The sequence below is a fragment of the Ambystoma mexicanum genome, chromosome 12 (genome assembly GCF_040938575.1).
Source record: "Ambystoma mexicanum isolate Mex_15411 chromosome 12, UKY_AmexF1_1, whole genome shotgun sequence".
In the NCBI taxonomy this organism is placed as follows: Eukaryota; Metazoa; Chordata; class Amphibia; order Caudata; family Ambystomatidae; genus Ambystoma; species Ambystoma mexicanum.
The window spans coordinates 272,016,485-272,088,573 of NC_090936.1; positions in this window are offsets into that span (position 1 = coordinate 272,016,485).

The window sequence follows — 72,089 nt, forward strand, 5'->3', positions numbered from 1 at the left end:
AAAGAAAATGGAGGCGGCACTGGTTCATGAATACTGCATATTTTCTTGGGTCCCCCGTAAAACATTCCGGTGGGGCCAAAGGAACTGCCCCAGGGAGGACCACCTGCACTGGATTGATGAATGTGGCTGGAACCGACAGAATACTTCCCGGCAACGGAGCCTGCCCAGCCTGTGTTTGGAGCAATTATCTGGCTAATTCATCGATTCGGTCCTTGGTGACAATCAACTCCCTCCTAAGGGCATTGGTTTCTTGCTGGGCGGAGTGTACCTCGGCCCGTAATTCTCCCAGTAACTGGGCTAGTTTGTCAGTCTCTGATGTTTCCATGATGCCCAGGTGGATGTTTTAATTGAGGCTTTGTGTTCTGTTACACTGACCTGGTATCCACGGGAGCATCACACGATACTGGATGGAGGTCTAAGAGCTATCCCGGACTCCTCTGTGCTTGGTTATGTGCCAGACATTGGGTAGCACCTATAACAGGAGAATGGAGGGTTAATATACTGGTTCTGTGATGGGTGGACTCCCACCTCCCTCTGGTCCAAATCCCCTCCCTGGGGTTATTGCTCACCTTAGGTTTTTGTGCGTTGAACTCTCCGTCCTGTGTCTCTGTGCAGGGGCGCGTAGTTGGTGCGGGCACGCCGTGAACCTAGTTGCTTCACTGGTCCATGTGCCCTTATGTCAGGTCCAGACCGGCTGTGACTCTGACTCTGCTTGCTGTCTTCCAGGTGAGTTATAATGTCTTTTCTGTCTTTATTCTGTCTCTTTCGTTCCCTCCGTTTTCTCTGTCTTCTCAGCGTCTTGCTCCACTACGCCTTTCCCTACCAATGTCTCTTTTTGTTTTCAAAGGGATGGTTGCGATCTCGGAGTTCCCACGCCGATGGCGAAGACCACAATCAGTTATTCATGCGCAGAGCGCTGCACTGTTTATTGGTGTAAATTGCTAACCTGTGTTCTCTACTCTTTGTACAGGTTGCGGTGATGTTCCGAAGTGATGAGCGATCGAAGCGCTCCTTGCCCAGGTAAGTGCTTTGTTAATGCTGACCTTGTTCCTTCTCCCTTGCAGGTTGCGGTGAAACCCGGAGATGGGCGGGTTAAAAGAAGTGCAGGGTGCTGCCAGGACTCGCTGCCCAGGTAAGAATTGTTATTAATGCTGTCCTTGTTTCTTTACCTTTGCAGGTTGCGGCGAACTCCGGAGATGGGCGAGGTAAGCGAAGCGCAGGATTGATTCAAGACTGGTTACTTCACAGGTAAGTGTTCTTGCTCGCTAATGCTGTTCTTGTTCTTCCAGGATATTAATGGAATCCGGATCTAGGGCTTCAGGATCGGGCCGCCAGAGAAGCAGATGAGCAGGAGCTGGACACAGTGAGCATTACGCTGCAGGAGTGCAGAATAATGCGAAGCGTGTTCTGCTGTTTGGGTGTGGTTTAAATAGCCCAGATAAAGTAGTTCCAGGCCAAGTAGTTCCAGGTCCAGCCACACCCAAAACGCTAGACTGCATGGCTTGGTTCTAAAGAACTTAGCTGTGTAATAGGCCTCCATGTTGGATTAAGGTCCAAAACTGGTATTGCTTTATTCCTGATAATGCTGGGATGTGTCCCAATCGTGTGAAGGTATTGAAAGGTGACTTGTAGAGCCATTATACAGCCATCACTGACCAGGAGTTAACCATAACCGGGTTCAACTACTTACCCTACACGTAGCTGGAACACCATTTGGGATAGGACCCCTATGAGAAGACCGGTGTAACGCAATCAGAACAAGCTAACTGCAACATGGTATTCAAGACCATCCACTGCCCACAGAGATTGACATATGAAGAGGGAAGGAAACACTGAAGATGTTGCAGTCCCAGAGTCACAATTACGACACCCTCCACACAGTGATTGAAGGAGCACAAGACATCCATTGACAAAAGTGTCTTTTTTACTAAACTTTTCCTTGCACTATCAAGAGCTACAGGGAAGTCCTGAAGAAATCGGAGAGCTGGTCCATATCCGCTGAAACCGGTAGACAAAAAAGTGGCTTAGTCTGATGAACCAATCCCCGGAACCCATATAGAACACACGATGGGCCTGTAGTACGATTTATTTCCAGTCATTTTATCTAGTCTTTCAGTGTCCAAAATATCAAGAATGAGACATTGAGAGATCCATGGAAAAATAATTTTCCATATGAGTGTAATCAGCTGCTCGTTTTAAAACACTGTGATAAGGCACACTACATGGAAACAAGAACATTAAACTTATTTACATTGACTTCCATGACCAAGTGTGCACTTCGTTTTTAGTATTTGAGGAAAGTAATGAGAGAGGATATGGCAAGCTCTCTTCTATCCCCTAACCCTTGTAGGCAATGCAGCAGCGCACCACTAGGGCAAGAACATCTATTTTAGGGACAGAGAGAGCTCTTTACAGGGACAGTAAGTTATCTATAGGAAATCAAGCTTGAGGAATAATTTTGAATAAAGATATTCTGTCTTTTTTTGTGTTAAATAGTACGGGTGAAGACAGAATTGTTAACCCAGTGACTTTAGTTGTGTGTAGCTATTCTTCATATAGATAAGCCACATCAACATATGTGCCAAATCCGATTTAGCCAACTCAAGCAACGCTTCTTTAAATCAATACCTACCCTGGTTAGGCCAGACTCTTCCTCAAATAAAATGTATATAGTAATTGTTATGAGCTCACTGCGATCCATCCCTACTTCTGACAAAATAGAAATTATTGGTGTCACGTTGTGGAACTGAAGCACTGTTTTCAAGAAAGTATTTTCTGCAACATTAATGGAATTGAAATGTCTCAATATAATTCGTATAGGCTTCTGTTGTTGCAGAAACATCTCTCCAGATCATTTTCAAGCCCAGTGTTTCTGCACTTAGCTATATTTCACCACCTCTCATATTTGCAATAAACACTTAGATGATAACAGAGCCCCCAATAAAAGGACTGTATTTTTAAAAAGTTGTACATATTTATTCTAATCAAGGCACTCTCTTCTGCCCATTAACTGTCTTTAAAACATCAGTTGGACTACATGGTACTAATTTCCCCTTTGCAATAAAGCTAAAAAGATTTGTTAGCACACTCGTCTGTATATATATTGGCTTTGGGAAATAATGTATCACGAAGACTAAACTATATAACATTCAGGATTAGATGTTAATTGGCCAGAAGATAATGGTATTATTATTATTGTTTTCCACGAAGATGTGTTGTTCTTTTAATCCCTGGTTCCTCATCTTGGACCATGATAATGTTATTAAAATGTTCGTCTATACAAATCCATGGAATCACTCAAACTGGAAAGATGTAAGGTTTAATGGATGCCTGGTACTGGTTAGTTTGTCAGGAACCAGTATGGCAGGTGATTAATGATCTTTCTCAGCCATTGGGCATGTTTATACTCCTGCATAATGGGAACTCTCGATAGATGGGATTACCGCAATGTTCACTCACTCTGCAATATATAGTCTATGTGTAAAGATGTGTGTCCAGCACAACAGGCTCGTTGAGGGTGGGAGTCCAGATCTCAGTGTCCATTAGCTAAACAAAGTCCATGTGACATGATTGGTGACACAACCTGTTTGCTTAGAGTCTTATGTCTAGAGCAAGTGTGCATTTGTGTGTGTGTGTGTGTGTGTGTGTGTGTGTCTGTGTGTGTGTGTGTGTGTGTGTGAGAGAGAGAGAGAGAGAGAGAGAGAGAGAGAGAGAGAGAGAGAATATCGCCCAAACTCTATCCCGCTTCCTCATAGGTTCCAAACATTGCATGTTGTTTCCAAAGACACATTACAATCTCCTTCTATGATGAAGTTGTATTCTTCAACTTTGTTTCCAGGCAATGATGTCAGGAAATCTCCTCATTTCTATATAAGAACACTCTCCGAATTTTATTTGCACGCTCAATTATGAATAATAATATATATGGAGTGCACATGAAAGAGTATCCTCTAATTCTGTCTCCAACTTTACTGCTAGGAATGCATTCATCTCAGCGAGGACCAGTTTGCGATTTATGCAGAGATTTACAGAAAGCCATATTAAAAGGCCACCTGAAGATCCTCCTCTCTTTGCTTAGTTACTGCTAAAATGTAACATAACCTTGTTTATACTGTGGCTCCAAGGTCCAGGCTCCCTGGAAACATATTACATTGCAGATGCAAATAACCTTGTTCCATTCATGATCTCCTCTTTTACTCTCTAAAGCTGCAACGCGTCCGTTCCATATGTTAAAGGCATGTCTTATGATTATAGGGTCTTCTCTCGTAGAAGGAATCATTAAACTAGATGTTACAGAAACATCTAAGGTGAAATAATGCACAAGGGGTGCATTCCAGTCACATCTGTGACTAGAGGAGAGAGGAATGATAAATCATAATGATTATAATCAGGAACTGCAATAATAATGCATTGTGGAGATGACTATATAGGAGCATTCTGGGCATATGTTGAAGGAATCAAGTTTCAAGAGAGTAAGGGTTCAGAAGATCTAAGTTTACAGCTAGGTTAGTTGATATTGGCTCTTTCAGATTATTCATTCAGGTTTTTATGATGTCTCAGCTGTAGAGCTGTGGATGAAGCAGTATCATTAGATGTTGCCTCTTGTGTACAATCACATTCCAGGAAATTCTTGTTAGTTATTTTTAATGATCTTGATTCTAATGGATGTCAAGTATCTATATTTGAACCACTGTGGGTAACCCTCAAAATAGGGGACATGCTTTGATGGATGTATGACCCAACCTGGTGGTTCTGATGTTGCATCTAGATAGAGAAGACCATTTGGTATATATTAAATTACCCTCATTAGTTTAATTATTAATTGAGTTGTATTTAAAATGTGTTTATTGTGGTCTCTATCAAGCCTTTCCACTGATAGAATATCTTACATAGTCATCGCCGGGCACCCTCTTGACTGTTTTATCCAATGAACAGGCTCCTTTTATGTGAACCTTTATATTTGTAACATTCACACCCTAACCAAGTTACCCCAGTTATGTTGACAACTCTGCTATACTCATGGCTACTGTTGGCAATTTCTGACTTCCTCTTACAAAGCGCATGCCCTACCGGTGGCACCACTGCTCTTCCCACATTACACATCCATCGGGAAAGGCTCCTTTTAGTTATATATAGTGCCTAAGTCACTGTCACTTTCCCCCTGGAAGAACTACACTTTCCCTGTTAAAAAGACACTAGCTGCCCCTATTACACAATGTTGAGCCAGATCAAACCACTTCAGAACTGGAATCAGGTACTATTAAGAGCCCCTAACCTTTAGTCCATTCTTGGCTGCTAAATGACAACTAACATAGGTGAGCACAGGGTACCTAAGGGAGTGCAAAGCCTGCCTTTAATGGCCATGGACGTCCGTGTGCACTGAACACATACTTCAGAGAAATTATTTGCAAAGCATTGAAGTCCTGCAAATTGATGGCAGTGGTTGGGATAAACTGTGCCAAATATGACATTTTGAATAAGGGAGTGTTTCTGGGTCATAGGATCATGTAGCATGTAGATTGTAATGAGCTTTTCATAAATGATGCAATTTCTAGAGCTTACAGGTGGTAGCATTCCCTTGCTTGGGGATAGATTATTGAATATACCCTATCCTATAGTCAACACACTACTTTAGGACTACAGATCTAGATTCAGAAGCAGATGGTACTCGGAAACAGCAATATTAAGGGTTGTCAACAAGCTTTACATATCATCAATATTCCTGTCCCCTGATTCTGTTTGACCTATCTGCAGCATTTAAAATCATTGTCCGGAGAGCTCTAGACACACACACTTCATGCTACAATGAATTCCTCCAGGGTAAACTCATACGCTATCAAGCAACCAGAAACCTCAGATCCGCTCTGCTCTTCTCCTCGTTATCCCCCATTAAAACACCATCAGATTGGGAGGATACTCGTCTCCATCCAAGCCCCTGAGATATGGAACTCGCTTCCTCTCAACCTACGCTACATTGATAACCACCTTGCTTGAAGATGTGTGTGGGTCATACTTTTAAGATTATTCGATCCCACTGTTGGATGTTATAGTGGGAAAGGGCAGGGTATCCAATAACAGCTGAGTTTTAAAAAATAAATCTTGTTGACCAGTTGGGGCATGAAGCTGGGCAAACACAACCACTTTAAGAGTGGATACACTCTCAGAATCGAGGAGCTCACCAATTCTAATTTTGCCCTCTGGTGGTAGCATGATTATCAGTATGGATTCTCAATTTGTGTCAATTGACTCATATCCCATCCCTGACACCATATGTAAGGAAGGCATGGTATCAAATATTAAGACAGACACAAGTGATCACAGTTCAAGGGTGTTTATTGAAATACAAGTGGGTTTAAGAAATGCATATCTAATCCTAAATCTAAAGATGTGAGCAAGCTGTGACCATTAAATAATAATAATAATGCAGTCCTAGTCGAGTCTATCAAAATCAAAGGGCCCATACTAATAAACCTATTGGCAATCCATACTTCTAAATACAAATAGTGTGGGAAACAATGTTATGCAAAATAAAAGTGTTCAAGAAATGATATGTCAGGATATTTAAGCTGTTGGCTTCCCTTCCCCACATTTTCAGCACGGGACAAGGCAGCACACTCAAGCTTAGCACACTCTCTAGCTTCTCTTGCACAAGGATGCACTTCAAAACCTTAACATCAGGCCCTTCTTTGCCAAAGTCTCTTATTTCAGAGGGTCTGATTTATTTATTTGTTTATTTACGTATTACATTTATTGATAGCACCCAGGACTCGGATGTATCATGGCACTAGAATTGCTTTACAGACAGTGCATTTGAGACAATGTAAGTTCATGCCTGGTAGAAGAAAACAGTCATAGTTATAGACAGTACATGTATCTGTGTGATGGTGCAATTGTTAAGTTAGGTAGCACAGTGCATTGTGAGGATTCTAGTCATATTTGTTAAACAGAAGTGTTTTGATGTTTTTGCGAAAGGCCTGGTAAGGGGGGGTCTTCTTTGATCCTTCGTGGGATTGAGTTCCAAAGGTGATTTACTGTTCACCCCAGGTGCCCCTCCGCCGGGCTCAAATCCTCTTTAACACAAACCTTCAGTTGGTCTCCCTCCACCAGGCTTGGATCAAATTAATTTGTCTACTTCCTCAAAATCGAAAGACTTTCGACTGTGCACAGGATTTTGCTTGACCCGTCAGAGGAACACTTTGATTCACAATTATTCATTCTCTACTTGATATAGCCTTTTCCTTACTTTTGCTTTTGCCACTTCTCAGCTGGATACCTTACTCTGTTGAAGGTATTTTCTCTTGCTTTTAAAGTTCCATCACTCATCAGGAGTTCAAATTTACTTGTGTCTCTTATCACACGCATTTTAACAATGTTCGTTCGAGCGCTCGCTATACAATGTTGCTGCTTGCAACCTTGGCTTCAACACATCCCAGTCTTGTATCGGTCTACCCAACTCACTGGCTGTGTTGATTCACTGATGCTGCTTTGTTCTTGGAGCCAAGGAAAGTAGCATGGCGGCTGGCGCTTCTCTCCACCTTGATTATTGACACAGCAGGGCCCTGGGTATCTCCGGCACACAATACATGATTCTTCAGCCTGGTTTCCTGGTTTTACGCTTTCTATTCCCGAGGTTTCTGGTAAGCAATGGTTCCTTGTCAAAAAGGTCAAGGGACCCTCCCTCCTTGCGATTCCCTTCTGCTTTGACGTATTTCCTCTTTCGTTCAGCCGCCGTCTCGAAACTGATGTTTCCTCCTGTGTGTTGCCTCGCTCAGAGTTTGCTCTTGTGCTCTGCCTTTTATTCGTGTGGGGAAATTTAATGGAGCCTGGTGTGTGTGATGGTCAGTCATTGCCTGACCTCGCCTGACCATTGTATTAGGACACGCCAGGTATACTGCTCGGGTGTTAGTCTGTTTTCTCTCATAGCGGGCTGCCATGTGAAAGTGTGTGTGTTGTAAAACGGGGGGGGGCGGTAGAGTTCCTAAATATCCTATGGGGTAAAGATGTTACAGGGAAGGGGAAACTGTGTCTCACCATCCAGTGTCCCAGTTCAACTCCCCAAAGACCTGTCGCCCACGTGATCCTCCTGCACTGGTCCACCCTCAGGAACTGGATCCAAAAGTGATGGGCATGTCCTGGCCCCCTGGATGACAAATCCCCGGGAAATAGTGGGTGGGGCTAGTGGGTGAGATACCTTCTGGTTTCTCACACATTGCTGTCAGCACCCTGGAACTTTTGATCTCAAGTTAAAATCATGGCTCAGTGGAAAATCGAATCTGGGTATCATTGTCTGAACACATTGCTATCCCCTTCAGTCTCATGCTGCCATACAAAATCCCCCTGGATCCAACAACTCCTCAGTGACAACCCACACCTGCCAAATTGCTTGGCTTTACCATTGATGCCCACCTTTCCTTCACACACTGCATAGCCGCTTTCACCAAAACATGCAATCTACAACTAAACCTCCTATGCATAATCAGACACATCCTTCTTTCGTATGAGTTCCACACTCACCAGACTCTCCAATAGCACGCTTGCCCCACTGCAAGCCATACAAAAGGCAATGGCAAGACTCATACTCCACCTACCCAACATTCACAAATCACCACACTCTCCCCGACATCTGCTGGCTTTACATGTCACAGTTTGTTTGTTTTGTTTTTTGTTATTTATATAGCGCTACGAACCCTCGTGTATCTGAGCGCTACTTATTTCCCATGGTGTGTGGTGCTCATTTATCGACCTTGGAAGGATGAAAGTCTGAGTTTCACCCTGCCGGTATTCGAACCTGCAACAGCAGGCTCTGAACTGATGTCAAAACGATCGCTCTACTCGCTTTGCTATCTGACCGGCTTAGTATTGCCTACAAAGGATTCAGCATTGTATTAAAAGCCATCCACCTCAAAACACCATCTTACCTTCATGACAAACTGAAACTATGACCTACACAAACACCAGACAAGCCAGCCAACATTGTGTTCATATTCCACTTGCGAACTCACATGTACACAAAAAAAACATTTACCCGCTGGGCACCCAAGGCTTAGAATTCCTTAACACTTCACATCCGCACTGTACCCTCCATTGCCACTTTCAGAAACAGCCTAAAACATGCTTGTTTCCCCACATATAACCCTGCCTTCCTCAACTGCTGTCACTTGTATATCATAATCTTCCTATATCTCCTACTAACATTTTGTACATTCGTTAGTCAACTCCCACCTTTTCAAACTTTGAACCATGTAAGGTGCCTCAATATCCTTTGGATAGGGCTATGGATAAACAAAAATTAAAATAAAATATCATTAAAATATGACTTTGTTTACTCTTACAGTACTGTTTGAGTGAATTGCAGAAGTAAATCTGTGTTTTTTCCTTCACCCTTAATGCATTTGGCTCTACCAACTAGAGCAGTCACTCGCTTAGTACCAGTACTATGCACACAAACTGTAGGTTGTGCATCAATTATTTGGTTCCACCAAACAGTGTAGCCACACGTTGTCTAAGTCGTACATTCTTCAACCCTTCAACCAGATGGATACCAACATTAGATTTAGTGGTAGTTCTGCTTCACTTCATTGCACTAAACTAATCAGCAGAGCCCCTGTGCAAGTTCTAGTGCCATGTTTACAAACCTGAGATTCGGTCACAATTTGTTTGGCTTCACCAACCAGTGAAGCCAAACAATATCCCCAACTTAGTGTTACATTCTTGACTTCTTCAATCCGGTTAATGCCATCATTGAATTCAGTGCCAGTTCTGCCTCATTTCCTTTGGCTCTACCAACCAGCGAAGCCACTCTTTGAGTCCTAGTGCTCCACCCACACACTGCAGGCTCTGTTTCAATGTATTTGGCTCTACAAACAGCGGTTCAACTAATGATGTTAACTCTATCAGTGTCCCTTTTCATTCCTTTTACTACCCTCTTGCCAAGTCATCTAGAAGAAGACAGGGTGGTGCCGGAGCACGTTCTTCTCCCTGGTTTCTGTGACTAGCTTGCCATATGGCACACAACGACTGGGGGAGCTCACACGATGCATGCAGTGTGTGTCTGTATTTCAAATCTCTCTGTCTCACTTATTCTAAGGAATCAAACCTTGCGTTCTACTATCACCAAAAGGAGGTTGCGTTTCATCGCAGTGATAAAGTGGTTTTGCTGGTTGAGGGTCTGACTGGGTCAGGCTGGGATGGGCTGGACATGGGGGTCTGGAACATGGTTGGGCTGACCTAGAGTCAAAGCGTTTGTGGTTGCTTGCTAGAGAGTGGCAGACAATGAGCTGGAGTGTCATCTGATACTCTTTGCAGCCATTGCCAGCGCTGCTTTAGGGTGAAGCACTAACTGTATGTGTGGCACATTATGTGCGTTCCTGGTGCAAACATTGTGCCGCCGCCTAAAGCGCTCTCTTCGGACAGAGATTCCTTTTTGCAGTGCTTCTCTTCCTCCTGACAGTCACGCCCTCCAACAAGTTGATGAAGTCCTACACTGATGGCCAGATGGGCAGTGATGTCATTGGTGGGGACCACTTCTGCCATTGTTAACACTTTGGGGGAAATACTGACCCCAACTTGTTCACACTACATGGGTAGGCAATGTTGATGTGGCCTCCAGTAGTTACCTGATTCTCCTGGAGTTTCTCCTCCTCCCCACCATCTCCAATGTCAACATACTCGTCCACCTTCTGCAGGCCTCATGTGACATGGCCTCTACCACAAACTCTTCCAGATTGGAAGCCATATCCTCATCCTTCTTATACTCCACCTCCTGTCTCCACATGCTCCATCTCCTTCTCCTCACCCACATTTCCCCCTTCAGAGCCGCTCTCTTTCCCACCCCAACCACTTTCTCCCAATTCTCATTCTTCTTGTCAACCTCTGTCTGTCCATCCACCTTGGGCTCTGTCCTCCCTGCTGGATGGCCCCCTCAGCACGGAGGAACTCCAGCTCTCCCTCCAAATAAAAGAACGTGTTGCCTAAGGTCCCCACGTGAAAAACACAGGGTGCCTAATACACCTGAGGCGTCAAAGTGAAAAACACAAAAGGTGTGACAAAGAGAAACAAAGAGCGCCTCATCTGACCTCATGGTAAAGAGTTCTGGAAATACGCAAACAGTGGGGAAAGGGACTGAGCATAGTACAGAAGACTTATCAAGTTCAGACACAAGGGGCCTCATTCCGAGTTTGGAGGTAATCATGGCGCTATTAGCGCCATGACTACCTCCAATACCGGTACCGAGTCCGCCCTCGTTCAGTAGGGACTTACTGGTCTATTCCGACCTTTGCGGGACCGGTAAGTCCCCATTGAAAAAAGCCATTCCCCATTCCAATTTGAGTCCCCATAGGGCTCAATGGGAAGGCGCTAATAACGGTACCGCAAATGGTGGTACCGTTATTAGCTCTAAAGTCCCTTAACGGGTCGCTAAGGGAACTCGGAATAGGGCGCAAAGGGATTACCGGCACCAGTGTCCTTACCGGTGCCCGGTATCCCTTTGCGTCCAACTCGTAATGAGGCCCAAAGGTTGCAAAAAAACTAAACTCAGAAAAGTTGTTTGAAACCGTTTTTATTTCTATAATTATTATAAATGGGGACTAAGGCTAAACAACCATTGGAAATGACAACAGTTTGAGCTTTTGTGTAGGCATGGGAAAGGCACTTGCCAGGCACTGCCGTAGTGGTATTAACTGGCAATTGATAATAGCAGGCGCAAAATAATTTGAATACCTGGGCATCTAATAGCAGTGCCTGGCAAATGCATTATACTCACATACAATAAAAAGACTGTTGTCTCTGCCAATGCTCGTTCTTAACAGGACTTCAGTGAAGGAGTTGGAGAGTGCTTATACATCAAGTGGCTGAAGGCAGACCTGGTAAGATATTTTTATTACACCAGTATTATGTTTGCAACTCCAATTAAGTCAATGGCCCTCATTACAAGTTTGCCGGTCTGGAAAAAAGCACCACTAACAATGGTTACTAGCACCTTTTCTGGACTGGCAAACTACAAGTCTGCCGGTAGGGATTGTGAACTACCAAAAGGCCTGATCTGCTGGTAGTTCAGGCCCCTACCGGCAGAATTTTCACTGATACACTGGTACCATTACTAAAGGTACCAGTGCTTCAAGGTTCCCATTCCCATGGTAGGACTCCACAGGAATTGGAACTTACCGTTCCTCAGCCACCCGTAATATCCCGTTATTATCGGGATATCAGGTGGAGGAAACGGTAAGGCGAGTCTGCCGGGAACCTGGCGGGAGAACAGGCGGGTTACAAGCAGACTCGTAATGAGGGCCAATTAATTCTCAGAGACTCCTTTGAAAAAAAGATCAGCAGGCACTATTTGTGCAAAGTTTGATGGTAAGGCTTGATGAAAGCGAGCACAAAGAGTTTTCATGAAGAAGTGTATTAGGTGGCGATGGGCAGGAACTGGTTGGCAATAGCAATAGGGATAAACATGGCCAGTCGGTGCGTGGGCACATAAACTAACAGCACCTACATTCTGTTTGTCCCTCCTCATATGCCATTCCTCCCTATATGTACTCTAATGCAAGAGTTTCGGTTTATAGCTGTCGCAGCCGACACCTAATAGCCCAAACTTAAGAGAGAAGACCAGAAAGGGAGCCTAAAATACACAAATAGAGAAAAAGGGATAAAACAGTCGTCAAGGAACAGTCAAGAACACCATTAACAATCAGAAATCTCCTGCAAAACACTCCTAAATTCTCCAAATGTACTCCAAAACACCTCCAAAACCACCCGTTTGTTAGCCTGTGTACATTGGGAGGCTTCTGTACCCTGACAATGGCATAGACTGCGTAGACAGTGCGACAGTGCTCCTCTCCCGCACAAACTAATTGCAAATTGAGTGGCCTTGTTAGAAACCGTACTTTACAATCAATGTAATACAGTTTCACAGACTCATTGAATAAACGATATCCTAGCTAGCTGCCTTTGCCCTATATATGCACTTATGCATGAGTAAGTTGCTTACTGTAAAAGAGACTTGGAATCTGACCTGTTACCAGAAAAGCGGTACTAGGTATCCAGCCTCATTGTACCACCGTTGTGGCAGTGTTTGTGTGGCATAAAATAGCTTAGCTCAGCTTGCAGTAAGTTGTCAATGACTTTCATGGTTTTCTTCCACAACCTTCTAAGGCAATTAAAACATTTCAAACAGATTTCGCGCATGCCCGGATGGGTATAAATATTGCAGCCCAACCTGTCTGCCAGCCTATGTTTACATTCGATGGCTTCCTGGTGCTGTTATATAAAAGTCAGCCACGTGGGGACGGTTCATTCTTTATTAAACCCAGGACAGGCCCAGCTGTTAACGCGTTGGTTTCTGAAGTTTAACGACTTGTAAAAGAAGAGAGAGATACTTTATTTTGATCTGCTCATAAATGTTAGCATTAGTCTGTTCAACAAAGGCAGTGCTCCACATGAATGTATTGCTTTGTGTATGGAAGCGGAAGCATACGCAAAGCACAGTCCTTACAACCCTTTGCAGAGATGACGTAAAACGATGAATCCGCAAGTGGTATATTATACGCCAGTGTATTTGTTTAAGTTGTTTAAGTGAAGGAAATATTTTAGACTTTAAAAAGTCGAACATTTCTTGCCCACCAAAGTACTTTATACGTAATTTATATGGGACACAAATAAAAAAATATAGCAAAGAAAATGCCCAAACGAATGATTTTGGGGGTAATCATGTAATCGAACAGGGCCTAACCGGTACACTCTGCCTTCTTTGCAGCACTTTTTTCACTGTCACAAGGTTCCCAGAATGGGATTGGTAGCTTTTGTGGTAAGAAATCTACATGTCGTAGAGAACATTATCATTTTCTATTTCTATTTCTGTTCATTTCTATTGCGCCGGTAACTCGCAAGTCTCGGGCGCTCATACATGGACACCTGGGACAAACACAAATAACGAGACAGAGCAGATGTCTAAAGAAAGTATCTGAATGATTTTAAGAAGGCAATTAGTTAAAGATGTGAGTCTTCACCTGCTTATGGAAGCGTAAATAATTTGCTTCTTTTCTTATGTTGATGGGCAAGTTATTCCACAGTCCTGATGTAACAATCGGAAAGGATTTGTCTAGACCTAGCTTGCGTTTATGCTTGGCTACGGCAATCATGTTCTGATCTGCTGATCTTAGAGTGCGGGTAGGTGCCTATGTGTGTCTTTTATTTATCATAAGTAGAGGTTTGAGCAAATCCATATGATAAGGAGTGTATTGATGGGATTGTGGTAATGGAATCTCTGTGTGCTGAAAAGGTAAGCATGCTGCATGCTGGGAATGGCGAAGATGATGGGAATGGCATGCTGGGAATAGGCAGATTTTTCAGAAAAGGCTGGTGCCAGATGCATGAGTAAGTAGAAGATTTGCGACTTCCATTTTGAAAAATTCTATACACATTTCCAGTTGTCATTTAGCAAAAATGAGTGGGAAATCAGAGTCTGTGGCGGGTCCTCGAGATGCTCATGGTCCTGGTCGCAACAAGCGCCATTGTAAAGTCACGTTTTCAGAAGGAGAGCTGGAGGTCGTGTTGGAAGGATGTATGTGATTTCTTAGAAAATATTTCACCTAATCCATTTCACTGAAAAACGAAATCTGCTTTTTACTTTTTCTACTTTTTTTTTCTTTTTATAATGCACAGGGAGATTCCAGCAGCCCCCTTCACCACTCTCCACCATAACGTATACCCTTACCCACACCCCACCTATTATGCATTACACATATACCATATCACCTACCATTTTCAGTGAAATAAATTTGGTGAAATCTCATTATGTGAAATGGTATTCGATGACATCTACGGTAACGATGTTGGAAGAGGTGGTGAAGGAAGGAAAGCAGTAGTTTGGTCACATTATGAAGAAGACCAGTGGAACGAGGCAGATCCACCTGCAGTAGACCATACCGGAGAAGACATTGGCTGTCTCTGCCCTACCACAGACCATCGGGTAGGTCAAAAAGCTGTGGAATGACAAGCCTTGAGTCCACTCTCTGAAGGCAGCAAACCCAGAAGTGCATGGTCTGAGTAAGAGGCAACACTGCATGGCTTGTCCTGAGACCTTGGGAGGAAAGGGTCTTGTCTGTACTTGACATGGGTGGCATCTGGGGCATTGCTCCGAGGATGTGAGAGTAAGATCATCCACAACCAGAAGCATGTATGTTTCAAATGTTCTCGACCCCAATTAGATCAAATACCATATTCATGTTTTCATGTGAACGTATATGGAGAGTCATTCTGATCTAAGCTGAAACCAACTCTCCCATCAAACCTTTTCACATATGTGCAACAATTGCATTCTGGTTTATGTTGAGCCAAACACAATTGGAGTAAAGGACATTAGAAGTAGCAACATACACTGTGAAATGCTAATAAACAGCAAAGCCCCATTCCTCACTAACCAATGTATGAAGTGTGTTTGGCCTAATACAGCCCACCATGCAGAAACCATAGAAAGGGACTGTTGTGGATTCATTGACTGTGATGCATCATTGTGCTAGCCCTGAGAAGTATACGATCAGAGGCATCCACATTAGTTCCATAGTAGCCCCCCTTTGCTAAGATCTAACATATCCATCCATATGTGGTGCTATTATACTGCCACGCCATTCTACAGATGCATAGCACCAGTAATAAAGTGTCATTTTGATATAAACCAGATAACCCCAAGAAGTGTCTTCATGTCATGCAATATGGTAACAAGATACCCGCATGTCAACAGACATGTGGCCTGTCACAAAGAGAGAGGAACAGAACATCTAGAGATTTTCATCTGGATATCTGAACACAAGTTAATTGACATGCATAAGTGTTGCACAATATAGCACCCAACAGTACCTCTAAACAAGCTCCATGGACCTGAACACACATACAGTAGGGATCACAAGGGCAGGACCTATGTGGATCCTTTCCCAAAAGAAGAAGGGATCTTTTCTTCAAGCAAAACCAAGTTTCAGAATGGGCCAAACAACACAGTATATCTCCTGCTCTTGGAGGACTGCAGGTTCTGAGTCCAAATGTCCAGGCCCTGTTTTATGAAGGAAAACCCCCTGAGAGCCCTGCACATGATATTGTTCACCAATCTCACTCATGGCCTCATGGCAATGAAGTGTGCCATGGAGCTTCTTTCATTGTGGTGGGGGTCTGGTTCTTTGAGACCCTAGCTCTAGCTTGCCATTTGTGGCATGGCCATGTTGTCACCTAGGATGATAGATGGAGTCTGGTGGTCAATGGACCTCTTGAACTCTCAGGGCAGGGATAGGCAGCAGTATAGTTCTTCCGGGCATAAGAGTCTCCTAGGCTTGCTTGCCCCTGCCAGCAATTATTCACTGACTGGGTATGTCTGGATTCAATGTTCCCCCTCATGTGTGGCATAGCTCTGTGGCCTTGAAGTAATACTGAAGTCTTGCTCACCAGTCGCCTAGTCTGAACCCTTCCCAGCCTTTCTAGTAATGTCACTGAAGGGGATCCAGCATGCCTAACGTGATCAGAAACCTTCCTAGTACTCACTGACTGCTCTTTGCCAGCTGCTGTCCCCAGCTCAACGAAAACCCTGCTACTATATCCTGGAATTTTTCCTTGGGTAGGGACCTGGAGTTGAAACCCTCCTGGTCCCTATCTCTGCCCTCATGTGACCATCTTAGGCTTTATTCTCCAGCTCTTGAACTCCACCATCTGCCCGTGTTCTTGATTCCCCATCTGCCCGTGTTTTTGATTCCCCACCACCTCCTGATTCAGTTCTTACTCCTCCACCTCATCTTTTTCTCACATGCACTCTCATTCCTCCTCGACCCCTTCTCCTGATTCAGCTGTTCTTTCTCTGGCTCCTCCACCTCCTTCTGCTGATTGCCTCTAACCTTCCAACCATCACTTTTTGTCTACTCCTTTCTAGCTCCTCCTCCTCCAACTCTCAGCTCCTTTCTCTCTTAGTTACAGCTGCTCTCAAAAATACCGTCCTCTCCTCCACCCAGATAGGGGAGACTGGGTGCCTTTTATGTTTTTAAATTTGTTTTAAATATATTTATTTATGTTAATGTTATTGTTAAAGGACATTGAAACCGTGCAATATCCCCGCCGGAGTGGTCCCCTGGTGCTCTGAAGGCTTTGAAAGGTAAAAGGCTAAGGTGGGTTAGTGGGGCATAGCGGGACAAAAGGTAGAACGAGAATTTGTGATGTTCTGTTGGCAGCTTCAGTTCGTTTAGCACTCTTCGCTGAGCATGGGTGCAGTTTATGATTTATAAACTCCTGTGTGCTGTTGTGTGAAACTGTGTGTGGTTTGTTTTGTTGTTGCAGTGTAGTGAAGTGCATGCAGATTGCTGTGCAAGGATGTGGGTGTGGTTGTTTAGCGTTTGAGAGGTGCATACAGAGAAGCAAGTTGAGGTTTAGTGGTTGGGTTATTGGGGGGTTTTATTACCATGTTGCTTCGGTCATCCATCCCTCGCTGTGTACCTCACCGTGTTCTGTGCATAGTGGTGTTGTGTCTCTGTAACAGCTTAGTGGGCTGCGGGTAGGAAGGTCTTGAAGGCCACCCCCCACCCTTGGGTCGAGACAGGTATGGTACTAGGGTCTGCTCATAGGTCGTCAAAGGGTGGTGGCCTGCCTTCACTTCCTTGGGCGTCTAGGGTGGGCTCCCTCCATCCGAACTGCAGGTGCTCCCTGTCTTCCTGGGTGCTAGCTATTGGTTAATACTCCCAAGTCTGCAGCTAGGGTGTCTGTCCCTTAGGAGATGCTTAAGTAGGTGTTGGCTTGGGAGTGGGTATGTCCTGGGCTCCATCCCCGGCTTCTTCCTTCCGTGTGCGCTCGTTATGGCACATTTTATTTTCAGTGGTATCTTTGTTTTTATTTTCGTTCCCGTCTGATTGTGAACTGAAGAGCCAGGCTTTAAGGGATTTTCGGAATCTTAGGTGATCCTACGTGTTACACATTTCTTTCAGAAGGGTGCTCCAGGTTTTTTCTGCCAGTCGGGAGAATGAAGATCCTCCAAGTTCTTTTCTTGTGTATGGTTTTGGTTCCAGGCGGATGTCATTGCTTGATCTGAGTGTACTTGTCAGTAGGTAGATGGTTATTTTCCGTTGAAGGAATGCTGTTATTTTGCCTTGAATTGCTCTGTGAGTTATGCACATCGTTTTAAATGTAATTCCCTGTTTGATTGTCAGCGTAGCATTTTTAGCGCTGGGGTGATATGGTCCATTTTGTTAATAGAAGAAGAAGTCTGGCCGCTGCATTATGGACACGTTGTAGTTTCTTAAGCAGGTGTTCCGGCATTCTGAAGTAAATTCTGTTGGCATAGTCAATTCTGGACATGATGAGTGCGATGATGGTCAGTGTTTTATGGGCGAAGGAGAGGAATGATATTATTTTTATTGTGTGTAGGAGGATGAAGCATTTCTTGATTATTGCATTTACTTGTGGTTCTAGTGTTAGTTTGTTATCCATTAGGACTCCATTTATTCCAACATGGTGATTGGGGCAGTAACATTTTGTATTAGTTCGTGTGTTCCTCCATGGGGTTTTCTGGAACGTATTAGCCCTATACCCTTAGCTCCAGATGGGGAGAGTTTTCTACTGGCTTTATTACTGTGCACATCATTTTAGGGATTGACAAGCAGGTTGTGGCTGCTTTATGAACCATTGATCTGCCTGGGAAGACAGGGTTAGTGGCTCTCTCATAAAAGCAGGCTTCTTGGAAAGTTCATGTGAAACTGGTTGCTCTCCTTTCTCTGGCTTTGCTCTTTTAACTAACTGACTATCTGAATCCTGTCCCTGATTATGTTTTACTTTAAAGTGTGATAAATGATTCATGTAGGACATTGTCTTTCAGGTGAGTTACGCACTGGGACTACCACACGGCTCATGGGCTGCATATTTCTAGTTCTCCTCAGCTACCTGAGTGTGGTGCTCTGTGGGTGTGATCTTTATAACCCAACTATGCATTATCCACTATCATTCACACTGCACATGGGCTGCATAGTTCTAGTTCTCCTCAGCTACCTGAGTGTGGGGCTCTGTGGGTGTGATCTTCATAACCCAACTATGGATTATCCACTATCATTCTCACTCCACGTGGGCTGCATATTTCTAGTTCTCCTCAGCTACCTGAGCGTGGGGTTGTGTGGGGTGAGATCTTTATAACCCAACTATGGATTATCCACTATCATTCTCACTCCACGTGAGCTGCATATTTCTAGTTCTCCTCAGCTACCTGAGTGTGGTGCTCTGTAGGTGTGATCTTTATAACCCAACTATGGATTATCCACTATCATTCACACTGCACATGGGCTGCATAGTTCTAGTTCTCCTCAGCTACCTGAGTGTGGGGCTGTGTGGGGTGAGATCTTTATAACCCAACTATGGATTATCCACTATCATTCTCACTCCACATGGGCTGCATATTTCTAGTTCTCCTCAGCTACCTGAGTGTGGGGTTGTGTGATGTGTGATCTTTGTAACCCAACTATGGATTATCCACTATCATTCTCACTCCACGTGGGCTGCATATTTCTAGTTCTCCTCAGCTACCTGAGCGTGGGGCTGTGTGGGGTGAGATCTTTATAACCCAACTATGGATTATCCACTATCATTCTCACTCCACGTGGGCTGCATATTTCTAGTTCTCCTCAGCTACCTGAGTGTGGGGTTGTGTGGGGTGTGATCTTTATAACCCAACTATGGATTATCCACTATCATTCACACTGCACATGGGCTGCATAGTTCTAGTTCTCCTCAGCTACCTGAGTGTGGGGCTCTGTGGGTGTGATCTTCATAACCCAACTATGGATTATCCACTATCATTCTCACTCCACGTGGGCTGCATATTTCTAGTTCTCCTCAGCTACCTGAGTGTGGTGCTCTGTAGGTGTGATCTTTATAACCCAACTATGGATTATCCACTATCATTCACACTGCACATGGGCTGCATAGTTCTAGTTCTCCTCAGCTACCTGAGTGTGGTGCTCTGTAGGTGTGATCTTTATAACCCAACTATGGATTATCCACTATCATTCACACGGCACATGGGCTGCATAGTTCTAGTTCTCCTCAGCTACCTGAGTGTGGGGTTGTGTGATGTGTGATCTTTGTAACCCAACTATGGATTATCCACTATCATTCACACTGCACATGGGCTGCATATTTCTAGTTCTCCTCAGCTACCTGAGTGTGGTGCTCTGTGGGTGTGATATTTATAACCCAACTATGGATTATCCACTATCATTCACACTGCACATGGGCTGCATATTTCTAGTTCTCCTCAGCTACCTGAGTGTGGGGCTGTGTGGGGTGTGATATTTATAACCCAACTATGCATTATCCACTATCATTCACACTGCACATGGGCTGCATATTTCTAGTTCTCCTCAGCTACCTGAGTGTGGGGCTCTGTGGGTGTGATCTTTATAACCCAACTATGGATTATCCACTATCATTCACACTGCACGTGGGCTACATAGTTCTAGTTCTCCTCAGCTACCTGAGTGTGGGGTTGTGTGAGGTGTGATCTTTATAACCCAACTATGGATTATCCACTATCATTCTCACTCCACATGGGCTGCATATTTCTTGTTCTCCTCAGCTACCTGAGTGTGGGGTTGTGTGATGTGTGATCTTTGTAACCCAACTATGGATTATCCACTATCATTCTCACTCCACATGGGCTGCATATTTCTAGTTCTCCTCAGCTACCTGAGTGTGGGGTTGTGTGAGGTGTGATCTTTATAACCCAACTATGGATTATCCACTATCATTCTATAATAGACATATGTGCTCTAGGTCTTTTCACCAGCCGTGGGAGAACTGGGTTTGCCCACCCTGTCCCCATTCACCGCCTTTTAGAAGTTGCATCATTCGATACGTGTCTCCTCCTGATCCCCTCGAGCAACCCTGCCTCCCTTCGGTGCTTTGCCACAAGCCCTAAATGTGCATATTCCCCGACTGATTGAGACATGTATCTTGCATGTCCATTAATGTACCTCCACTATATGCCATTCACATTTCCAAAAGGTGCCACAGAATGGCATTGGCACAGGTGGAGCACCAGCACCAGGAAGCAGTGGTCAGCAGTCACTGGGAACGTGAGAGCACCGGTTGCATCAACCGTCACTTGCTCCATTGCCACCTGAACTACTACTATCCTCACTGCCGCAATCACCATCGCCTCAGTAGTCACAGTCACCACCTTCACCTCGATTGCTACCACTCCTACGGTGAAACCCAACTGCACAAACACAGCTCCTGCCTCTTTCCCCACTCCTGCAGCAACAGCCATGGCTGGTGGCCAGAAACCTCACTACAGCCAATGACCAGGCTGTGAGCCACATGGCAATAATAATAATAATAATAATAATAATAATAATAATAATAATAATAATAATAATAATAATAATAATAATAATAATAGTAATAATAACAACAACAATAATAATAATAATAATAATAATAATAATAATAATAAAAAATAACAATAGTAATAATCACAATCATAATAATCATAAGAATAATAGTAATAATAATAATAATAATAATGATGATGATAATGAGACGAAGCAGTGAAGAAGAAGAAGAAGAAGAAGAAGAAGAAGAAGAAGAAGAAGAAGAAGAAGAAGAATTATTTCTGCTCTTATATAGCACGTAATGCTGTTTCAAAATTCTGTAATAACAGAGTATTACTCAATGTAATATTCCTCTGTTTATTGACCTCGGAAGGATGAAAGACTAGGTTGGCCGTGCCACAGGATTTGAATTTACAAAGTACAAACTGCCCCCTGTGCCCCAATTGAGAAGGCAAGCTCTAATCACTGAGCTCTCCACCTGACCATCGGCCAGCATGGCCCAGCTCACTCACATCCCATCATAGGTGCATCCTACATTGTCATATGAATGGAAGCGTAAAAGTAGGTCTTGATCGACTTTCAGGCAGGCGAGGGCGTGCCATTCTGGGTAGCAGAGATGGTGAAGGTCATGCAGGTGCCCCCGCTGTGACAGAATACCATCTGCGCGGATGTTCTGTGCTTTTCTCATTTTTGCAAAGTAAAGATGGATTTGCTTTATGAAAATGTGTCACGATAGACACCTTTCGCATTTGGCCTGCTGCTAAAAAGTAATGTCAGGTGACTGCACAAAAGGTCATTTCAAGCTTGGTGAGCATGTCACATACTCTCCGCCTTCCATGTAGTATACTTGCATACTTCTATTGTGTACTAGCTGCTTAAAGGCCATCCTCTGGAATGTGATTTGACCACATTGAAGACTTGTCATGTCACTTCAAATAGCCCCATCTAGAGGCGCTTAGCCTCAGAAAGACCAGAACGGATGGAAGCGGGTCTGCAGAGATACACTTTGGAATCACATTAGATGGGATATCGAAAGCACGCGCAGCGGTTGGTATGCAAGGTGTGCCTTCATAGCCAGCCGATAAGATTGAGTCTGCAATGAAATCGGGCGTCGGAGCTATTAAGTACATTTCCAAGAAAGACCTTCAATGAACAACTGCAGAGCATACACCTGGATGTGCAATTTCCGCGGTTTCTTTCCAAAATTGTCTGATATCCCAATTTATATGTCTTTTAATGAGTTCTCTGATAGACTATTTACCTTATGAGGCTTCAAAGAAATTTGCATTGGTGTTGCGAATTTCTGCTGTAGTGTGCTGGCTTCAAGCTTACGATTGTTGCTTACAATACGTGTAATTGTTTTGTCAGTCATATTCGATTTTAAAGTATATAAAACGTTCTGCATCAATTTAAAATTCTGTTGCAGCAAAGTACCAAGGAAACCAGAAATACAAAACAACACAGGGCAAGTTTAAGGTTTCATCAGTACCAACCAACCGCTGACCGCTGCACGGGTACTTGCTCGTACTTGGCTCGCTGTGCGCACGCGGGTGTGCGCGGGCTCTCGATTATATAGGCGTAACGCCAAAGGGGTGTGGCTTACTCTAAAAAAGGCAAAGAAAGTGTATATAAATAACTAAATACATTTAATAAGTCTCTTATTCCTAAAGATTAGAGTCTCTTGCTGGTTTTCACCTCCTTAGAAGAAAAATGGTGCACGCAGGCTCCCGATAATATCGGCGTAATGCCAAAGGAGCGTGGCTTACTCTCCTCAGAAGGAAAATGGTGCACGCAGGCTCCCGATAATATCGGCGTAATGCCAAAGGAGCGTGGCTTACTCTCCTCAGAAGGAAAATGTAGCTCGTAGGCTTCAGGCAATTGATGTCTTGTTAGGAACTTCACAGCGAGTCACAGCGAACGAAGCAGCATGCACGGGCAAAGCGGGTACTTGCTGGTGCTTGGTTCGGTGCGCGTGTCTTATTTAACATCATCACCTTTTCATAACTGGATAGATCCTGTATCTTCACCAACCAATGCTCCACATGTGTTTTTTTCCTAGTTTTCCAAAAGCGATAATATCTGATTTGCCACGAGCTTTATTGATCCATTATCCACTTTTGAGAGAACAGAAAACAAAATAATTAGCCCATCGTGATTATTTAATTCTTTTATCTAGTTCTGTCCATGGGGAACCAAGTTATATTCAGGACAATTGTATCCCCTCGGAATGATCAAAGGGCATGCCCAGTGGAAGTCTTTGGAATGTTTATTGTGCCTGAAGCATTTGTAAAGCTAATGCCACAGTGCCCACTGGGCATGGATTCAAGCAATGTCAAGCAGGCATTGCCGGTATGATGGCCCAAGGAAATGCACTGTGCAGTGTCCACTTGGTAAAGTCAGCCGGCACAGCTTTCTCTGCTCATAGCCATAAGCAGGTATTGGTAGTAGGGGCTCTGTGCACAAGGAATGGCTGAACTACATTCCATTTGCACAGAGTCCTGGGAGCATAGCATAGACTACGTCTAATAGATGCTTTTCGTATGGTCTCTCCCCCAGACAAAGTGAACATGCAACAGCGCCTTCTTGGTCTGGTCAGAGGTCATGCCAAGTTGCCACACTTGGTATGTTCACTGTGCATCCTTACCTTGTCCAACCTGGGGCTGGTTCCGAAAGCTCAAATGATGTTGCATACACAAAGAGGAATCATGATGAAGCTATGCCAGGCACTTACTTCTTCCAAGATGCGGTGTGATGGTTAAGCTTTGCCAGTGTCTGTAAACACATACATTCTATAGAGGGCATAGAGAAAACGGTGCTTCCCTTACCTTATCTAGATAGGCACAACTGAAGTGAACATCTTTAAGACATCCCTGCATCGAGCAAACCATATTGCTCTGTTATTGAGGGACACCACATGAACAGCATGAACCAACAGATACATCCCCGCCCCCAGAATCCTATCCACCTGTAGGGACAGCGGCCTGCACTTGCTGCCTCACAGATACGAACAGCAAAAATCGATACATTGCAACCCTTCTCAGCTGTTCTGTTTTTGTTTGGCAAAGCACAATCACCAGTAGTTCTTATTGGGTGAATATCTCCTTTGTCACCAGGAACAATGCTCCATTGCCAGAAAACCAGAAACAGGCACTGGAGGGCCCTCACCTTGTGTGGACCTGATTAATGACAGACAATATTTGGAAACAACAAAGGAAACCCAAGCCATGAGGGTCCCAGTGTTCTGATCGCCTTCTGAAAATCAATGAAGCACTTATGAAGCAAGGTGCTATCAATGAGGTTGGACTCCCTTGCAAATATTTGCTCTTTATGTACTCCAGCATGATGATCTATACCTCGCTCGCTCAGCCAATCAAAAGTGGTCCATCTCCTGTGATGCTGAAAATGCATCGGGGGACAGGGCTTCCGTATCGTTGTCCTTTACTGCTTTTTTATCGTGTGTTCTGTCATATTTTCCACGCAGGAGTTCATGTGCGACTCCTGGCGGTGCAGCTCTCTCTCTTTTGGTTTAGTGAACAGACCCGTGGGATATCCTTATGGCACCCGCGGGTGGGGGTACAACCCTGTGCCCCTAGTGTATGTTTTTGGGCACCTGTGGGTGGCCCGCAGAGCAGGGTATAGGCTGGTGGCAGCTCCATGCTGACTTTGACAGGTGCGCTGAGTATCCTCCATTTTGGGGATCCCCATGCCCTGCCATTGGAATCAGTTGATTCCTGATGTAAAACAAGATGGCCCCTGTGGCCTCTTGCTTTCTATTACCTATTACCTTGTTTTCCCAAAGTCCTGGGAAGCCCTGACTCTGTCCCTTCCCCCTGACTGGCTGTTGGGTGGAAGTTCCATATATGGTGTTGTTGTGAAGGCCCAGCCAGACTAGCTGGAGCCTTCCCGGTGACTGTATGTTATGGGTACCTCCTGTGGGTGGGACCTGAGTGAATGGAGTGTGTGACCAATATGCACTTCTTGTTGTGGTTGTCGGGTTTCTGGTATGAGAGACAACGACTGAGACAGACCTGCCCGAAACTGGCCTGAATGCAGTGTGTAGTGTTGAATGGCTGGATACTTGTCCCAATCCACATTCCATGTTGTGAGTGTCTGAGAGGGAGGAGGATGGCCTGAAAGCACTTTGTGCCTGATTGGCTGACTGACTGCATGAATGCCCTTCTGTATGATTGGCTGTGGGGCTTGACCCAGCAGTGTGGATGAGAGACAAGATAGTATATCTGGAGACCTCTCACCACTGGAAATTGCTCAGAAGCGTTCAGAAGCTGTGTCTGCACTTTAAGAATAACTGGAACTGCTGATCCTCGACGCCCAGCTGGAAGACAAAGACTTGCTGTTGCATTTGCTTCGACCTGATCTGAAAGCTGCCAAATTCGTCAAGGACTGATCCGAGAGAGGACCTGGTAAGGCTCCCTCTTCCCGTGCTCCGAGGGACCATCGAGCACCACTAACCTTCACCAAAGCTCCCTGGAAGTCAGACCCTCGAAAGGTTGCTGACCCGAGATGGGACCGCAGAGGAGAATGAAGCAAAGCACCCGGACTTCGCCGCTGTCAAAGTCCATTGCTGTCGACCAGGGTTCGCAGGTTTGTGTAACCGCTGAAGGCCCGTCAAAGTTGTGTTGCCCAGCCGTGGGGACCACTTGACGCCGTGCCGCTGATGACCGGAGCAGCCCGTGCCTTTGCCTAAGAACATTTGAATCCAAAAAGTCCCTTGTCCGCAACGTCGACCACTTTGTCCCACCGGAGAAAGTCGAGGACGACCAACGCGCTGAGGAGAATCCACCGCTGGGTTTCCCGCCACCCAGAGACCACAAAGACTTCGATGACTCAACGCCCTTGCTGGGCCACAGTTCTTCTGAAACTCTTTGCGGTCCTGAACAATCCATCGCCGAGGTGCCCCGCACACCTCATCCTCGCAGGACGTCGCTGACGAGCACCGCCTGGATCGACATCGGGTTCTCGGCACCCTTGAACTTCTCACCGCCACCGTCGATGACGAGCTCACCATCTTCGACACCTCGTGATGATCCGTGACTCCTGCTTTAAAGGGAGTCACTCAAGAAGGATCCTTCGATGCGTCTTCGAAGAACTCTACTCCACCAGGTACATTGGGGGGTTAAAACCTTAATAGGAGGAAATAAGGCTATTGAACAATATATGGACTGGGCTTGTGCTATATATCTTTATTTTACAGGTTGCCCAGGTGGGGGGATCTCCACACAGAATTGTGCCTAATGGTAGGGGTCAGCATTCTGCCTATTGTTTCAACCATCTTATGTTCCTTCCTATCTCTATTGCTGGTTTCCTCGTTATTGATCTGTGTGACATTTTAACCGTACAGTTGATGCACTTTAATGAGATTTGATAACATTGGTGGTACCACTTTAGAATTGTATATATTTATCATCGTTGATTTCCGAGTACAAAGTGCGTTATTGTGATCGTGTACATACCTTTGAATATTAATTATAGAAAGACTGTGTTTTCAGTAATACAGTGTGTTTACATTCCTTTGTGGGGGCTCGGGGACTACACTGTACTTAAGAACCAACCTGCATCACCTCCCGAGAAGCTAAGCCTTGATTGCTCGTCCATTGCTACCGCTTGAGAATCTTGGCTGGGGTCCTCTGTGCCTCTCCTCTACCATATAGAGAGCGGAAGTACAGGTACCCCCCACCAGTATCTTCACACTGGTGGCAGAAGTGGGATGCTTATGGTTTTAAGAATCTGTGTATAACCGTGCCACTTACAAAATATATGCACTTTATTAAATTAAGGTTTGGTTGTGTACAACATAACTGCATTACAAGCAATGGAGTCTATTGCAAATGGTAAATTGACTAGGATGAGCTTAGAGGCTCTCCAGAGTGCTTGTGAAGCCAGGGAGTTAGACTTTGTGGATAAGTCTAGGGCGGAGCTGATAGCTGCCCTGGTGGACTACCAGACCGATGGTGAAACTCTTGATGAGGGGGGGAATGCAACCAATGAGGACTCTGCCCCTGGGGGTTCTACTGAATCTGTTTCTGGGAATGCCACCATTCCCTCTACCTCTGTTCCGAACCCCAGCAATTCCTTGGAGCTTGAGTTATTAAGGATGACATTGGCCTTTGAATATCGCAAGTTGGAAATAGACGCTGAGTTTAAGAAGGAGGAGTTGGCTCAACAAGTGGAGCTCAATAATAGGGATCTTGAACTCAAAAATAAGGACCTTGAACTCAAGAACCAGGACACTGAATGTCAGAGAATCCAGCTAGAGAAAGCTAGAGTGGAGACTTCAACGAAACCCAGTGAGAGTGTCAGGTCACCAGCAACTAAGTTTATGAAAGATTTGGTTGGTGTGTTTGTGGGGGTTTCTGATATCCTCCGATGGACTGAAGCGTTTGAAATGGCTTGTGCAATTCATGATGTTGACAAAAGAGATTGGGCTAAGTGTTTGTTAAGCAGAGTGCCTCATACTGGGTATGACTGTATTCTGAAGCTGAGTGTGGAAGAAAGGGGTCAGTATGAGTATATGAAATCTGCTTTGATTGCCAGGTTTGGCAAGACACCTACCCAATACCTTAAAAGGTTCAGGGATTTTAAGAAAAGAGAGAATGTGTCTTGGGTTGACTGGGTGAGTGTTGCGCACATGAACATGATGGGGTGGATTGATGGTTACAAGGTGAAAACTTTTGTTGAATTGTCCCACCTGTTGTTTTTGAGCATTTTTCTGAAGCCTGTTCACCGGAGCTGCGTCAGTATGTTGCTGACCAGAACATTTTGGATCCCTTTAAGCTGGCTAGGCTGGCTGACAAGTGGGTCTCCCACCGGGTGTCTCCTAAGGACTCCAGTGGCAAGGACAAGGACAAAGAAAAGGGGCCCTCACAGAAAGCTGAGGAGTCCCAAAAGCAGTCACAGTCGAGTAAACCTAAACCCTCCTTTCCTAAGACCCAAAAATCTAGTGGGGATAAGTCATCTGTGGGTGGGAATAAGAGTAGTGGTCCACCTGCTGCAAAGCAGGCTCCCAGTGGTTCCAGTACCGTACCCCGCACTCCCGGCACTTGTTGGGATTGTGGGGCTCTGGATAACAAGAGGGGTGACTCCAAGTGTAAAGGTAAGGCACTTGGAGTACAGGCTGTCAGCCTGACCTACCCTTACCCCATGTCTGAGATGGAGGCCACTGTCCTCCCCTCCTCTACAGGGATCATATTTGGTGCTCCTGTAGAGATTTCCTTAGTGTCCCTTGGGGCCTGGGACCAGTACGCGGAAGCACTGGTGACTATCCCACAGAACACCCGTAGATTTTTGAGAAGTTCTACTGGTTTGAGAGACACTGGGGCAAGCATGACAGTGGTGTACAGGACCATGCTCAAGCCAGAGGACTATGTAGGTGCTCTTCTCAGAACCACCAGGTTAGCTGGTGGGCCTCCCAAATTATCACCTGTAGCCTTAGTCACCCTTGTAATTGGAGACAAGACAGCAAAGCTTCCTGTCCTGGTTCAGGACAATGTCCCTGCTAACATTCTGTTAGGTAATGATCTAGTCGAGTTGGGATTGATCTTGGATGGTCTTCCCATGACTGCTGCTGAGGTTACTAGGTCACAGGTGACCCCGGGTCTGGCTGTGAGTCAGGTACCCGAGCAAAAGGCGCAGCCTAAGGCAAGACGAAGGAAGAACAGGAAGGCCACCTCTGTGGAGGGAGCCCCTTCTCTTCCTGCTGTTCCTACAGCACCCATTGGGGTCCATGCTCCGGACGGGCTGGGTCCAGTGGTAAACCCTGTCTCAACTCTTGTGGGAGAAGAGCCAGAAATCTCTCCTGTGGGAGAGGTTCTCAACACGGAGGATCATCCCTATCTTCAATGCTTGTTAGATGAAGGGGGACCCTCCCGGGCAGACTTCTGTAAAGGACAGAGAGAGTGCCACTCTCTGAGGGTCTGAAGAAGCAGGCCCTGTCCCAGGCACAAGGAGAAGTGCCTAGGACATTCCGGATTTATTGGGAGGGTGAGCTCCTTGTTAGTGAGCCCACTAAGTCTGAACCTGGTGCCCTCAAGAAGTTGGTGGTGCCCCAGGTTTACAGGCCCTTCCTACTGCAGTTGGTGCATGAGGTGCCCTTGGCTGGTCATCTTGGTACCAAGAAGACTAAGCAGAGGCTCTCTGCCCATTTCTACTGGCCTCGGATGGGAGTAGAAGTCGAGTCCCACTGCAGGACCTGCCCAACTTGTCAGTTGTCTGGCAAGACTGGAGGCAGTGTCATTGCCCCACTGCAGCCATTGCCAGTGGTTGGCACACCATTTGAGAGGGTGGGCATCGACGTTGTCAGTCCCCTGGACCCTCTCAGGTCAGGTGTGTTAAGACGGATTTCTGAACTCTGTCCTGGTGGCGCAGAAGTTCAGAAGGCCAACCTAATTACTTGGAACAGGGTAACCTCTGGACGAGCCAGACCAATCAAGGTAGCGATCGCGGCGGTCAAGACTAGGTCTCAAGAGGGGTGAGGGTGACTGAAAGCCCGCAATGAGCACACAAAGCAAGAACACTTACAAACTACTCCAAACAGTTGTTATATTAAAAATATATACACATTTATTTCAAGGCCTTTAAAACAATGACCGTAGCGAGAAAATCACAATATAACGATAGTTAACCAACACATACCATATCAACACAATATATATACAAATACAAGTCTCAAGCGTTATATGCACGAAATGTGTAGTCCACCTAAAAGGGAGGGAAAGCAGGCAGTGCGCAATAATGCTTAGACCCAGTTCGCCTTCAGAGGCACCTAACTAGATGGAAGTCCGAGCCCTGCGAAGAGTGGAGCCTTGTGCTCAAAAGTAACTGCACGCGCTGGCGCCAACGGGCAAAAGGAGAAGCTCTTCGAGGGAAATCAAGCAGTTCAGTTTAGTGCACAAAAGAAGAAGAACAAGTTCCGCGACTCAAGCGCAGCCTCCACAGTGGGCAGAAGCAGAGCGCGAGTACGGAAAAGGGTGCTGTTTGACACAGCGGGGAAAAGCAATGGGCTCCTGCAGGAGGGCGACCAGATCCTAGCTATACTAATCACCGGTCCCCGATGCAAGCATACCCAGGCTTCTCCACGTTAGTTTCAGCAGCTGGCAGGTTCAGAAGAGCCGGGAATGCCTCGTCGTCGTGTAGAGAAAAAAGACGTCCCAATCGAAGAAACCTGCACAGTTTTGTCACCACCGCAGGGCAACGGAGCGGCCGTGTGTATCCGAGCCAAATGTACACTACTCACTTCAGACTTGGGAACGCCAAGTGTACGAAGCGTGTGAGAGTGACCAGGACTCGAGATACAACACAACCTGGCGGCGGTTACAGAGCAAGACTCCCGTGTAAGCTGGTCAGTCAACTGGATGGCCCAGAGACGCTTCTGAAGGCTTACTGGCAGGAGATGATGAAGTCGCCGGGAATAGCTGTTCCTGCTATTCCAAAGGTCGAAGCACCAGTACAGGCCTTCTGGTTCGATCAAAGGTGGAAAGGGTTTCACAGGACGACAGCAGTGCAAAGGAGGAGTCCTTCAGCGGGTCACCAGCGATTCCTCGGTCCAGCCTCTTGGTTGCAGGATACTTGGCTCCTGTATTCCTTCGTTCGTGAGAACTCAGGAGATCGACATGGTAGTGGTGTTTCCAGCCCCCTCTTATCCACGGTTCCCTTCGTGCCAAAACGGAGGGGAGCCAATGGGAGATCCGCTCATCAACACACACACCATACGTGGACCAATCATGGACCACGGTGGTCCCAGGCATTCACACCACCCTAGATTCTCTGGCACCCAGGATGTGTATTGGGACCAGACATCCCAGCCCACACCCTGGAGGCACACAAAAGACATGTAGAAGCCCGCGAAAGCAACCACGTTTCGCGGGAAAGTACATGCCCAAATAAGGAAGGCCCCGGGTCGCTCGACCTGGGGAAGGTGAAGGGAGCAAGACGGTCAGCGGACAGGACAAAGGAGCCTCGTGGTCTGGCCATTTTGGGAGCCAGGCCACCATTTTGGGTTCAGCGCGAGAAACGCGCTTAGAACGCCAAAAGGAGCTCAAAATACACAAAACGATCGCTGCCACCATTCCAGTCCCTGAATGACTTGCACCGATCAAATACAATCCTAAACGAGTATCTAGGGCCTGTAGAAGGCTAGAGACCCAAGAGAGCTGTAACTTAGCTTACAGTGCCCTCTTGTGTCATGTTGCACGAAAGCCGCAACATGATAAAAGAAACTACGGGAAACAGCGTTCCCCGTTACTGACTGTCTTAAGGGCATGTCAGTTTCCCCATAAGAAAGGAGCGAAAGCCCAGAGGAGTGCGGCAGAAGGCTGCACTTCTCTGGCAAAGTCAAGAACAAGGTGAAAAACAACAGCAAAAAGTTTAGGGGTTGCCACATGGAAGGAAAATTACCTACAATTACGAAATCTTTCCTAACACTGGTCCAAAAGCATGTATGTATAACAGGATGTTATTAATGATTTAACAATGTACATGCTAGTGTAATAACAAAAAGGAAAATAATTACCAAAAACAATTTACAGTAATACATTTGAAATAACTCCTTCCAGAGATTATTTCTCTTTGCCCACCAATCCTGACGCGATTGACCAACCAATTCTCTGAAATAAAAAAACCCTGCCAGTTTGCTGGTTTCTAGTTTTGAAATAAAAAAAAGTCTCTGCAAATGTATACCCACAAACACACAGTTGTGGGATTGTAGTGTAACCACACTTCTTTATTGATGTAACTGTTTTCTTGGCCCATTTTCTGTTCCTTGCTCTGGTGGTGAAATTGCCAAAATCCTCCTCTTTTCCTCGCTCACCCACCTCGCTCCTCCTGATGTTCCTCCACTTATACTCTTTACTTCTGTCACCATCCTTCTCTCTGCTCTGGATTTTCATCTACTCCTCAGCTCTCCTGTTGTCACCCTCCTACTTTCCCCTCTGAATGTTCCTTCACTCCTCCTCCCATCCTCCTCTTTCCTCCTGTCACCATCCATCACTCATCCTCTTTCCATGTCACCCTCCCTCTCTGCCTCCAGTCCTATTGTCTCTTCCTGTCATCCTCTTCTTCTTATCTGTCTCAATCTCTTGCTCTACTCCTTTCATTCCTCCACTTCTCAATTTTTCTGTTGTCATTCTTCTTTCTCTGCTGTATGTTCTTCACTATTCCTCTCTACTCCTGCCCCCCTCCATCTCTCTCCACTTGATGCTGATTAAATGCTCCTCTCTCCCCTGTCACCCATCACCTCTCTACTTTTCATATTGCTCCACTCTGCTTTTCTCTTCCTGTCATGGCCCTCCTCTCTCCAACCTTCCACCTTGTATACCTTGTGTTTACCAACAAATGTGATGTGATTTCAACAGCCCAAACACACAGCTCAGCCCCTCCCCTTTTTAAATCTCAGCTTATTCGTAGGTTTAGTTTTGATGCAGGGAGAACCATAAGCTGTGCGCTTAGTGCAGAGGAGGTTGCAGAGTGATTTGTTTGTCATGGAATGTATTGGTGGTTGCCTCGTAGCACTCACCAAAAATTAGTTCAATCTTATATACACAGTAAAAGAATTAGCATTTCTGATTGTGCGACATAGAATTAATCTCCCCACACAAAAATGATTGGTTCTTGCACTTTGGACCCCTGTCGAACTGTGTACATTCCGCTGGATCCACAACGCCCCAATTACAAATTTGTGACATCATAATCCACCACCAATTCCCACAACACTAAATTATATAATTGAAACATTTCAGGTGACCAGCGGAAATGTATTACTCTGCCCTGGTCGCTTCTTGCTGTCACCCATGGGAACGGCTATCCATCATGACATCATCAGAGCCTTGACCCATGGCACACTTTTAAATGAATGTTGCATATTGGGATCATTCTAACCCTCTTCCCAAGGAAAAATGTTCTGCAGGCATTTTGAAACTGCTGTGGGACTTCCCCGCCTCACTAGAAAATTATATTTCATAAATTATTTTGAATTGTAAAGTGGTCATAACTTACACTTTCACTGGCAGAACCTGCCCACTCTAATCAATCGACCTTGAAAAATAACAACCTCTGTGTGCATCTCTGTACATTTGGCCAGGGATTGCATGCTCTGTGCTAATGAACCATCTGCAGTGTCCTTTGCCGTGTATGAAATGCTGTTACATGTTAAAAACAAAGCAGACTTTTGGGGCCTATTTACCGCTCTTCATTCTACCACTAAATCAAATTATACTTACCTGTGCCTCAGGATTTATGGATTTGTTTTATTACGCTTTTAATTTCACATATATGAGAAAGGGCCCCTTCTCTTTTAGGGTGCTACTCCCTCAGCTGATAAGTGTATCACTTCATACCGCACTGAACTTGCATTTTTATTACAGAACAACACATTTGTATGGGCAGATGGGAGCAGGTGCAGGTGGATCTTGGTCAGCTGGCCTAATTCCCACCCAGCTGGCGCCTTCCAGGTTGCCGTTCTTTTTCCCCACTTAGCAACCCCCCCCACCTGGTGCCTTCCTGGTTGCTGCTCTCTTTCCCTACTTAAGGAGCCCTCCAGCCTCTTTTCCTTTGCCTAACTCCCGCCCACCTTCTTAGCCCTGCCTCTTCCTTCCTGCTCTTGACTCTTAGAACAAGGTCATCTCTAAGGGCAATTCCTGTTTGGACATGTTTGGAGCAGAAGGACCCATGGCCTGACCCCCTGCTCAGACAGCAGGTAAGCATACACCAACATGTGTTTACGCCCTCTGTCCCTACAGGCCATCCCCACCCCCTCTGGTCCCCTGTGATGTTCCCATGTGCCCCCCACCCTTCTCGCACACAAGTGTTGCCTGTTTTGCTTCATTTTCTATCCTGCCCACCCTCCCTCCAGCCTACTTCTGCAGGAGTCTGTCCTGATACATTCTGGTTTCACCATCACTGTCCTGCGGCCAATGCTGGATTTGACTTTTAAGGACTTCATTGATTCACGAGGCGTCACCCTTTCTCAACTCTCATGCTGGACTTCCTTTGCATCTGCTACACATGGTGTCCCTGAATCATGCTGCCCATCTTCATCTTGTAACCTGGCTTGCAACATTATGTGTTACTACCAACTTCTGCAATTCTATTTGCTCTCCTCTCTTGCTTCTCCACTCTTTATGACTGCTTACTCTCTGTTCTCTCTGTTCTCTCCCTTTCTCCCTTTTCCTGTCTCTTCCCCTACTCCCCTTACTTCTATAAACTTACTCTATCAGAATTGTCCCTGGACCTAGTATGATAGCAACCTCGTCAGTTTCCTCCCTCTGCCCTTGCTTTTTCCCCCGCCCCCTCCAGCTCTATCTGAAATGTCGCCAGGCCTAGTACGATAGTCGCTTGTTTTGTTCCACCCCTCCCTTTCTGCACTCCTCTCCCTCACCTTTGGTTTTCTCCGGCTCTACCAGAAATGTTGTCAGGCCTAGTATGGTAGTCACCTGTCTGTTTCCATTTCCTTCCCACTCTCCCCCTCCCTTCCTTATCTATGTCTTAGCTCTTGCACTATCTGAAATGTCGTCAGGACGAGTACGATAATTAATTTCACATCCTTACTGTTCATGGCCTGTAAGAATGTAATTGTATTTTCCCTTGTTCCCTCCCTTGCCTTGAATCACTTTGAAACACATTGGCCCTCATTACGACCCTGGCGGAATTCGAAAAACGATGGCGGAAATGTAATAGCGCCATCGAATACCGCTTGTTGCGATTATGACCCGTCACCGTAAAGTACGATACCATTAGCGACACCGTAGTGAACGCCAACGCTAACTGCACCAAGTACGCGCACGCGCGCCTTGCAAAACAGTAATTTCCGCCATGGCGCAATGGTACGCGAATTCTGACCCTAGCGGACATTTACTTAATGCCATCAAGCATGGCGGAAAGTACCATTCCGCCATGGTGAGAATTACGGCATCGCGAACCAACCGTAAATGGCCCTACTGAGTGCCTGTACTCCACTCCCTGCCCACATTGCACAACTCCTCGTAGGCGCAATGTAGTCACACTATGCAACCAGTGAAATGTACAAGTCACCCATGCATGCCAACGAACAAATGCATGCAGGGGCTCCAAGTGCCTTGTGAGTGGCCATCCATATTTGGCATGTCACCATTGCCGTACTGATGCAGCACAGGCATGTGAAGGTTCAAGTACACCAAAATGAACTGAAATATTCCATGAGACAAAACAACAATAGTCCCCCATTGCTTGCCACCAGTGTAAATCAACATTCAAAGCAGTATCCTGAGGGAGACTGCACCAGCCCTGTACTCTTGCCAGTAGACAAACCAAACATCAGCATAAGCATGTACCACACAAGTTGGCAGAGTGACTGAGCAGCCAGGCTCATCTCAAGAGGGGCCAATGGGAGCTGTAGGGCACAGATGGCACGAATACAGAAGCAATTCCAATGGACCTGACCTCAGTCTCCCTCCAAGAAACGCACGCAAACACAGGCACCTGTGACCAGCCATTTTCTGATAATCCCATCATTCCACCAATCCACCTGGCTGACCGGCATCTGTTGCACAAAAGCTAATCCCCCGCCCCTGAGCATGACATCATAAAAACAGTCATAATGGCAGCCCCTATCCCTGACCTTACTGGGCTTCGTAGGCAAACGCGGCCAGTACAGTACCACACAACTCTACTCAGAAGCCGGAATCCAATGCAGATCATCTCACAATACATCGCGCCACAAATCGGAATATGCTACATTACTAGCAAAGAATAACGCTACACGGTTAATATCTGAATATAAATTTAATGCACATCAAAATCACCAAGCCCATACAGCTATTTGCTCATAAACTCCCAAATAATTTTCATTACTGTGGGCTGCATCCGCAATAAATGACCAGCTTCTTCTTGTGTGACGCCCTGTTCCTTCATGGTACACAGGGGCTACATTTACGTTCAAAAAGGCAACATGGAAGCGCCTAGAACCGCAGGGCCGTCCCATGAAGTAGGCACTAGTCCAGCTGAAAGGTTGATATGTTGCTCCTAGCCACTAGTACTGCGTAAGGGCATGTGGCCCATTGGCGATCGTCCCATAAGATCGTAATGGTGCTCCACTGATTAACTCGAAGCTGCAGGTGTCGACTGTAAAAGCCATCTGCAGGAGTGGTGTACAGATGGCAGCGGCAAAAGGGGAGGAGATACCTGTCACCCAAATGAAAAAAAAAATAATAGTATGGGCATCCGAACTTCATATGTATTACTCACTTCATTCAACACACTAAATCGACAACCATATGCATGCTAGCCCACTCAAAAGGATTAATTTCACCCAAAAATCACTTGCGAATCATAACGATATAAATCGAGGTGAATACACTATTACAAACGAGTGTTTGTGTGCATGCGTCTGTTAAAACAGAATCCATTAGATGGGATTAGTAACGTGCATAGACACAAGTGTTTGAAGGCGCGTCGAGACAGGGAGGGTTCAACAAGGGCAGATAGACGATGGTCCCACTATGGCAGCTTTGCATCACATAGCGCAGGGGAAGGGGATAGATTCCAAAAAGCCATGTACATGGCAAACTCTCAATTAAATCATCTGTCCATGCATCCATTCATCATTCCCTCATCCCGTTATAAAAACGCCTGAATATTTACTCACATAACATTTGAAATTTCCATTGAGTCTGTGCGTAATGCAGTCTGCAAAATCCACTGTGCTCCTGCCCGGATTTCTAGTGTAGTGAAGTAACATGTATTTGGGAACGTCCTGCCTTATCGTCCACTACGCTATTGCGCATCCCATTCAATTCATATCAATCATTGCATTCTCGTCATGGGCCCTGTCCCAAGGACATTCAACAATAGAACGTTATATTTCCAGTCAGACCTGTGGGCGTCTCCTCGCCGCTAGTTGAAAACCAAAAGCGCTGTCCTTCGAATTCCTCATTTGCAACATCACGTCGAAAAAAGGCATCTGTGAATGCTTGAATTCACAAATACATCTATGTAGTGCGGCTGTGTGTGAAAATGGTAACTGGCTTCAATCACTAATGGGACTCCCTGCCCGTCGGTGAACGTCGGTACAATGCTGCATGAGGGTCCACCGTTGATCGAGTACTACATTCCACTGACCCTTCACAAGTTTGTTCGCGACTGCAAATATAGTATGTGAAACAATGGGACCATAGCAGAATTAACATATAAACCAATATTTCACTGCCATCGGGATTAAATACATGATTGTAATTGCAAGATGCCATGCGTCAAATTGCAGCGTTGTGTGCGGGACGTGCTCGCCCAAAAGTTATTGCAGCTGGCACAGGTGGAATGAATCACCACAGGTGGAGGCTATACAGCCTGAAAACACATAAATTGCACACCCAACCCCCTCCCACAACCACACCCACTCCAAAATGCTACCGACAGGACTAGCGATGTTGGGCCTGGGGGACCTGATAGCACTGCAAGTACTCCAACTTCAAGAAGAAGACGAACACCAACTACTACAACAACCGGCCGCACAGAGGAGACGCAGGAGGAGGAGGAGGAGGACAAGGCAGGGGCAGCAAGGCCCACCAGCACAGCCACTACCACCACGCAGGCAGCCCGCAATCCCACGCCTCCGAGCTAATCCGTTCAACCTCACTGCTGAGCAGATCCACACCCTCTACCGTTTGGACCGGGACACCATAACCGCCATTGTCAACATGACACACGCTGACCTTGTCAGCATGATAGATAGCCCAACCGCCATCCCACCCCTACTGAAGGTGGTGTCTGTACTCCACTTCCTGGCCACAGGCACCTACCAGCACACAGTCGGACAGTTGCATGGCATTTCACAGCCACTATTGTCACGGACACTATTCCAAGTGCTTGATGCCCTCCTGAAGCACACAGACGACTACATCTCTTTACCACGCTCGGAGCAGGAGCTTACAAACACAAAAGTGGGATTCCATGCACTTGGCGGCATACCGGGTTGCATTGGTGCCATCGACTGCACCCATGTGGAATTGGTTGTCCCACATGCCATGGAGGTCCAGTACCGCAACCGGAAACAATATCATTCGATCAATGTACAAATGGTGTGTGACTCCAACAGGATCTTTACACATTGTTGTGCCCGATTTCCAGGATCAACCCATGATTCTATGGTCTTGAGGAACTCTACAATACCACGCTACATGGAGCGACACGCAGGGCACCGATCCTGGCTACTCGGTGAGTCTCATTTAAGGCATGAGAATGTGGGGTAGGTGATGCGTCAATGACCTGGCAGGAAGGGGGGGGTGCGTACGTAGCAATGTCATTCCACAAACATCCTTCATTGTCCACATACAGGTGATGCCGGGTATCCACTGAAGAGATGGCTCCTTACACCAATCCGGAACCCACAGAACCAGCATGAGGAGGACTACAACCATGCCCACTCACGTACCCGTGTAGTCATAGAACAGGCATTCGGCCTACTGAAGGCTCGTTTCCGCTGCCTCAGCAGGTCTGGCGGGGCACTCCTGTACCGCCATGAGAAGGTTGCAAAGATGGTCATGGCATGTGTCATGCTACACAACATGTGCGTACGTAGAAATGTGGCCATGCCCCCTGACGCAGAACTGCAAGCACCTGAAGATGGTCATGATGAGGGTGGGGATGTGGCAGCACCTCAAGGAGTCCGCGAGGCACAGGAGGCCCGTGAAATTCGTCAGAATCTCATAGATGCATGCTTCTAGCACTCACGCCTGGTGGCTGTTACATGGACACGGGACTTGTGGCACTGTGTGTGTCTGGAACATGCACAATGTGGACTGTACGCCAAGAAAGGCCTCGTACACAAAGATCAATGTCCACACATCTCATTGGATGAATATGAAGAAATGTATAGCAAATGTGAAATGATATTACACACCCAATCGACCCGCCACCCAAAAAAGCCCAACACACCCCCTCCACCCTCCTACCTCCCCCCCGAACACCAGTGTCCAAAGATGCTCATTGTCAGTGGGCAGACGCTATTGCAAGCCCCCTCTCCGGGTATCAGGGGCACCCATGCCTGTGGAGCGCAGGTTCCTCCCAGATCTACGTTGGGGGCTGCCCTGGACGGAACCTGCAACGGATGATGTCTCTGCCTGCTCACGTCCATGCATGTCCCTAAGGGTTTGTGAGAGCTCAGTGAGCACACGGCGCACAGAGGCAAGTTCACCACATACGTCTTTGGACGTCGCATGCAGTTCCCTCCTCAGGCTCTCGGTGCTTCTCCCCATTTGTCCCCTCAGGCTCTCGGTGCTTCTCTCCATTTGTCCCCTCAGGCACTCGGTGCTTCCCTCCATTTGTGCCCTTAGTGTCTCTGTACTTCGCTCCATTTCTGCCCTAAGTGTCTCAGTAGATGTTTCAATGGCTGCCTTAGAACCCCCACATTCAGCAGCATGCTCCTTGAGGAGCGTGGCCAGTTGCTGCTGTTGCACAATCATCTGCTCGAGGGACTGTTGCCTCTGCTGGGCCATGCCCATTTGCGGTGGTGTCACAGAAGGGCTGATCACCTCATGTTGCCTTGCCACAGGCCTTGTGGGGGTTGGCCAGTCGTCGTCTTGTGGGTGCCCCTGCGTGGTTTCCTCATGGTGTACGGGATGAAACAAACAGGGGGATTGAGACAGGTCATGGATGGGTCCTACATCGACAGCACCGTTTTCTGTGTCGGAGCATGCTGGCATGAAAACAGTGTCACCTATGGTGCTGCTGCCACCAGAAGCAGTGCCTTCTGTGGCATCCATTGGGGGGACCTGTGGTGCTGCTGTTGTGGACATGCTGGCTGCTGGGGTGCCTGTTGAAGTCCCCTCCAGTGTGCTGCCACTTGATTTGTGCTGCTGCCGTGTCTTGATCCGTGCAGCTGAGGTGGAGGGTCTTTGGCCGTTGGTCTTGGCCCTCTTTGCAGGTGTGCTGGTAGGGGTGTCCTGAAGCTCGTCGTTTGAATCGGACCCTGTGGTGGAGTAAAGGAGGGCGAGCGTTATTTATGGGTCTGTGGAAATTGGAATGGCAATGTATCACATGCATTGGGGTGGTACCTGAGGGTGATTTGGGTCAGGGCCTTGGAGGTGGTCTCATTTTTGTGTGGATTGAGGATGCAGTTATTTTGCAGCCTGCAGTTAGGGTGTGCATGCTGCACATGTAGAGGGTGTTTTTAGGATTTTTACTTATTTATGTATTTAATCTGACTTTTAAAGGGCGCTATCATGGCAATGTATGTGGACGTTCTCCTGGACATGTGTTTCTATTGCACTATGGGGACACATGGTACTTCACATGATTGGACATTGTGGATTTAGCATTGTTTTATTTGGGCCACCTACCTGATTCTTCAGATGTCTGCACTCCTTTCTCCATCCCTCCGACTCCCTCTATGCTCTCCATTCCAATGGTGGAGGCACAGATTTCTTCCCAGGGGGTCAACTTGATGGGTGATTCCGATCCTCCCCCGGTAGCTGTGGCAATGTTTCGGTTGGCAGAAAGTATGCTCCGGACACGTATCCGCAAGTTGTCCCATCGCTTTCTGCATTGCTGTGGGTTGGGGGGTGCGGTCCCCACCACACTTACCCGCTGTGCCACCAGGGCCCATATGGCCTTCTTGTTCGCAAGTGCCGTCCTGGTCATTTGCGTCGAGAAGACGACGGCAGCATTCTCCTGGAGGGTCTCTGTGAGCACGGTGAGTTCCTCATGGGAGAAGTGGACCTGCCGCTTGCGATCGCATGCTTTTTTAGCAACTTTTCCCATATTTATTTTTTTAACTGGGGTGGCTAACGGGTTGGGATGTGTCTCAGGGTCGGATTTTTAATGGTTGTGTTGGGATTCTGATTTTATAGGTGTACGGCGTGCTGTTTCCCGTTCCGGCCCCATGTTTTTACTTCCGTTTCCGTATATTTACGGTGACCGTAATTTGCGCTGACCGCTCATTACGGTGACCGCTAAGATGGGTGGCGGAATTGCACCTAGGGCGGCGTACGACGGCGGTAAGGGGCGTTTTGGGGTCATTTCCGCCATCGCGGACTTTGCACTTCCGCCATGGCATAATGCTCGTGCCCGATGGGTCAGAATTAGCCGCACTTTACTCCATCGTGCAATGGCGGAAACGCTATTTACGCTATGGCGGTCATGTCAGTTACTTTCCGCCAGGGTCGTGATGAGGGCCATTGTGTACAGGTGCTATATAAATAAACGATCATATCATATCAAATCATGGCGTGGTTAAATGTACAGGGCCCTCAGTGCCATAGTGCAAACCAACATGAACATAAGTCTGTCTTCTTTCTTTAATGTTGGTATTGCTGGCCGACTGGTGCACAGCCAAGCTCTTTGGCATCACCTGTGTCTTCCTGCTGGCATTTGAAGCTCCTGCTCAGCAAATGTCATAGGGCCTCATTACACGGTAGGCGGTAACCATGGCGCTATATTGCAGTACCGTAATTAGCACTGAGGTCCCTTTGCGGCACCCTACTTTAACGGCTGGTAAAACCAGCCGTTAAGGTCGGGTCCCGCAAAGGGAACTTGTAGTAAGGCGGTAAGGGTTTACCGGTACCGTTGCCCTTACCGGTAGCCGGTAAACCCTTACCGCCTAACGTATAATGAGGCCCATAGACTGCTCCTGCTCTGCTGTAGGTCCCTCGCAAGGAATTGATGAAGATTATCAGTTCTGCTCACTCTTTCAGAAGCTGTCTTTTTTCAGTGTGTGTTTTCTAGATTCAGGTTATTTACTTGTATCTCGGAACACTTGCCTATGCACCAGAATTGGCCAGTATTTTAAACAAAGCAGCTACTCTAAAAGGTATAGTGCCATAGTGTGGTTGTAAGCGACATGCATTTGCCTCTTAGGCCGTGCATAATAGGTTTGGCCTAGGGATCTTCCTCACACCACCCCTGGGCCAGTATCATGCTGCAGATGGTGGCACCCAGTCCCCTTGCCGACCACCCTATCCATCACCCAAAGGGACAGGCAGGGAGCCTTTCTGAACTGCATTACTTACCTGCAGAAAGTAATTTTCTTATCTCAAACGAGATGTACATTTACTTTTCCAATAACATCTGTCTGGACATCCCTTAATTTAAAAAATCACCTTATTCTGTTTTGTGTCTATCCCATTACCTTCTAAGTATTGTTCTTTACTGTACATCCACTGCTTCCACTGTGTAATCCATAGAAATTTTAAAGAACCTGATATATTACACAACCTGTGGTAGCGGACGTGTAGTTATGGTTAAGTTGCTCAACTCATAGCAAGAGCCCTTTTCTTGTGGCTTATAACTTCACTCCCCCTGGACGAATCCTTACCAAACTTTGCAAAAAGAGTATATGGCCTGTTCTGATATTGTTTGGCAAGTTTGGTGAGGTTTAGTGAAGGGGGGCAAAGTTATAGGGGGGTCCCAAATCTTTTTTTTCCATACAAGCAATGCAACGAAATGATGCTCGGCATGGTCCCGAAAGCATGCTTTTGTAAATTTGGTGTAAATTCCGTCAGTTGTTTTTTTTTAAACAACCAAAAAGTAGGTACAAAAATGTGTGATATCTGGGTCCACTGACAGGCAACCGATTGGCCTAGAGGGTGACGTGATGCCTGCAGACATCAGTCGCGCCCCCTGATTGGATGTCGAAAAGTGTGAAGTGAGTCTGATTTTTGGAAACGCCCGCCATGTTGGATTTACGGACAGTGGCAGGTGTCTGTGGACATCGCAGTAAAAACATTTTTAAAGACACAACATTGCACTTGTCAAACTTACCAAACAATCTCTGGGGAGGTGAGGGGTGATGAGGATGGGATGGGATATGGCCATCAGAAGCCAAAAAACGGGTGTTTTTCATCTCCAAAGTCTGCGAACGCTCCAGATGTTCAGGGACATCTGTGTCTATTTTTGCATTACAGGGTTGATAAAAAGCAGTTCTTGGATGGCAGATAACTTTAAAGCGACTCAATGAAATTGCATGAAATTCAGGAATTCTATTCTAGACCTAATTCTGATTGCAAAGTCTGGTGGGATTCTGTCAAGAGGGGGGCTAAATTAGAGGGAGGGTCCCAAAATATTGTAAAGGCTGTAAAGGCTTATAAATCTGGTTCCATTTGACAAATCTACACAAAAGTTTGCAAAAAGATTTTAAATCTAGATATAAATGTTTTTGTAATTTGGTGGGATTTTCTCAAGAGAGGGCTAAATTAGAGGGTGGGGTCTCAACATTTTTAAATGGCTTATAACTTTGTTGCCATTTAACGAATGTGGACAAAAGTATTCGGAAAGATTATAGACCCAACCTTCAATGTTTGTGTAAAGACTGAATGGATTTTGTCAAGTGGGGCTAAGTTTTATGACTATTGTATGTACATCCATTTTGACACTTTTGAAAAAATAAAACATGGGCGGATTTCAAGCAAACTCATGTAAGGAGCATTGGCAAGTGCCTTAAAGCATGGTTTTGCAAATGTGCCTGTGTTTTATTTTTTGACAAGTGTCATAATATAGGTACTAAAAATAGTGATATACCTTTGGTGACTGAGGTATAGCCTGTGGCCATAGGCAGTGGCCAGATAGTTCCGGTCATGGTATAAGGTCATGACCCGGACAATTTGGCTACTGGCCATGACCGCGAGGAACAAAAAATGGGGTTAAAGTGTCCATGTCTATGTGGTAAAGTTATTCGAAAGTGGGATAGGTTTGAAAGGGAAAAAAATGTGCATGTGGTAATATGGTCATTGGGCTCTGCCTTCGCCTTCTGCAGGCTGCCATGGAAAGAGAAGAGGTGCTCTGTACGGAGCCCCGCCTTCCCTTTCTATGCTGGCCATCTTGGAAACAGATTTTCCTTCCTACAGCAGGACTCAGCAGGAAGTCAAATCTATTTTTTAGCACCCTGGGTTCCTGTTTTGGTAACGAGGGGTGCTATTTGCCTGTATCCCCCATTGCAGGGCCTGCAATGGAGGATAATGGTTCGGAACCCTCATTATTTATTTATTCATTTATAACACATCAAAGCCCGCAGTCATCAGGGCACAAACACACACACTTCGCTTGGGCCGATAACTTGGGCTGCCGGGCCATTATCGCCTGATCCAGTTGCTGGAACGGGGGATGAATGCCACATTATTCCCATTAGCATACCACAAAATGCTAATAAAAATGTTGGAAAAACGTTCTATGTACTTTACTGAGAAATGGAAAGTAGATGTCAATAAGATTTTATTTTGTTCTATGTTTTAACTGTGAAAGGTGATTCCTAAAGGAACCTTTATTTTGCTGTTTAAAAAAAAAATAGCTTGCAGTAGAGGTCAGAACGCAAGGTGAGGAGGGAAATGAGGGAAGAGGCACCAATCACTAATATGGAGGGGAAGTTGGAAAAGGGAAAATGTTGTGCATGTGTTATTTCTAAGGTAGTGGACAGTGTTTCTCATGCTCCTTGATTACAGATTCAAAAGCACTTCGAAATTGCTTCCCACTGCAGAATGATGTGTTGCAGTATATACAGAGCATTGTTGTCTTCCAATGATTTGGATCAACAGCCTCTTTTATTGCTTGCAAGGTAGCTGTTGGGATTTTGTGTCCCACATAGGTAGGCTGTGTGCTTACAGTATTGGTTGAGGAAGATGATGTGGAGGAAGACAGCCTACTACTTGCTAAGAAAGGAACAATCTTTCTGAGAGCGGTAGTTGGATTTCGTGTAGCAGCGCATGGAGCTGGTCCCATAGGAGTAATGTGGAGGTAATCCATGACTGAGTACAAAGTTGCACTCACTGCATGTCACGTTTGTAGCTTTAGCCTTTGTTGCATTCCCAACAGAGGTTTTGTTGTGTGGGTCCTCCAGCTGGTGGTGGTGGCTCTTGGGGGGGGGGGGGGGGTGGATGGCAATAGCTGATGCCATTTTTAAGATAAATAGCAGTTCTGCTACTATTTTTCCAAATATGTGCTTTGTGCTAGATTGTTAATGGATAATGAGTAAGAATAGGTCTAAGAGCTGTGCAAGGGTACATTTTGAGCTTGAAAGTTCCTAGATCAGTAGAAAATACAGTTCCAAACTGTCCTGGAAGCAAGAACCTGAATGCGTTCATGGACACGTTATCATGCCACACGCGAGCGCATGGTAACTTGGCACTGTCTGGAAGGTCCGCGCCAATGATGTCATTTGTTCGCGGACATCAACGGAAGCAAAAACAGTGAAAAAAGAATAGAAGTGTTAAAAATGATGCTAGAAGTTGGGAAATTGACCACGGTGAAGAACACCATCCGTGGGCATGCTGTCACGCTGCAAGGGCACTGTCACATGATGGTGTCCGGGATGTCCGCAGTGTGCTGTCCATGGACTAATTAAAAGTGTGTCATCCGAGACCGGACATGTTGGACAAGCCGCGATGTCCGCGGTTGCCCCCTTTTTGTAAACAGAAACCATGGACAGTTGTAATTTCCACTGACTATTAATTGGGGTTTGGGAAAAACAAAAAAGAAAAGTATCACACAATAATATACAATATATTTCTAGTATAAAAAATATTTATTCATGAAAGTGAAGTGGTATTAGAATGAGAAACATAAACGGGAGGATTTGGAATTTGTATAAAGTCATCATTGGGGAAGGGAGAGAGAGAAGATTCATGAATCCTTTTTTATTTGTATTTTGTGAATTTGATTGGGGTGATTGCTAGGATAAGGGGGACAGGTAGAACTAAAACAGTGATAATGAACATTTCTAATAACATGATTTTTAATATAATTTAGAAGTTCCTTAAAGTTATTTGTAAATTAAGCCAATTTCAAAGAGAAGATCGTGATTTCATTGTGTACGGGTGGGGATTGGGATTGTCTTTTTCGTTGTTGGAATTTTCCATAATGAATCTCTGGTGTAGTTTCTTCATGTAAAGTATGTACTACAAGAAAAGAGGAAATGATTATGTTAATGAGCTGTGTCTAAATTATATTATTTATTTATATTAAAGATGTATTGTTTATCATTAAATAGTTCATTGCTCATTTATTCTTTGGGAACGTTTTCTAGCGACTCAAGTATGTTTGCCATTTCTGTCAAAATAAAAAATGGTGATAATAAGTTCTGAGAAATGTTTATATAGTGAATGATAATAATATTATTGTTAAGTTTTTCAACTTATAGAAAGAGTACTTTTTGGGCAGCTTATAACTTTAATGCCGTTTGACGAATAGTGGCCAACCTTTGCAGAGAGGTGCACGCTGATTAGATGTTTGAAACAGGAGGTGCATCATAATTCTTGAAGCAGTCGCAATATTGGATGGGCGGATCACACCCTTTGCCTGCAGAAGGTGAATTGTACATACTTGTTATATGGTTTAATTCTATTGTGGTGGTTGTGGCAAGTGGCTAGATTCTTGAATCTGGTCACTGGCCACAAACACTATAGTAATATGTGTATAGTTATTATAGGTACTATATAGGGGGTATTTATAATGTGGTGAAGCCCGGTGCAGTCAAGGGCGGTGCTTCATTTTGTATCAACGCTGTTTTTGCTGCTGTGGCTCTGGTCAGGATTATAGACCATTTGAGCGTGAGCCACAACGTTTCCTCTATTTGTGTTTATTTGTGCCCTGCTCCCTGCAAGAAGAGCTGCCTGTTTTGCCTTGGATGAACTTGGTGAATTGTAGTATCTAAGCATATCAATCATATTGGAGCCTTTTTCCTTTAAGGCTTCCTGAGCAGCAGGCCACGCCCCCTGGAGCCAGGAAGTAAAACGAAGAGCACTGAGCCCTTGCGGCGTGAAGCCCGGTGCAGTCAAGGGCGGTGCTTCGTTTTGTATCAACGCTGTTTTTGCTGCTGTTTGGCTCTGGAGGGCGGTGGAGGGTGTTTCATCGTTCCTGGTCCAGGAAAGGGAAGGAGCGCACACAGAAGGTAACCAGTGGTGGTTTTTCTTTTGCACTTAATGTTATACAGTTTTTTGTCGGACTACCTTTGCAGTCGATGCACTCTTTGACTGGCAATAAGTAAAGTAAAACAAAACACTGCGAGACAAACCTGCATTACTCTTTGGACGCTTTCCCATTGTTTATTCCCACTGCTGGGCTTATTGAACGTGTTGGTCGTTGGTGTTACAATGAGACATTTGCAGCACTTGCAGCTCATTAAGCTAACTAGAACTTTACTGGTGCACTTACTTAGCACTTGGGATTTGATTATATCTCGACTCGACTGTTCACTAAAGGAGTCTGCTTTGTGTGCTGGGGTTTGAGCGTGGTCCAGTGGGAGTTCTGGGCGGCAACTGTGGGCCGTTCCGCCTTTGAGCCATTTGGTCTCTCCGCTGTTGTCAAACCCGTGTGCAGGAAATAATCACGAGCTCACTCTCGCAAACGGGTGATCTGTTTAAAAAAAAAACGTGCGGTGTCTGCGGGCTCATAGCCTTTGAGCCGCACGGATCCTACACCCTAGAAAGAGTGTGCCACTTTATAACTGGTTTAAAGTAAGACACTAACAGGCTAATGAAGCTACGGAGCAACTCGCTCCAGGATGACCCCAGAGCCCCGGAATGGGAGGAGCCTAAAACGGTAAGCAGCCCCCTAACACACTGCCTGAGGGAGCCGCTGGAAGTAAGCACGAAGGACCAGGCCTCTGGGGAGGGGGTCCACCGGATCCAGGTGCAAGTGCATGCAAACTCCCTTTCCCCCGTCTCCACGCCAGTGAGATGTTTGGGGGTACAGGAAGTTGAATCCACTCTGGTAGAAAATTGGAAAAAGGGCCTGGAATATACAACAACTACTACTGAAATCCCCAAAAAAATTGAGGAGCATTTTGGAGAAAAAAAACGGCCACATGAAAGAGCAACTTATAGAGATAATGCCATGTCGTCAAGTCCAACTAGAAGCTACAAAGGACCAAATGAGCCCGTCAAGCCCCCCTTGATCCTGGATATAAGCTCTCCTACGTTGAGGAAACTTAATTTGTCTGGTATAGATATCAATCAAGATCCTGCTGGTCTTGTGCAGGAGGAACTGCCAGCAGAAGGATTATTGGCCATTGAATCAAGAGAAATCCAGGAGGAAATTCTAGAAGAGGGAGACCAGCCTAACGAAAATACATTGAGTGCACTTAATTATGTGTTAAACTCGCTGGTCTCCGTCTTTGAACTTCTGAAAGCTGAAGTACAACTTCAATCTGGCTCCATAATGGAACTGACAAAGGAGGTGGCGGCACTGGATGGCTCAGTAGTGGGCTGCTGGAATGTTGTCAACTGAAGTGTGCTGCCAAGATTGCAGGAGATACAGCTTGAGTCTGTTAAACAAGGGCTCGATATTACAGCACTACAGAGATCTATGGTAGCCTTAAACAAATTGAAAGAGACGGACAGATCATTAAATCAAGCCGTATTGACCAACTTCAACTGTTCAATCAGAACCAACCAGAGCGGGCTGTGCCAGAGCAAAAAGAGGTAGATACCCAACAAATGGATGACACACCTCTCTCGGAGTCGACTCTGGAAGAGTTCATGAGACTGGCCAATGTGGAAGAGGGATTCTTAGATGAGGACCCAGTGGGAAAACCAATCCTAGAAAAGCAGAGTGATCAGCCGGACCCCCAAGACGTGGAGATTAAGGAAGCTCATCTTCAAAGCACAAACTCAAGGGGGAAAACATTCCGAAAAAGGGAAGTAAGAAGGCTGAAAAGACTCAAAGAAAAAGAAGTCCAAAAAAATGGGAGAAAAAATCAAAGAAACAATCAAAAGCAAAATATAAGAACTCAGAAACAAACTCATTTTTAAAGAAAGTTGGAACCTCTCATTCTTCGGTGGCAGAGGATGATCAAGAAATTATTGAACTAGAGTCACGGAATAGTCCTCAGAAAAAAAGGGGGGCTCAAAGAGGGAAAACAACCAGGAAAGATCCTCTCAAGATGTCCAGGAAGCTGTTATGAAAACACGCTCTAATACAACTAAGGTTAAGCATAGTGTGTCTTCAAGAGGCTCCCAAACAATTAATATTCTGGATAAACAGGAAGTGGCCCTAGGACCATCAAATTTGAAGAAGGGCATCAAATTAGCTCCCATCTTCCTTAAAGCTAGACCAAAAACTGGGGCCTAAATCATCTCCAGTCAAGGACGGGCAAGCTGCAGAACCAAAAATCAATGTGAAAATTGCTCCAATCTTCCTAAAAAAACCTCCAGCTTCAACAGAAATGAAACCTAAACCTCCAATGGTGGTAATAAAATTGGGTGACGGTAAATTCAGGAGTTTGGGTGACTCTATCACGGCCTTAGAAGAGCCCAGTTTGTCGGAAGAAAGCGCAATTTCAACCCATGGGCCCACCGAAACACTCAAACAAACATCCGCGCAGGAAGAGGACAAAACCAATACGGGCTCACCTTATGCGATGCCGATTATCTGGTTATCCTTAACTGCAAAGAATTATGCAAAATTTCTAAATCGAGGGACCATACTCACACTCCTGTAAAAAGTACCAAGCCTGTTTTTAATTAACAGCCAAGACATAGAATCTGTAAGTTTCCCAGATCCAAATAACCCATTACTGGCAGAAGTTGGCTGTGCCTCCAGGGAGGTGTTCCAGGCAATTGAAGATGCAAAATTGGAACTAAAGAACTTGGATATATTGGTACTAAGAAGACAACCGAAACTCCTACAGCTCTTGAACATGACAGGAAGAAAGAACGATTATTGCAATGAAGGGGTTAACAATCTGCCAATAAAAACCATAAGGCCCATGGGCACAGTTGAACTGAAAAATGTCACCAGCAAGGACAATACTCTAGCCCTACTTCCGAGTATTTTAACTGAGGTTTTTCAGAAGCTGGGTCTAGGCACACAACATCTTTGAAAATGATGGGCTGAGAGTTATCTGTTGGAATACTCGGGGGACGAATAACTGTACATCAAGGGCAATACAGAATAATCTGTTAGATGTGGGAGATGTTATAATGCTACAGGAGACAATAGCAGTTGAAGGGTACCGCATAGATACTCAGGGGGCACTACAGAAAGCTAGAGGGAGGGCTAGTGGAGGGTTGCTTATTGCCTTCAAAAACAAGAAATTTAAGGATGTTGTCTCCCTTGAAGTGAACATCCAAGGGATACAACTGTGTAAAGCTACGCTCAGAAATGGGGTATGTGATAGGGAAATGATATTTTGTAATATCTATTGGAATCCCTCAAGTATGATGCTTACCTCATTTCTAGATGCATTAGCCAAGGCCCTAGGAGACATGAAGCTAGCTTTTCCTTTGGCAGACATAATTCTTGGGGGTGACCTAAACACTCAATGCATTGATCTCCCAAGAAATCAAAAAACCTCAATGGGGAAAAGAATTACGAGAAATGGCCACCAGTGGGTACAGTGGTTAAATGTTTGGGGTTTGACAATGGCAAATGGATGTCTTCCAGGAGATATACCGGCCAAACCGACTAGGATTCAGGGTCCATCTGCCTCAATATTGGTCTACCTCTTCCTTTCTGGTGGCCTAGTTGAACAGAGAGTACATCTAAACATAAAAGAAGGGGGGGGGGTAGTGATCACTTGAGGTTGGACCTTTTCTTTGCAGAGATTTCATCAGAAATGTTGCCACGCATTACACAGGGGTTAGGGGCCTGGAAAGGTAAAGTGCGTCTACATAAATATAAAGCAGGAGGAGTTCTCCTGAATGAAAGGTTGTTAGCACTATCAGAAGACGTGCAAAAGGTGAATTGTTCTCTGTCAGGTTTTATTAAATTCATCTGGCACATCTGACCCCCGAAATTAAATGGGGGGGGGCCGAAACAGGTTCATCGGCACGTTTATGACGAAGAGACAATGACAAAGAAAAAAGATCTTAATAGTAGGTTAAAGTTCATAAAAAAAGATCCATCTATTGGTAAAATGGAACAAGGGCTGCAAATTAGAATACTCAAAAATAGGTATAAACAATGGTCTGTGGCACGTAATGCAAAAAGGTTCCAACTGGATGGGGAGCACATTTTGGAGGTCCTAGGGAAAAGGGATGCAAAAGGGTTTTGGGATATCATGCGAGACATGGAAGGGGAGAAAACAACCCAACTGTGTAACTTAGTCCCTGAGGATGACTGGATCAAATATCTAAACTCAGTATTCGGTCAACCGGTTAGAACAGTATGTAATTATAACATTGAGGCAGAATGGAGGCTTGAATTTAACACCTCGGATATTGAAGATATCATTAGGAAGGCCTTGTCTTCGAAGGCAGCAGGGCCAAATGGCCTTACATATCAAGTCCTGAAGAGCAACCCGTCCTTATGGGCAAAATTGCTAAATTGGCATTTTGGGGAAATTCTGTCCTTGAAACAACTCCTGTCTTCCTGGCGTACCGCCACAATTATCCCATTATTCAAGGGGGGCGATAGGGAACTGGCGAAAAACTACTGTCCCATCGCCCTGTTGGATATTGACAGCAGGATTTTTATGAAAATCTTGCTGGGGGAATTGGAATCATGGGAAAAAAAAGTCAGAGTGCTCTCAGAATGTCAAACAGGTTTCAGGAGGGGACTTTCAATGGCAGTGAATGGTATGATACTAAATTTACTGAGTGAAAAAACACAGGTCAAAGGAGGAGAATAACTATATGGTGCCTGGGTAGACTTCTCAAGGGCTTTTGACCAAGTGGACAGAGGAAGGCTCTGGATGAAATTAAGAGCGAAAGGCATTCCAGAGGGGCTCCTGGCGATGCTCATTGAATTCCACAAGGGAAATGACATCAGGGTGAGATTAGATGCGGAGGGCCATCTATCTGACCCAGTGAGAGTAAACTGGGGAGTTAGACAGGGCTGTCTTGTGGCCCCGTTATTCTTCAACCTCTACTCATCTGATATGGGGGATTTTCTAGCATCCTCGGCGTTGACCAGCCCTACCATAAATGGTAACAAAATACACTGGCTGGCCTACGCAGACGATGTGGTGGTTCTTGATAAAACAGCCATCGGTCTGCAACGATTATTAAATGGCATCCAAAAACATGCAGTCGAAAATGGGCTTTCATTGAATCCAACTAAATCTAAGGTGTTGGTCTTTAGGCAAAAGAACAAAAAAATCTCATTTCCAAGGTGGTCAATGGGGGTGGCGGTCAATTACCAGGGTGGAAGACCTGGTTTATCTGGGCTATAAAATGTATGCCACCCCAGCAGTATGCAAGGCAGAGTCAGATCTCGAGACAAAAATAAAACCCCTTGCGGCCCAAATGAAAAGAATCCTTTGGAAATTTGGTAAATTCTCGTTTATGCCAGTGCTCACGTTTTACCAGGCCAAAGTGATCCCCATTCTGCTATATGGGCTAGAAGCGAAACCCCAGTTATGGAATACATCCTGGCAAAAATGGGAAGGCCTCATCTGGAAGCATGCCTTGGGATTACCCATGAGTCTCTCTATGGAGAATATTAGATTTGAACTGGGCCTCAGATCGTTACAATCACAAGCAGGGTGGAAATTGATGATACTATATCATCGTATCATGTTATCACAAGATCAATCCCTGTATACAGACATGAAACGACATCTGGAGGTGGGTAATTCTCAACATCTGGGCAGGCTAGAGTCGCTTGTGCAAGAGTGGCAAGTGAACGTGGATATTGATCCCAAATTGTTAGAGGTAAATCCATTAAAAGCTAAAAAGAAATGGGAAATGGTTTGGATTAGGACCCTTGAGAAAGTAAGATCAGGGCCACACCCAAACCCTCTCCAAATGACGGAAAGAAAACTGGGCTTCCTGAGCAAATATTTTACCAAATTCCCAGACTTTAGGTCAAGGAATAAATTCTTGAGATTAAGATTGAATATACTTCACACAGGTGAAGTCCTGACGAGAAGAGGTTTGGGGGCCTTAGCTGTGAACCTATATCCATTTTGTACCAAGCCAGAAAATCAATCAATCAAGCATCTGATGATGGAATACGTGGGCACAAGAGTCCCCAGGCAACAGTTTCTTGGGAGGTTCATGTCTGATTCGACATATTGGGTAAATGGCAATTTCTGGGAAAGCCTGATTGATGGTCAATCCAACCAAAACACGATTGCTGTTATTAAGATGTTTGAAGCTTGTAACTTAGAACTGTAAAATGTATATAAACACTGTTGGCAGCTCTGAGGTGTAAGGGGGCAGTGCAAAACGGATAAGGGAAGAGAATGGGAAAGGTTGCCCTTTTAGGCCCCTTTCTCTATGGTCAAGTTGATTTCCAATGGCTGTTTTCTCCGCTTTTCTCTTCTAATTGGCTTGGATGCGAAACTGCTTTTTTTAGATTAAATTAATTTTTCATTTTCTTAACTTTTGTATATGTACTGTTTTTAGATGAAACCAAATTTTCTTCTTTTTTGTGTATGTATTTGTGAAAGGTTATATTCATGTAACCATATACAATAAAAAAATTAAAGAAAATAATGTAGTTGAGTGACATAATTGAAGTGTATATGGTATTTATGATTGCAGTACGATTAAAGCTAGTGCTCCTCGATCTCTCCTCCATCTTTGACACAGTCAACCATTTAATCCTCATTAAACAGCTCCTTCAGCATCACTGCCGGACACTGGACTGGCTGACCTCTATCCTCACTAACTGCCCTTCCCAGCTACAACTGTCCCATTTCTCCTCCCTCCACCACCTCATGCTCTACCTGCACCGTCCCCCAAGGTTCTATCATATCATCGTGGCTATTCAATATCTATCTTGTCCTTTGGCTCACTTCATTTCCTCCTCCGCTCCTTATTTCCAGAGTAATGCCAGTGACACACAGCTTTCCTTCAAACATCCCTCCTCTACTTTCCCCTCCCCCTCCTTCATCCCTGATTGTCTGACCACCATCCAGGTATGGTGTGCGGCTAACAATCTCTCTCTCAATGCGAATAAGATAGAGATCCTTCTTATTGGGACACCCGTGCCCTGTTTCCCTCCTAGTTTCTGGCCGCCATCCTTGCGCCCTCTACCGTCATCATCCTGTGAGACCAAAAATCTTGGGGTCAACTTTTACTCCTCTCTCTCCTTCACTCCTTACATCTTGGACCTTTCCTAGAAAGCACACTTTCAGCTTCATCTTCTTATAGGCATTCTACCTTTCCTCACCTTCCTGCAAAAGCTCAATTTCTCCAGGGCCCTGGTCCACTCTAGGCTGGACTACTGCAACAGCATCTCCCTCAACCTCCCCCTTTGTTCCATACGCCCCCTTCAGTTTATCCAGAATAGGTCTGCAAGACTATTCCTTGGCCTCAAGCCAAGTGATCCTATCTCTGCAGCCCTAAAATCTATAAACTGGCTCCTGGTGGCGGCAAGGATGATATAATTCAAGACCCTCTGCAACATCCACACAGCCTTTTAGGGCCTGGGACCATGCTATCTCCAATGGTCTCTCCCTAAATACTCCCTTGTTAGAGCCCTCTGCTCCTCTAACTCCAATTATCTGCTTGTCAAACACTTCTCTGGACAGAGAGTAGGAGGCAGGTCTCTCTGTTTGGCTGGTGCCTCTCTTTGGAATAGCCTCCCTGCCCCTCTTAGACTTGAGCCAGATTTCCTTAAGTTCTGCAAATGTCTAAAAACTCTGCTTTTCCCTTCCTCTTTCCCTCTCTCCCTTCTCTGCTAATTCATCCCACTGCCACTGAGGCTGGTGGCCTGGTCCCTCACAAACCTCACAGGTTCCATGCACAATACCTTTTTGACACCAGTACCCCTCCCTTCACAACTGGCCTTCAAGTCCCATCACCTGGTGGTGCGCCCCACCCTTGAGACTCCTCCACCCTAGCACTTAACCAGTGTTCTCCCACCCTGGCACCCCTTGGCACTTCCTTCCCAGGATCCCATCAGCACTTTCCCATCCTGATTCCCGCTTCCATGCACTTGTGTATAGGTCGCGCCTTCAAACAATTGTGTATAGGCACGTTATAAATGCCATATCATATCATATCATGTATGCACTTCCCTCACTGCACAATGCATACGTGCATTTATAGCACCACTGTGTACAAATATTTTGTATAAGTAAGGGAAATTCAGATGCAAAGGTTTCTAGAACATTGTTAAGTGGCAGTTGATGTGTGGAAATGTAATATGTTGATAGGGTTATATGTAGATAGTTTGGAAATTATTGTTGGATGGATGTGTGACTATTTGATGCAGGCAATGAGGGAGTGATACAAACATAAAAGTAAAAAGGGTGGAAGGGATGTCCTGTGCGATGGTGTGTATGTGTCATTCGGGTCTTTAATGATGCCTGGCCTGGAAAGAGGACTGCAGAGAGCATGGATAGTCATGAAAGGTCCATGGATCAAGTTGATTTCCAATGGCTGTTTTCTCCGCTTTTCTCTTCTAATTGGCTTGGATGCGAAACTGCTTTTTTTAGATTAAATTCATTTTTCATTTTCTTAACTTTTGTATATGTACTGTTTTTAGATGAAACCAAATTTTCTTCTTTTTTGTGTATGTATTTGTGAAAGGTTATATTCATGTAACCATATACAATAAAAAAATTAAAGAAAATAATGTAGTTGAGTGACATAATTGAAGTGTATATGGTATTTATGATTGCAGTACGATTAAAGCTAGTGCTCCTCGATCTCTCCTCCATCTTTGACACAGTCAACCATTTAATCCTCATTAAATAGCTCCTTCAGCATCACTGCCGGACACTGGACTGGCTGACCTCTATCCTCACTAACTGCCCTTCCCAGCTACAACTGTCCCATTTCTCCTCCCTCCACCACCTCATGCTCTACCTGCACCGTCCCCCAAGGTTCTATCATATCATCGTGGCTATTCAATATCTATCTTGTCCTTTGGCTCACTTCATTTCCTCCTCCGCTCCTTATTTCCAGAGTAATGCCAGTGACACACAGCTTTCCTTCAAACATCCCTCCTCTACTTTCCCCTCCCCCTCCTTCATCCCTGATTGTCTGACCACCATCCAGGTATGGTGTGCGGCTAACAATCTCTCTCTCAATGCGAATAAGATAGAGATCCTTCTTATTGGGACACCCGTGCCCTGTTTCCCTCCTAGTTTCTGGCCGCCATCCTTGCGCCCTCTACCGTCATCATCCTGTGAGACCAAAAATCTTGGGGTCAACTTTTACTCCTCTCTCTCCTTCACTCCTTACATCTTGGACCTTTCCTAGAAAGCACACTTTCAGCTTCATCTTCTTATAGGCATTCTACCTTTCCTCACCTTCCTGCAAAAGCTCAATTTCTCCAGGGCCCTGGTCCACTCTAGGCTGGACTACTGCAACAGCATCTCCCTCAACCTCCCCCTTTGTTCCATACGCCCCCTTCAGTTTATCCAGAATAGGTCTGCAAGACTATTCCTTGGCCTCAAGCCAAGTGATCCTATCTCTGCAGCCCTAAAATCTATAAACTGGCTCCTGGTGGCGGCAAGGATGATATAATTCAAGACCCTCTGCAACATCCACACAGCCTTTTAGGGCCTGGGACCTTGCTATCTCCAATGGTCTCTCCCTAAATACTCCCTTGTTAGAGCCCTCTGCTCCTCTAACTCCAATTATCTGCTTGTCAAACACTTCTCTGGACAGAGAGTAGGAGGCAGGTCTCTCTGTTTGGCTGGTGCCTCTCTTTGGAATAGCCTCCCTGCCCCTCTTAGACTTGAGCCAGATTTCCTTAAGTTCTGCAAATGTCTAAAAACTCTGCTTTTCCCTTCCTCTTTCCCTCTCTCCCTTCTCTGCTAATTCATCCCACTGCCACTGAGGCTGGTGGCCTGGTCCCTCACAAACCTCACAGGTTCCATGCACAATACCTTTTTGACACCAGTACCCCTCCCTTCACAACTGGCCTTCAAGTCCCATCACCTGGTGGTGCGCCCCACCCTTGAGACTCCTCCACCCTAGCACTTAACCAGTGTTCTCCCACCCTGGCACCCCTTGGCACTTCCTTCCCAGGATCCCATCAGCACTTTCCCATCCTGATTCCCGCTTCCATGCACTTGTGTATAGGTCGCGCCTTCAAACAATTGTGTATAGGCACGTTATAAATGCCATATCATATCATATCATGTATGCACTTCCCTCACTGCACAATGCATACGTGCATTTATAGCACCACTGTGTACAAATATTTTGTATAAGTAAGGGAAATTCAGATGCAAAAGGTTTCTAGAACATTGTTAAGTGGCAGTTGATGTGTGGAAATGTAATATGTTGATAGGGTTATATGTAGATAGTTTGGAAATTATTGTTGGATGGATGTGTGACTATTTGATGCAGGCAATGAGGGAGTGATACAAACATAAAAGTAAAAAGGGTGGAAGGGATGTCCTGTGCGATGGTGTGTATGTGTCATTCGGGTCTTTAATGATGCCTGGCCTGGAAAGAGGACTGCAGAGAGCATGGATAGTCATGAAAGGTCCATGGATTATGGTCCTTATTGTATGCTAGAGTAAGTAATTGTGACAGCCTTTGATAACCCTCGTACGGTCTTAAAGAACTGCCACACCCATGATTCTCTCTGGGTGCTGGAGATAGGCATTTCCTCTATCTCATCTTCCTGGTCCTCTTGATCCTCCTCTGCATCATTGTGCCTTTTCCATTGTCAGGTTCTTCAACTGGTGGTGGTTGTGTTGGTGGTGGTGGACTCCTGGGAAGGAGGGATTGCCATGGCTGATGTAAATTTTACAGTTAAATAGCAGGTGTGCTAATACTCATTCAAGCAGGTGTTCTCTCCTGGATGCAGAAGAAAAAAGAGTAAGCATACCTGTAGGACTGTGCAAGAGTAAACTTTCAGCTTTCAACTTCCTACATCGGTTGAAAATGCAGTTTTGAAAAGTCTGCAAAGCACGGACCCATTCGCGAACATGCATGCGTGTGTGGTCACGTGACACTATCTGGAAAGTCTGCAATGATGTCAGACGTTCGAAAACGTCGGTGAACAATAAATGGTGTAAAAGCATGCAGAAAGTTGATAGAAGTGTTAAGAAGTTGCTAGGAGGTGGGGAATGGCACAGTTTTCAGTTGAAACTTCCTATATCTGCTGACAATGCTGCTATATTGGGAGTGAGTATGATATAAGGATATAATGGTACAATATGGGACGTTATGGTTACAAGTAAAATTGAAAAAACCCCAGCAATTCACCAGTTATGGTAAGCTAAGCAACCATAACATGCACCACCACTGTGTACTGCTAAGACTAACACCCAGGACATGAAAGATGACATCACAAATGTAATTGATGACATCACTGATGACATCACTGATGACATCACATATTAAATTAATTCTGATGAAATGTCTCTACACAGGGTTTTTGTTTACAATGTTGCTAGCAACATATCAGGGATGATCGGGAGTGCTCTCATGAAGTACTTAATGTTTTGAAAAATGTACTAGATTAACCACTTAAGTGCCAAGGACGAGGTATCTCGTCCTTGGCAACAGGGAGGTAATCCCAAGAACGAGATACCTCACCCTTGGCACTTAACGGGTTAAACTAAATGTTATATTGGAGAGTTCTTGGTGATAAAACAACCTAATAAAATATACACATACGCAATGGGTGCCGCATGCACCACAGAAGTACAATATTTTTTATCTGGTAATATTGGTCAGTAAAATAATGAATGCAAGGTTGTCAGAAACCTGACTAATGTAAAACTTGGAATAGCTAACAATACAAGACGTACTACACCCTTGCGTTAGTACAAACAACACATATGAAGATCCAAAATGCACAGGAATCTGAGGCACATAAAGGGAAACTCCAGTAAGGAGGAAAGAAAGAATGTCACTAGAAAATGACATCACGGAAAATTACGTGCATACGTCGGGATAGATGACGCCTGCTAAGACGTCTATCCCGAACTTCCACGCTAGGCCAGATTTTGGGGCCAATCGAATGTAACACCCCAGAGGGGGAACTATAATAAATGCAGGTTGGAAAAATGCCTAACCTAAATCTAAGATGGGAGCAAGCATCGACCATCAAATTAAAAATAATGCAGTCCTAGTGGTGTTGTGTCAAATAAAAAGGACTATAAAAAATAAAAGAAATTGCCAAATACTTACAACTTATTACAGAAAGAGTGTGGGATAAGGTTTCAATAAAGAAAGAAGTGTTCACAAATGATAAGACAGGATGTGATTGCCAGGGGTCTCCCTTCCCCACGCTTCGAGTACGGCTGAGCACAGCACACACTTGAGCTTTCCCAGCATTAGCCGACAGTTCCATATCAGCTATTAGTTTCTTCGATGGCCAAGTCTCTTTTTCACTAAAAAGTCTCTTGCCTTCGAGGCCTGGTGTATCCAACAAACAAACACAAAGTTCAGTTCCACTTATACTTCGGGTGAAGGCTTCACCCCTGGGTCTCCCTATTCCAGGTGCAGACCTTTTACAAAATCGTATTCAACAAATCGACTAAACAGTGCCTTTTTCAATTAACTTTAGGTGATCATTTTCTACCCCGGATCTCCCTCGTTTGGACCCCTTTCAGACGTTAGCAACCCAAGTTCGGGTTCATAGCCGCTTTTCTTACTTTCACAAATCTTATTGTCTTTTCAAACAGTTCCTTGAGCTTCGTCCCTTTTGTCACATTCCCTCTGCCGGGTTCCCCCTATGTCAATTTTTACAACACACTGCTCATACGCTCATTTTACCAAATGGGACTCATTTCCCTTAGCTTCACAATCATCTGTCGGTTAAAGACTTTTGATGGTACAGAGGATTTTATAAAACCGCTGTATGACCACTTTCACCTCTTCTCAACTCTTCCCAAGGGCTTCTGGTTACGGTAGTTTCTACCATCAGGTATTCACCCAGAGTTTCCTGCATGAGCACCCATGTGGTGCCGGACTCCTCTTTTGCTGGTTTTCTCTTCTTTCTGTCAATTTAATCTTTAAGCTTCTAAAAAGTTCAAATTAGCAGTTGGCTATTTATCATTCAACTCACTTCGGTTTCTTATCGGCTCTTCCTTCGACTCACCGGCTGTGATGAACCGCATGGCTTTCTTCTCCTTCGAGTCAAGATTGGTACCACAGAGACTCTCCTGCATCTCTCCTCGTCTTGGTTATCAGTGGAGGAGGGTCTCATTTACTGTAGACATCTGCTGCAACACAGGCCTTGGTCAGAAATGAAAGGTTGCTTCTCACCTTGTCACCCTCGCAGTCTGTGCCATCTTTCTACTCCTCTTGAACTGCCGTGCTGAGTTAGCTCTCATGTCGTGCGGTCTGCCTTGCTTATCATGTGCTCTTGTGCTCCACCTTTTATCCCTGTATGGAAGGGAAAGGGCAATCAGGTGTGCATGATTTTGGGCAATTGCCTGTCTTTGCCTGCCCCTTGTATTGGGACATGTCAGGTAAGCGGCTCTGGTGTTAGTCAATTGTCTTTCATGTTGTGTTAAAGTATTCATGTGGAAAAGGAAGGGGAGTGCTTTGGAATATCCTATGTGGTAGGATGGGGAAAAGCTGTTGAAAGAAGAGGGATACTGTGTCTCACCTGTAGGTGTCCCACTCCCCAAGGACCCCCATCTAGGTGATCCTCCCTCACTGGTCGACCCCCAGGAACTGGATCCAATAGTGATGGCAGTGTTCTGGCCACCTGGATGACAGATCCCCGGGGACTAGCTAGGGAGACACCTTCAGGTTTCTCACACTACAAAAGAGTGACCATATTATCTGCTTTTCTACTTTAGCACAGGATGTTTCTTGTGATGTTGCGTTGACACAGGGTGTTTCAGCCCTTGTGGGGTGATTCGCACCTCCAGGTGATCATCTTAATGAGTATTCTAGTAGGTCTTTATCAGGACAAACAATAACTTGATTGTGGAACCTTAGACATTCGCCAAACCCTTTTTGTTTGATCTATATCAAAAGATGACATAAAGTAAAAGACAAGTGTGGAAATACTTACGGCGTATGTGGGAGTTACGTTTAATAGACAACTGATGTAGAGGGGATCACTTACCAGGTGGTTGCTCAGACACTAAGGTAATAATTTCTTGGGATGGAAATCGATTCCTTGCGACCATGGGTATGACCTCAAAGCGCTGGTAGGTTGAACGCCCTCGGGGACCGTAGTCCAGGTCAGTTGAGAGATTAAGGTGTCATAGGGTGTTTCGGTGCACCAGTTAAGTGTGCAGCTGATGCAATTGCCTGATGGTAGCTGCATCCTAGCATTCGGTGTGGTGATATTGTTATCAGTTGAATGTGTGCAGTCTGGAGGGTGGACACCAAGACTGGGTTCTGGCTGCGTTAGGCTTGTGTAGGACGCTTATGTGTGCAGCTGGGCTGGTTTGTCCTTAGTTGTAGCTGCATTTTTTTAGAATGATAAGGTGATCATGGGGTAATGTTTGCATGTGAGCAGCTAGTGATATGGGAGGTGAGTGTTTGTGTGAAGTTATGATCTAAGGAGTTTGCTATTCCTGAATTCAAGCGTACATTTGCTTAATCGTAACTTAATAAGCGTATTCAGTGGCTTAATTGCTCATGATCTCATTGAGCATTTGTAATCGGGTTGCAAAGGTTACATCGCCTCAGATGGTCATGGCCGGCATTATGGAAAGAGCCACGTTTTTAGAATTTTGCAGAAGGTCATTTAGTCTTGGGTGTGTCGAATATGTGGGGGGAGTGAGTTCCACATATTGCTTTTAGGAAAGATTTCTTAATTGTAGGTAATTTTCCTTCCATGTGGCAACCCCTAAACTTTTTGCTGTTGTTTTCACCCTGATCTAGACTTTGCCAGAGAAGCGCAGCCTTCCGCCGCACTCCTCTGGGCTTTCACTCCATTCTTACGGGGAAACTGACATGCCCTTAAGACAGTCAGTACAGGGAAACATTGTTTTCCGTAGTTCTTTTATCATGTTGCAGCTTTCGCGCAACATGGCACAAGACGGCACTGTAAGCTAAGTTACTCCTCTCTTGAGTCTCTAGTCACTCTACAGGCCCTAGACACTCTCTTTGGATTGTTAACGAACGGTGCAAGTGAATCACGGACTGGACTGGTGGCAGCGATCGTTTCTTTGTGTTTTAGGGCTCCTTTTGGCTCTTTAAGCGCGTTTCTCGCGCTTAGCCCAAAATGGTGGCCTGGCTCCCAAAATGGCCAGACCACGAGGCTCTTTGTCCTGTCCGCTGACCGTCTTGCCCCCTTCACCTTCCCCAGGTCGAGCCGACCCGGGGCCTTCCTTATTTGGGCATGTACTTTTCCGCGAAACACAGATGTTTTCGCGGGCTTCTACAGGCCTTTTGTGTGCCTCCAGGTTGTGGGCTGGGATGTCTGTTCCCAATACACATCCTGGGTGCCAGAGAGTCTAGTGTGTCTTGAATGCCTGGGACCACAGTGGTCCGTGATAGGTCCACGTATGGTGTGAGTGTTTTGTGAGCAGATCTCCCATTGGGACCTCTCCGTTTTGGCGCGAAGGGAACTCTGGATAAGAGGAGGCTGGAAACACCGCTACCATGTCGATCTCCTGAGTTCTCACGAACGACGGATAGAGGAGCCAAGTATCCTGCAACTAAGTGGCTGAACCGAGGAATCACTGTTGACCCGCAGAAGGACTGCACCTCTGCACTGCTGTTGCCCTGTGAAACCATTCTGCCTCTGATCGAACGAGAAGGCCTGTACTGGTACTTCGACCCTTTGGAATAGTGGGAACAACTATTCTCGGCATCTTCATCATCTCCTCCACGTAAGCCTTCGGAAGCGTCTCTGGGCCATCCAGTGGACTGACCAGATTACCCAGGAGTCTTGCTCTGTTACCGCCATCAGGTTGTGTTGTATTCCGAGTCCTTAGCACTCTCACACGATTCGTACACTTGGCATTCCCAGGTCTGAAGTGTACATTGGGCTGAAATACACACAGCCGCTTTGTTGCCCTGCTGTGGTAACAATCTGTGTGGGTTCACTGCGTTTGGGACATCCTCAACTCTAACTTCTGCTGCCGCAGAATCTACACGACGCCGAGACGTCCCCTGCTCGTATCTGACCCTGCCAGCACTAAAACTGACGTGGAGAAGCCTGGGTCTGCCTGCATCGGGGACCGGTGAGTAGCAACGCTAGGAACTGGCCGCCCTCCTGAAGTAGCCCGTAGCTTTTCCTCGCTGTGTTAAACAGCACACCTTTTTCGCACTCGTGCTCTGCTTCTGCCCGCAAGTGGAGGCCGCACTTGAGTAGCGGAGATCTGTTCACCCTCCTTTGTTCACCACTCTGAACTGCCTGACTTCCTTGAAGAGACTCCCCTTGGCTCATCGGCACCAGCGTGTGCAGGTACTTTTGAGCACAAGGCTCCACTCTTCGTAGGGCTCGGACTTCCTTCTAGTTAGGTGGGCTCTGAAGGCAAACTCAGTCTAACGATTACTTGCACTGCCTGTTTTCCTCCCCATCTAGGTGGTCCGCATATTTCGTGCTTCGAACTCTTTAGACCCTTCGGTAATTGTATATGTATTGTATTTGATGGTGATGTGTTGGTTTACTTAAGTTTTATCGTGATTCTTTGCTATGGTCAATATTACAAAGGCCTTGTAATAAATGTAAATACATTTTTTATATAACACCTGCTTGGAGTAATTTGTAAGCGTCCTTGCTTTGTGTGCTCATTGCGGGCTTTCAGTCACCCTCACCCCTCTTGAGACCTCGTCTTGACCGCCGCGATCGCTACCTTGATTGGTCTGGCTTGTCCAGAGGTTACCCTGTTCCAAGAAACTAGGCTGGCCTTCTGAACCTCTGCCCCTCAGGACAGAGTTCAGAAATCCATCTTAACAATTGCAGCCAAGGTTGAGAAGGCGGATCCGACGATCCTGACAGAGTTAGAGGTTGGAATCACTGGAAGGAGGTCAGAGCTTGATCTTAAGGTGCAAGTTGGGAGGTAGGGTTTTATCTTTTCCTGTAGGTACAATGGGCCGGTCTTGTGCACTGTTAGGTGAGTGATGATTAGGGTCTTGAAGGTGGCCCTTCATCCGACTGGGAGCCAGTGGAGGGTTCAGAGAGCTGGTGAGATGTGGTCTCTTGGACCTAGGTCGAGGTGCAGTTTTGCAACAGTGTTTTGGGCTCTTTGGAGTTTGTTGAGTTGCTATGCAGGAGCTCCTAGGTGGTGTCCAGTCAATGTTTCGAAAATAAAGGATCGAATGACCTTTTTTTCGAAAGTCAAAGGGTCGAAAAAAAAGGGTTGAATTTTTATTTTATTTATTTATATATATTTTTGTTTGGTTTGGTAAGCAAAGTTTTTTTAATAAAGAAAACAGGGAGTGGGAGGGACCCCCCCATAAAAAAAACAAAATCAACCCTTTTTTTCGACCCTTTGACTGTCGAAAAAAAAGCATTTGATCCTTTTGTTTTCGATAGTTTAACCTAGAACCCTCCTAGGTTTAGGGAGTAGGCAGAGTCCAGTCATTGACATCTCAACAGACATAACTACGGCAACTCTATTGAGTTAGGGAGGTAGGGAAAAATGTGTCTGAGAAGTTTGAGGTTGTAGTGAAAGCATTTCAACATGTTGTTGATCTGACTAAAGAGGGTTAGGCCTGAGTCCATAGTGCAGCCTAGGATTTTCACTCTATTAGAGGGTTGGGGGGGGTGGGCTGTGGGACGGGTGCCATGAGAGTGGATGTGGCCGAAAGCCAGTATTGTCGCACACAATGATATCAGTTTTATCAGTGTTCAGAAGGAGGTGGTTTGTTGTCATCCAATGGTCAATATCGTGCAGACAAGCTTCAAGGTCGGGATAGGGGTTGGTGACTTGGGAGTTCTTAGTTTAATTTGGGTATTGTCAGAGCAGTTGTAACAGGAGATGTTGTGTGAGCAGAGGATTCCTGGTAGAGTTGTCATATAGGGGTTGAACAGGAGGGCAGTTAGGCATGCACCTTTGGGTGGTCACCGAGCGAGCAAGTGAGACAAAAGGGGAGAGGAGGGTTATTTGTTTCCTGTTGCTGAGGATGGAGGCAATCCATTTGAGAGCAGTGCCACAGATTCCTAGGAAGTGAAGGCGGTCAAGGACAAATGAATGGTTAACCGTGTCAAAAGCTGCAGGGAGATCGAGGAGAATCAGTGCTGTGCAGCCTTCAGAGTCAGCAGTGACCTTGAGATCATCCCAGATCAAGATTAGAGGGGTACCATGTCGCTGTCTGAAGCCTGATTGTGTGGGGTCGAGGAGACCGTTGGATTCTACCAAGGAGTTGAGCTGGGAGTATGCTGTCCGGTCAATGAGTTTTGCAAGAAATCTGGTGTTGCAGATCGGTCTGTAATTCTTGGGGTCAACGGGGTCAAGGGATGCCTTTTTTAGAAGTGGCTTGACATTGGTTATTTTGAAGGCATCAGGGAAGATTTCAGAGCTGAGCGAGACATTTAGTATGGCTCTCGCATGTCCACCTGCACAGGTAGATGAGAATATTTCTCTCAGGACAGAGGCGGGCAGGGGTCGAGGGGTGACCCAGAGGGTCTGCTGGCTGATAGCAGGTCAAGGAACTCGTCTCTTGAGATGGGTTTGAAGGAGTTTAATGTAGGAAAATTGGGCATTGGGGCAATGGGATCAGGAGGGGTCGGTTATGGGAAGGGGGAATGGAAGGACAGTTTGGTGTTAAGGGTTGCCGTCCTGTCAAGTGCAGTGTTGTAGGAGTGTAGGGAGAGGGAATTGCAGAGTGCTTGTGTGGGGGTGGAATGGGCTGAGGTGCACAAAGGTTTCACAAATTCAGATATGACCATGTGGAGTTCTTTTCTGCGGTTGCCACAGTTGAGAATGTGTTTATTGTAATAGGCTTTTTTTATCCTTTCGGATTTCGGATTTGTAGTTACAGTGGTACAGGGCAAACATGGATCTGCTGAGATCAGTTTTAAATGCACAAAATTTACATTCAAGAGTTTTTGGGCATTTCTCATGTGTGGTGTGAACCATTTGGCAGCCGGTCCTTTGTGTGAGGATGCAGGGAGCGAGTGGGTGAGAGGAATAGTGAGTCATTAAGCCAGGAGTTGAAGGAATCGATGGTTAAGGGTCTACCCGGGGCAGCATTGCAGGTGGGAGTAAAAGCATGGTTTTGGCTAGGTCGGGAAGGATCTTGACTCTGTTCCAGCATTTGAGGTCAGGGGTGGGTGCTAGGGGAGCTGTGGGAGGAGGGGCAGGCATGTGGATAGAGAAAGGGATGGCATAGTGGTTGGTCCAAATGAGTGGTTTGGGACAGGATATAGAAACCAGGTAACGAGAGCTGAAAGTTGCATCAAGTGTGTGCCCACTTGAGTGGGTTGGACCAGTGATATGATGGGAGAGGTTGAGCTCATCAAAACTGTCAACCAGCGGTTGAGTCATGGGATTTTTAGGGATATCGAACCAGATATTTAAGTATCCCAGGAGTGTAAGAGAAGGATGATTTACTTGAATGGTAGATCTTGAGTCACAGAGGTTGTTAGCAAAGTGTCTGTCCTATCCAGGTGGTCTGTAGATCAGTAGTAAACTGTGGGAGAAGGTCAGAGGTAGCAAGAGTTTTACTAGAAGGGATTCACAGGAGGCAATGCATTTCTGGCATCCGACGAGTGTGACCGAGAAATGAGGGCTGAAGAGGACTGCCACTCCGCCACCTCTGGATGGTCTATTTTGGGCGATGAGCGTGTAGCCAAGGGGGGAGGCTTTGTGAGCTACTGGCACAAAGTCATCAGAGAACCAGGTTTCTGTGATAAATATGAGGTCGGGCTTGTCAGAGGATAGGAGGTCAAAGATGCTGTGTCTGTTTCTTGCCACAGAACGGGCATTAAAAAGGATGCATGAGACTGTGTGAGGGGAGGTGGATTTCATGGTGCTCATTGTAGTTGGAGCTTGGTAGACATGAGCGGCCGGTTAGATGGTGTTTGTGGCTGGAACATTCAGGGTGGATGAGACTGGTTGAGGTGGGCTACGGGAGGGGCTGGGTGCCTGTGGACTTTTTGTGTCGGGTGAGAGGGTTATGTTGATGGGGGATGGAAGAGTAGGTAAGCAGAGGTGGGTATGTGAGAGAGGAAGGGCAGGTCAAGGGGTGTTGGGAGGGTGGTGAATGGATCATTTGGGGTGTGGGATTTTGGCAGGTTAATTTTGGAATGAGTCTGGAGGGCACTGGGGGATTAGGTGTACAGGGTGAGAAGTCAAGAGAAAGGGGGTGGAAGCTGGGAGAGGTGAGTGTATGTGGGTAGGGGAGGGAGGTTGGGCTGAAGCAGAAGTGGTGAGGAGTGGAAGGTTGAGGGAAAGAACCAGTCACGTATCTGTATTTTGTGGATTTTTGTGCCATAGGGGTGGGGTATGTTGCAGGAAGGCTAGGGATCAGGACGTGTCGAATAGGGGGCATATGATGAGCTGGGATCTCCATCTCAGGGGAACTAAGAATAGTTTCTACTACGTGTGCGGCGCAGGCAAATATATCACAGTATTACGATAGTGGCACCTTCTAGATCTGAATCAACACAACAGGAATAATGTTCGAAGTGTGCAGTTCAAATGAATCACAGTATTTTTTCAGTGGGCCCTTTCAAGCTAACAAGAACAAGTTCTAAGTGAGCGGGACAGGCAAATAAATTTCAGAATTATCTGAGAGTGCGCTTTATAGATGCGAATCAAGCTAACAGGAACAATTTCTAAGTGTGTGAGACGGCAAGATAAATTAAGTACTATCTCAGTGGCACTTTCCAGATGTGAATCAATGCAACACGAACAAGATAACGGGAACAATTTCTAGGTGTGCGGGACAGGCAAGATAAATTACAGTACTATCTCAATGGCACTTTCTAAATGTGAATCAATGCAACAAGAACAATTTTCTAAGTGTGCGGCACCAATACATCACATTATTATCTCCGTGGGCACCGTCCAGATGGGAATCAACACAACAAGAACAATTCTCCAAGAGAGCGGCTCAAATAAATCACAGATGTGAATGAATGCACCAATAACTGTTTTCAATGTGAGCGGCTCAAATAAATCACAGTACTATTTCAGTGGGCACCTTCTAGATTTGAATCAAGCTAACAAGAACAAGTTCTAAGTGAGCGGTACAGGCAAATACATTTCAGAACTAACTCAGCAGGAGCTTTATAGATCCGAATCAAGCTAACAGAAACAATTTAAAAGTGTGCGAGGCAAGCAAGATAAATTACAGTACTATCTCAGTGGCGCTTTGTAGATGTGAATCAATGCAACAATAACAAGCTAACAGGAATACATTCTAAGTGTGAGGGACAGGCAAGATAACTCACAGTACCATCTCAGTGGCAGTCTCCAGATGTAAATCAATGCAATAAGAACAATTCTCCAAGTGTTCGGCACAAATAAATGACGTACAGTCTCAGTGGGCACTTTCAAGGTGTGAATCAAGCTACCATAAACAATTTCCAAGGCTGCTGGTCAAGGAAAGTAGATTGCAGTACAATCTCAGTGGGCACTTTCAGGATGTGAATCAAGCTAACAAGAACAATGTCTAAGTGTGTGGGACAGGCATATAAATCAAAGTATTATCTCAGAGGGCAGTTTCTTGATGTGAATCAAGCTAACAAGAAAAATTTCTAAGTGAATGGGACAGGCAGATAGGGTTCAGTGGGCACTTTCTAGATGTGAATCAAGCTAACAAGAACAATTTCCAAGTGTGTGGGACAGGCAGATAAATCATAGTATTATCTCAGGGGGCTCTTTCTAGATGTGAATCAAGCTAAAAGAACAATTTCTAAGGGTGTGGGACAAGCAAATAAATTACAGTTCTGTCTCAGAGGGAACTTTTTAGATGCAAATTGGTGCAGTAAGAATAGTTTCTACGTGTGAGACACAGGCAATCACCGTATTACCACAGTGGGCGCCTTCTAGTTCTGAGTCAATACAACAAGAACAGTTTTCCAAGTGTGCGGCTCAAATAAGTCACAGAATTATTCCAGTGTGCACTTTCTAGATGTGAATCAAGCAAACAAGAACACATTCTAAGTGTGTGGGACAGGCAGATACATCACAGTATTATCTCAGAGGGTACTTCTAGATGCGAGTCAAGCCAACATAAACAATTTCTAAGTTTGCGGGCCAGGCAAAATAAATCACAGTATAATCTCAGTGGGCACTTTCTAGATGTGAATCAGGCTAACAAGAACAAATTCTAAGTGTGTGGGACAGGCAGATAAATCACAGCATTACCACAGTGGGCACCTTCTAGTTCTGAATCAATGCAGCAAGAACAATTTCTAAGTGTGCGGCTCAGTTAATCACAGTGTTATTTCAGTAGGTCCATTCTAGATGTGAATTTTGTAGCAAGAACAGATGTGGTTCAGGCCAATCTGAACAGCTCCCTAAGGTGCGACGCAGGATAACATTTACAGTGCTAGGATAGTTTGCAACGTGATAGGGCTTCTAGGGTAGAGTGATTGCTTTACCTCCACCCCTGCCACACCTACTTTGGTGGTAGCGGCTGGTTGACGGGTGGCCACTGGCTTCCCCGGCTGACACCTGCAGACACAAACTGAAGCCGCCTTTGTGGGAGCCACCTTTTGCCTCGGGGCCCTTAGCCGCAGGGGCTGCACGTTCAGAGGGCTGCCCTGGGAGGGTAAGTTAAGAGAAGCGATCTAACCTATCAGTGGAGGGGGCGGGTTGGGAGGCAGGAGGAGGGTGGGGAAGGAGAAGTAAAACAACAAGAGGGTTGAGGGAAATCAAGAGTGCACATGGGCGCTGGGGGGGCTCAAGGATGGCTATTAGGTTAAAAAAATCAAGGCCTAGAGTGTGAAAACAAAATCAAAATATCGAGGCTGAGTACCCCAAAAGGAAATACACCGAACACGGGTTGCAAAGGAACATACAAAGTACTTTATTTTATACTGAATCCAGTTACAAAAACAGAGCAAAATCAGATAGCTATCGGCCCTCAATACAACACAACGAACTCCAGCGTGGTTCAATGTGTTCAGTGAGAGACGTTGTACATTAGAAGGCATTCACTATTTATACACTTGGTGGGCGCGATGTCCAGCCCCACTTTGAGTTAATATTCCATTTAATACATCACCGATCTAGGGTTCGTGCCAAGTCTCAAACAACCGCATATAACTGGTTTGCCTTTAATACATGTATCAACAAGCCTATGCAATAACTGTGTATTCTAAGTTTTTCCATGCAGGCCTTCTCAAACATTAATACAATGTAGTTAAACAGATGTTCTACGTTCAGTATTTGAATACATTATTTCAACATATGCTTGTGGATTAGTTTCATTGCACAAGTAATCCTTTTACACACAGGTCAATGAAGAACAAGGTCTCAGTTCACGACCTCAACAAGTGGCCTGCAGGCAAGTGTATTGTTCGCCCAAAGTGCATGGACAGTCATTAATCACCAATGCAATTGCAGAGCCAATACTTTAAACGCAGGTAGACGACGCAATGACTTACAACCACACGCACTCTTAGAAAATAATGAGCACTTATACGGCTATTTATTCAAAGCTTGGAAGCAACAAGTGATAACACAGAAATAAATCACAGAAAAGACAGAGAATTCAAAAGAAAATACATCACCGTGGGCGTAACTGAATCCCTCATCTCGCCAGAAGCGGCTGGAAGACCCCGATAACAGCCAGGCCGAGAGCACAACAGCCCACAGGTATGCCGGACGGATCTTTGTACTTTGTACTTGTATCTTTGTACTTGTCCCGTCTGACTGTTGAGGGGTTCCGCATGTATGCACTCCTCAAAAAGGGGTGGTAATTTCTCGAACCTTCTGGCAAATGCACTTGCGCATTGATGGAAAACCGTTGGTTGCCAGCTGGGTCAACCGACAGTAACCTCAAGGAGCAAAGCGCTTACCTCCTCTAAGAACAAGCGCCACGGAAAACAGTCCCATAACTCATAACAAGACATAACAAAGCCAGCTTTCCCAGCAGAATGTCCTTGACTGCATACCAGATTTGGAAAGCATGTTTTCTTCAGCAAAGTAAATCCAGCTCTCAGCAAAATGGGTACAGCTTTTCACTGCGGCATGAAGTAAATATCCAGTATGGCTCTGAGCTCTAAGAACAAGCACCACGGAAAACAGTCCCATAACTCATAACAAGACATAACAAAGCCAGCTTTCCCAGCAGAATGTCCTTGACTGCATACCAGATTTGGAAAGCATGTTTTCTTCAGCAAAGTAAATCCAGCTCTCAGCAAAATGAGTACAGCTTTTCACTGCGGCATGAAGTAAATATCCAGTATGGCTCTGAGTGCTCCCAGACTACACTGCTCACCAGCGCCATGTTTTAGCTCAAGCATAACAGCAAGTTACACATTACCTATGTACAGAGGTCAAGACAGCCATGTTGTATTCCGGAATGACATTGTCCACCATTTTAACTCACAGGGTGACTTTTACAAAGCGAATCCTAAAATGGCGGTTTGGCCTAAAATGGCAGTTTACATGGATTTAAGGTCAGGACCTTGCAACACGGATTTCTTTCGCAATCGACTTTCGAGCAGCTTGGCGTAGGCCAATATTAATATATTTATTATAATAGGAGGCACAATATACTTTCTCTTTCGACAAACCCTCCTTTTGGCTATGCCAAGTGCTAAAAACTACTTTGGATCTCCTTGCAAATATCTCCATGCATCATCGTCCATGCACCCTGAATCACTATCGGAAATATATATTGCCATTAGGTTATTCGCTAAAATATCCTTCAACACATATTCTTTGGAAGTCTTATCTGGGGCATACACTTTATGTCCTATCGAACCTATCGCTTGTGCGCAACATCCCCCTAGCATCGAACACATACCTGGTAGACACTGAATACAGCAACAAAGAAACAACAGGATTCCCAAAATAATTAGTAAGACAGAAAGTACCTACCAAACCCAAGATCGCAAGAATGTCCCAGAACCAAGCGCTTATATCCCAGTTTCCCT